This window comes from Cucumis melo, chromosome 7 (assembly GCF_025177605.1).
Source record: "Cucumis melo cultivar AY chromosome 7, USDA_Cmelo_AY_1.0, whole genome shotgun sequence".
Classification (NCBI taxonomy): Eukaryota; Viridiplantae; Streptophyta; class Magnoliopsida; order Cucurbitales; family Cucurbitaceae; genus Cucumis; species Cucumis melo.
The window spans coordinates 9,124,502-9,196,590 of record NC_066863.1 but is presented as its reverse complement, the minus strand read 5'-3'; the positions used below and the strand labels follow the sequence as shown (position 1 = coordinate 9,196,590).

The 72,089-nt window shown below is 34.1% G+C and overlaps 2 protein-coding genes and 1 long non-coding RNA gene across 3 annotated transcripts; 2 read left to right on the top strand and 1 right to left on the bottom strand.

Annotated features, from left to right (window-relative positions):
- The first annotated feature begins 37,747 nt into the window (after positions 1–37,747).
- Positions 37,748–39,408, top strand: LOC103487671 (probable glucan endo-1,3-beta-glucosidase BG4). The gene is made up of 3 exons (XM_017044364.2): positions 37,748–37,817; positions 37,906–38,300; positions 38,839–39,408. Exons 1-3 carry the CDS (start codon positions 37,748–37,750, stop codon positions 39,406–39,408), a joined length of 1,035 nt encoding a protein of 344 aa, XP_016899853.2.
- Positions 39,409–40,336: 928 nt separating this feature from the next.
- LOC127150358 (glucan endo-1,3-beta-glucosidase-like) lies at positions 40,337–42,154 on the top strand. Its single transcript, XM_051088058.1, has 3 exons — positions 40,337–40,346; positions 40,697–41,091; positions 41,585–42,154. Exons 1-3 carry the CDS (start codon positions 40,337–40,339, stop codon positions 42,152–42,154), a joined length of 975 nt encoding a protein of 324 aa, XP_050944015.1.
- Positions 42,155–42,991: 837 nt separating this feature from the next.
- LOC103487557 (uncharacterized) lies at positions 42,992–44,176 on the bottom strand. The gene is made up of 2 exons (XR_537293.3): positions 43,915–44,176; positions 42,992–43,491 (listed from the first exon to the last, which is right to left on the bottom strand). It is a non-coding gene; the product is annotated as an uncharacterized LOC103487557 (long non-coding RNA).
- Between the last annotated feature and the right edge of the window lie 27,913 nt (positions 44,177–72,089).

The window sequence follows — 72,089 nt, the reverse complement described above, 5'->3', positions numbered from 1 at the left end:
GAGCTTGAAAAAAAGGTTAACATGCTCATGAAGGCAGTTGAAGAAAAGAACTTCAAGATTGCATCGTTGAATAATCACATCGAGAGTTGTGACGCTTCTAAATCAAGTCACCACACACTATAAAAAATGTTGACAAAGGGAAGACAATTATGCAAGAAAGTCAACCACAAAATTCAACCTCAATTACATCGTTGTCTGTTCAGCAGTAGCAAGAGATGATTGCAAACTCCATAAAAACTCAATACGATGAATATGTTCAAACTTTCTCTTTGTATTCCAAACCATATACAAAGAGGATTGACAATTTGAGGATGCCACATGAATACCAGCCATCCAAGTTCCAACAGTTTGATGGAAAGGGCAACTCAAAATAACATGTTGCTCACGAGGAGATTTATTAATCAAACTGTTTGTCTGAAATCTCAAAGGAAATGCCTTCAATTGGTACACTGACTTGGAGCATGAATCCATTGATAGTTGGGAGAAGCTTGAGAGGGATTTTCTCAACCGTTTCTATAGCATCTGACGTATTATTAGCATGATAGGGTTAACTGCCACCGATCAGTGAAAGGGTGAGCCAATCATTAACTATATTAATCGCTGGAGAGCATTAAGCCTTGGCTGCAAAGATAGATTAACTAAACTGTCAACAGTTGAAATGTGCACTCAAGGAATGCATTGAGGGCTCCTATACATCTTTGAAGAGTTAGCAACTAGAGCTCATTATATGAAGTTAAGTATTGCTAATAGAGGAATTAATGATATACTAGTCCCAAAAATTAGAAAACAAAATAAAGAAGTGAAGAGTATTGAAGAGTGCTACGAAGGAGGTTATAGTCGTCAGCACGACCCCTTTAAAGTTTGTCTCCAAGGAAAAGAAAGTGGAAAAACACCAATATGAAGGCAAAAAAAGATGCTCGATGTTGAAAGAGAGACAAGAACAAGTTTACCCTTGTCCAGACTCTTACTTACCTGACATGTTAGAGCAACTACTAGAAAAGCAACTAATTCAACTTCCTGAATGTAAACGACCTGCAGAAATGAGGAGAGTAAATGGTCCCAATTACTACAAATATCATCGGGTCATCAGCCATCCCGTTGAAATATGTTTCGTATTGAAGGAGTTGATTCAAAAGTTATCTCTAGATAAAAAGATTAAACTAGATCTTGATGATATGGCACAAACAAATAATGTCGTAGTAATCATTCATCTAGATAGTCGATTGCCTACTACAAGGAGTCTAATCCAATTTAAATTGTTGCAGCCTGTTGTTATATACTCTGCACAAGATGCCTTACAAAATGATGACTTCCAAACTGTTTGCTCCAAGGAAGATTACAAGGATTGCAATAAAAAAAGGGGGGGCAAAGGGGAAAAAAATCAAAGCTTCCACTTGAAGTTCTTGAATTCTTTACGTACAACCTCCATGCTCCTGCGAATCGTAGTTAGAGCCTCGATGAATTTTTCGATAATAGCAGGGGTGCTCTCAAAGGTGTTGACTTCGTTCTAGAGCTTGACAACTTCTAGCTTTTGCTTGTTTATGTCCTCGATTTTCTCACAAGATAAAATTGACAGTTGTTCAGACTCAGCATTTATGCTCTGAAGTCTGCTCTTCAGTTCCTTCTGTTCTAAAGATAATTGTTCAGCTCTCTCCTGAATGACTCTGACATCTCCTCGTAGCTGGTTCATCAAAGTTAAGGCTTCCTTGACGACAGATGTCTTCTCATCTAATTAACGAGCTTTATTTGTTGACAACAAATGTACCAAATATGAAGATTGTACATCATTGAAATTGTCTACCCTCTTAAGGTAGCAATTCGGATACTCTTCAAGAGGAGTCAAGCCATTTGCATGAATCTTTGTAATCCCCGAGAGAACCATTACTATTTCTAGCTTAGGTCTTGGGATATATTCAAAAGGAGTCCGCATGATGTTTTCTTGAATATCCTCCCACATACATAAGACTGCTTTCTGAAAGTAGTTTGAAACCACCTTTTCACCAACCCACTAAGAAGGCTCAGGGTATCCTGTTGTTTATCTCTTAGAAGTGTCTAAAGGCGGCTCAGAAATCTTAAGAGGAGCATATGTCGATCTAACTTTCTCTAAAGGCGCTTTAGGAAAGGAATCTCTTTTGGCTTGAGGACTCTCAATGCCTTTTCTGCCCACTTTCATCTTGCCTTGATGAATCTCCTCGAGAAGGGCAAATGGACTAAGGACCGTTCAGCTGGTTTAGCAAAAAATTCATTACTGCCAAGCTCTATAAGTATTTCAAGATGATCGTTCAAAGGTGATTGCAAAAGTAAATAATGAATAAATCACTCACAACGAAGATGAACAAAACAATTAAAAAAGGAAAATATGCAAACCAATGGTGGAACAGATGGCCGAATCAATTGCATGAGACCCTGTCAAAGGTTCATCGCTGCCTAACTCTATAAGTCCTTCAAGCTGATCATTCAATGATGATTGTAGAAGTAAAAAATGAATAAATCACTCACAGAGAAGATGAACAAAAGAAATTAAGAAAGAAAAATGTGCAAATCAGTGGTGGAACAGCACTTGAACCCCTTCAACCAGGATCATCACTTAATACCTTCGCTTTCTTCAAAGGTCTCTTCCAATGACAATCACTTTTGTTGTTATTGCTCTCATCTTCATGCTCCTTCACCTCCCCCTCGAAGGTAGGAGCCATAACCTCAACCAAGAGAATTTGTTTACCACCCAAGTTGCTCCCTCGGTTCTTGGATAGTTTTTGGTTGTGAAAGGGGAGAAATGATACTACTCACCAAATAGTGTTTATTATCCTAGGTCACATGCCTCGTAGCCCACCAATTTTAAAATCGCTACGACACATGCTTGCAAGGCTCTAACGAATGGGTGGGCAAGTGTAACGACCCAACTTTCCGGACCAAGCTGAGGTCACTACTCAGTACTAAGACTCGACCACAAAACACACCACTCATAAAGGACCGATTACGATTCATTAAAAATGTTTTAGAAATATTACAAAAAAAAAATAGTTTCTGGCCCTATTTTAAATCACAATCACGAGAGTTCCAAAATACAGTACTCAACTCATCAACAACAAAACCACAAACTAAATATTCTAAACATGACTCGATCCAACAATGAAAATAACGAGTAACAAAATACATCAGCGGAAGCATAAAAAAAACCAGACACGTCCATATGGCCTTCACGCATCCTTCTTGCCCCTCGTCGGTCTGCCCTCGCTGTATCCTTACCTGAAAAGTTAAAGAGGAGAAAGGGTGAGTATAAAATATACCCAGTAAGGGACCCACTACTGGGCCCGTTAGGGAATAACAGCTAACTTCCTATTCAGGGGTACCCTACATAAACAGTCTAGTGGTTTCGTAGAACGCACAAATCAATCTCGTGATCTCGGAGGATGCACGTATCAGTCTAGTGATCCCAAAGGATACACCTATCAGTCTAGTGATCCCGAAGGATACACATATCAGTCTAGTGATCCCGAAGGATGCACGTATCAGTCTAGTGATCCTGAAGGATACACATATTAGTAAGGTACACTACCCCATAGATGAAGCTAACCGTTACCCCTCAATTCATACTAAATCGTCTACAACAGTCACACTCCGACAATGTTCATATTACAATTTCGTCATAGACTTTGCCAGTCAGATAGTATAGGTTTAAACAACCGTATCCTCAGTTGCTATATGCGTATCCAATTCACACATCACTGTGATATTCTTTCGATCCAGTCAACTAGTCAAATCAGAAACGGACTCACATTCCTTCCAGGACATAACTCCATAGCCAATATCCTTACAATAGACTACCACATACCTAACCTTAAGACTTTAAAGTCCATCGACATACAATTCCAGTTCACAACATAGCCCATTAACATAACTACTATACACAGAACATCCGGGCATCAGTGTCTATCCGTAAACAACTCATTACACACGATGGCACACAAGCTACAACTAGCGGTCACGTTACCTTTAATCAGACAAGAGCATAAAGCGATATTTAATAGTCAAACATGCGTCAATTCATTCAGTACAGTTACTAACGTATAATCCTCTGTGGATTACTACGTTTCCAACCTCGATCTGAGGTCCAGTAGTAGGAAATCACTTACCTGAAACTTGGTTATGCCCCTCGATCGAGTCCACGCTCAACGAATCCACCTAAACGAAATCACAAGGGTTCAAACGATGATACTAGTAAAAGTCATTTTTAAATGGTCCTAAGCAACATCCGTTGACTTACCCGAGAAAAGGAGAGTTATCTCCAATTAAGCCTGCCGCAGAACCCGATAACTTGAGCGTCAACTTTCTAATACCTTCAAGGAACGAAAGGTAGGACTATGTCTTACTCCAAAATCTAAACTCGAACCGGTTATAGCAACATTAGGAAATTCACCAAAATAATGCTTACCGAAGACTCACCGTGACCCGAAGTGGAGGAAGGAAGGCTTAGGTGGCTCGATGAATAGGGAGCTCGGCTTGGCTTGGAGGTGATCGGCTCGGCTCGCGGCTTAGGTTGGTCAGTTCGCGGCACGACTCGATTTAACTCGCGGCTCGCGGCTCGGCTTGGCTTAGTTTAGCTCGCCGCTCGCAGCTCGGCTTGGCTTAGTTTAGCTCGCCGCTCGCGGCTCGGCTCGGTTTGCCGTAGCTCGCGGCTCGCGGCTCAACACGTGGCTCGGTTTGGTTTGGAGTTGCGACTCGGGTCAGCTTGGAGTCGCGGCTCGGGTACGAATCTTTGCTCCACACGACAACGGCTGAATGAGGGACGTCGACGGCGGAAGTGAGCAGCTCCCCCGTATGTTCTGAGCTGCATCGGGAACACGGGATGAGGAGAGAGAAACTGTCGGAGGTGGCGGAGACGAAGAGGGAGGGAGAGGTGTCGGCTGCGGACGGTCAGATGACCGATTCGGGGATTTCGTCGATGGCTGGCCGAGCGCGGATGGAGAGTAGGGACGTGCGGACGGTGAAGAACTACCGAGCTGGTGACGGAGAAGAGGTCGGAGACGGAGACGGGGGCAGAGGCGTGCGCGAACGGAAGAGGAATGGATGCGAGGCGGCGACGGGTGAAGCATAGAGGAAGAAGAAGCAAAAGTCGGGGGGGAGGGGGGCAGACGCGCGCGGGTTAGGGTTTGAATTAAAATTAAAAAAATTATTATATATAATAATAATAATAATAATAATAATATAATTAATTATAATAATATTAAATAATAATAATAATATAATTAATATTATATTATTATTATATTAACTTACACAAAATTAAATTTAAAGAAATTCGTATCCCTAAATTTCTTTTTCTTCCCTCTTCAAAACCAACCAAGAATTTACACCAAAATTTTAAATTTCCGAAAATTTACATAAAATGATAAAAATTACCTCGAAAAATTCGGGGTGTTACATTCTTCCCTCCTTAAGGAACTTTCGTCCTCGAAAGTTTTATTCCTCGAACAATTCGGGATAACGGGACCTCATGTCATCTTCTCGCTCCCATGTAGCCTCTTCAACCCGGTGATTCCACCATAAGACTTTAACCAAAGGAATTTCTCTATTCCTCAAGATTTTCACCTCCCTAGCCAACACCTCAACGGGTTGTTCTATATAGCTCAAGTTTTCATCAATCTCTAGTGGCTCGTAATCCACTACATGAGATGGATCTGGCACGTACTTCCTCAACATAGAAACATGGAACACATCATGAACTGCCGAGAGTGATGGTGGCAACGCCAAGCGATACGCTACAGGGCCAATCCGCTCCAGAATCTCAAACGGCCCAACAAAACGGGGACTCAGCTTTCCTCTCCGTTCAAATTGTAAGACACCTTTCATAGGTGCTACCTTCAAGAACACCTTGTCTCCTACATCAAACTCAAGATTCTTCCATCTCACATCCGCATAACTCTTCTGCCTACTCTGTGCGGTATGTATACGTGATCTAATTTTCTGTATCGCTTCGTTAGTAGACTGAACTAACTCAGGACCCATCAATCTCTACTCACCACCTCACTCCAGCAAACAGGGGATCTATAACATTTGTCGTACAAGGCCTCAAATGGTGTCATGCCAATAGTAGCCTGAAAACTGTTATTATAAGTAAATTCCATCAAATGCAAGTGGGAGTCCCAGCTACCTGGAAATTCCAATGCACACGCTCGCAACATATCCTCTAAAACTTGGTTCAGATGCTCAATCTGACCGTCAGTCTGTGGATGGAAAGTTGTACTAAAGTCTAACCTCGTGCCCATAGCAGTCTGCAAACCCTTCCAGAATTTGAAAGTGAAACGGGCATCTCTATCCGAAACAATTGACACTGGCACTCCATGTAGTCTCACTATCTCAGACATGTACAGCTGTGCCCACTTACTAGCGGTATAGGTGGATTTACCCGAAACAAAGTGCGCTGATTTGGTAAGCCTGTCAACCACAACCTAAATCACTGTAAAACCCCTCAGAGTTCTTGGCAGTCCTGTAATGAAATCCATGGACACATTTTCCCACTTCCATTCTGGTACGCTCAAGGGTTGTAATAAACCCGCTGGTTTCTGCCTTGGTGCTTTAACCTGCTGACACACCAAGCATTTACTAACAAATTCTGCCACCTCTCTCTTCATATTACGCCACCAATAAACCCGCTTCAGGTCCTGATACATCTTCGTACTGCCCGGATGCATGGAAAATGGGGAACTATGAGCCTCAGATAATAATTCTGTTTTAACCGCACTATCTGATGGCACACAGAGACGCCTCTCAAACAAAAGTCCACCATCAGAGGACATGGAGAACTCAATAGCTTGCCTTGCCTCTGCTAGGCCACGCTTCTCAACCAAATAAGGATCGTTACTCTGAGCATCAATGATCCTTTGCCTCAAAGTCGGCTGTACCGACAACTGGGCTAACTGTATAGTGACTGCCCATACTGACACAGCAATCTCAACCCTCTCTAGATCTCGATGCAATGGGGCCTGTCGGGTAATAAGTGCTGCTGAATGTGATACCTTTCTACTAAGAGCATCAGCTACCACATTTGCCTTGCCTGGATGATACAGTATCTCACAATCGTAATCTTTCACTAACTCAAGCCATCTTCGCTGTCTCATATTCAATTCCTTCTGAGTAAAGAAGTATTTCAAGCTCTTATGATCCGTGAAGATCTGTATCTTTTCACCATACAAGTAATGCCTCCATATCTTCAATGCAAAAACCACTGCTGCCAACTCTAAATCGTGTGTAGGGTAATTCTGCTCATGACTCTTTAACTGACGAGAAGCATAAGCGACTACCTTACCTTGCTGCATCAATACACAACCCAAACCCTTCTTAGAAGCATCACTGTAAATCAAAAAACTGCCTGAACCATCAGGTACAGTAAGAACCGGTGCAGTAACTAGCTTCTGTTTAAGGTTCTGGAAGCTGTCCTCACATGCCTTGCTCCAAACAAAAGGAGCTCCCTTCCTGGTCAACTGAGTAAAAGGAGTAGCTATACGGGAAAAGTTCTCCACAAACCGTCGATAATAACCTGCTAAACCCAGAAAGTTACGAACCTCACTAACTGTGGAAGGTCGGGGCCAACTGGTGACTGCCTCTATCTTAGCTGGATCCACAGAAACTCCAGCCTTAGAAACCACATGGCCTAGAAAGGACACCTGCTTCAGCCAAAACTCACATTTCGAGAACTTTGCATACAATTTATTATCCCGAAGGGTTTGCAGAACCATACGTAAATGTTCCTCATGCTCGGCCTCCGTCTTGGAATATATCAAGATATCATCAATAAACACGATCACAAAAGTGTCTAGGAACTCCTTAAACACTCTGTTCATCAAGTCCATAAACACTGCTGGAGCATTCATCAAACCAAAAGACATCACAATAAACTCATAGTGTCCGTATCTGGAACGAAAGACCGTCTTCGGTACATCACCATCCTTAATCCTCAGCTGATGATATCCCGACCGAAGATTAATCTTAGAGAATACTGTAGCTCCCTGTAACTGGTCAGTCAGAAACGGACTCACAGTCCTTCCAGGACATAACTCCATAGCCAATATTCTGACAATAGACTACGACATACCTAACCTTAAGACTTTAAAGTCCATCGACATCCAATTCCAGTTCACAACATAGCCCATTAACATAACTACTATACACAGAACATCCAGGCATCGGTGTCTATCCATAAACAACTCATTACACACGATGGCACACAAGCTACAACTAGCGGTCACGTTACCTTTAATCAGACAAGAGCATAAAGCGATATTTAATAGTCAAACATGCGTCAATTCATTCAGTACAGTTACTAACGTATAATCCCCTGTGGATTACTACGTTTCTAACGTCGATCCGAGGTCTAGTAGTAGAAAATCCCTTACCTGAAACTTGGTTATGCCCCTCGATCGAGTCCACGCTCAAAGGATCCACCTAAACGAAATCACAAGGGTTTAAACGATGATACTAGTAAAAGTCATTTTTAAATGGTCCTAAGCAACATCCGTTGACTTACCCGAGAAAAGGAGAGCTATCTCCAATTAAGCCTGCCGCGGAACCCGAGAACTTGAGCGTCAACTCCCTAATACCTTCAAGGAACGAAAGGTAGGACTATGTCTTACTCCAAAATCTAAACTCGAACCGGTTATAGCAACATTAGGAAATTCACCAAAATAATCCTTACCGAAGACTCACCGTGACCCGAAATGGAGGAAGGAAGGCTTAGGTGGCTCGGTGAACAGGGAGCTCGGCTTGGCTTGAAGGTGATCGGCTCGGCTCGGCTCGCGGCTTAGGTTGGTCAGTTTGCGACTCGGCTCGGTTTAACTCGTGGCTTGGCTCGATCCTTGGCTTAGCTCGCGGCTCGCGACTCGGCTTGGTTTGGAGTTGCGGCTCGGGTCAGCTTGGAGTCGCGGCTCGGGTACGGATCTTTGTACCACGCGACAGCGGCTGAATGAGGGATGTCGACGGTGGAAGTGAGCAGCTCCTCTATGTGTTCTAGGCTGCATCGGAAACACAGGATGAGGAGAGAGAAACCGTCGGAGGTGGCAGAGATGAAGAGGGAGGGAGAGGCGTCGGCTGCGGACGATCGGATGACCGATTTGGGAATTCCGTCGGTGGCTGGCCGAGCGCGGATGGAGAGCAGGGACGTGCAGACGGTGAAGAACTACCGAGCTGGTGACGGAGAAGAGGTCGGAGACGGAGACGGAGGCAGAGGCGTGCGCAAACGGAAGAGGAATGGATGCAAGGCGGCGACGGGTGAAGCACGAAGGAAGAAGAAGAAGAAGAAGTCGGGGGGGGGGGGACGCGCGCAGGTTAGGGTTTGAATTAAAAATAAAACAAATTATTATATATATATATAATAATAATAATAATAATAATAATAATAATATAATTAATAATAATAATATATAATAATAATATTATTATTATTATTAAATGATAATAATAATATTAAATAATAATAATAATAATAAATAATATTAATAATATTAAATAATAATAATAATATAATTAATATTATATTATTATTATATTAATTTACACAAAATTAAATTTAAAGAAATTCATATCCATAAATTTCTTTTTCTTCCCTCTTCAAAATCAACCAAGAATTTACACCAAAATTTTAAATTTCCAAAAATTTACATAAAATGATAAAAATTACCTCGAAAATTCGGGGCGTTACAGCAAGTATAACTTAGATAAAGTGCTGGCCTCGTACATATCCTCCACTAATGTAATATATTATCTAGTGTGAACGCAGGTGGCATGTCCCCTATATCATTAGGGATATCCTTGTAAAAGCCAAATTGTCGTCCAAACCGATATGGATTGTATGATGTAATATATTATCTAGTGTGATCGCAGCGGGATGACAAGTAGTTGAGTGCATGCTTACGAAATAAGAACTCTACAGAAATGATGAATCGTGGGTATCAGACATGAATTCATGTTTATTCCGATTCTGAAGGTTGGCATGCCACTGAATTCTTGCATCATTATGGATCAGTTCTTGCGCCTCATATTCTCCAAAATAAATAGACCCACCTTCATCAAAAAAGTTAGCCATCTTGGGATCGTAAACTTCTATGGAAAGTGGATAATGTGTGCCAAAATAATGGGCTCACCAGCCATGGACTTAATGCATGGAAAAGTTAAAGTCCATGCATCCTATCAGATTAGAGACTTTGGTTACCAAACCTAGCCCATAATATATGTTGGCCAAAACTGAAACTGCAAAACTATAGATAGCTCCATCAGCCATTAATCTTGTAATCATAAATACTCTGAGGTGAAGAAATGATCCTTTCTGTGGAAATACGAAAAGGCACAACCAACAAGATTAGAAGGTAGCTAAATACGTTTCATCCTTCAGATCGTCCTTGATTCCAAGTTCTGCAAATAACATGTTCTCTCTAAAGGACCACTCTTTAAAGGAAGGGGATGCTTTCCTCTTAGAAATCCCCCTTAATTGGAAGACCCTCAAAGGACCATAGGTCCCACAAATAAATGGATAACTCGTCCACCGTAGTATGAATAAGTATTAGTCGAAGGACACCAAGATTCACAAAATGCACGAACAACAATAAAATTACGAGCATAGGTGTACAAAGAAGCTATTATAGCGCCATATAAATGAGCATTGTAAAGAAGTCACGCATTTCAACCAAATACAAATTCTAGCCACTCCCAATAGCATTCAGTAAAGTAGAACTCTTCAGGGACCTTAGTCACAACATCCTAGCATGTTTGGCCTTCATTTCTATGATGTCTGAGAGTAATAGCCCTTACAAAATTAGGAGCCTCATTATGGATAGAGGACTGCAAGACCCATGCATTTTTTCCTCAAACAAAGGTATCTCCATAGATAATCTGGGAAGAATCTAGCTGTTGTCTAAGCGTGGCCAATGATCTTAAAAAAGACAAACCCATGGCTTCTCCACAAGGAGACTAAGTCCATCTTCTCTTGGTTGATTTCTATCAGAAAGTATTACAAGGTGCCGGACTCCAGATAAAAATCGTTCTGTGAAGTAAACCATCATTTTGTAAAAGAAAGACCACCAGAAGTAAGTTGGTGCTAATGACATGGTCTTGGTAAAAAAGAATATGAGAAAAACAATGTAGGCGAAGCAGTGGGCATCATAATAAAGTTGCATCATCTATCATGAATAAATCCTAGAAGTCAAAGAAATAGTGGACGTCATGATAGAGTTGCATTGTTTATCATGAATAAATCCAAGAAGCCGAAGTAATGGTCATCAGAATAGAGTTGCATCATCTATCATGAACAAATCCCAAAAGCCAAAGAAGCAATGGATGTTATGATAGAGTTGAATCGTCTATCATGAACAAAGCCAGAAGCCGAAGCAGTAAGGTGTCATGATAGAGTTGCATCGTCTACCATGAACAAACCTTAGAAGCCGAAGTAGTAGACGTTATGATATAGTTGCATCGCTTATCATAAACAAACTAGAAGTCGAAGAAGTAATGGGTGTCATGATAAAGTTTCATCGTTTATCATGAATAAATCTCAAAAGTCGAAGAAGCAGTGAGCGTCATGATAGAGTTGCATCATCTACCACGAACAAATCTCAGAAGTCGAAGCAGCAGGACGTCATGATAGAGTTGTATCGTCTATCATGAACAAATATCTGAAGTCGAAGAAGTACGACGTCATGATAAAGTTGCATCATCTATCATGAACAAACCCCTAGAAGTCGAAGAAGTAATAGGCATCATGATAGAGTTGCATCATCTACCCCGAACAAACCCCATAAGTCGAAGCAGTAGGACGTCATGATAAAGTTGTATCGTCTATCATGAACAAATATCTGAAGCCGAAGAAGTACAACATCATGATAAAGTTGCATCATCTATCATGAACAAACCCCTAGAAGTTGAAGAAGTAATGGGCATCATGATAGAGTTGCATCGCCTATCATGAACAAACCACAGAAGCCGAAGAAGCAATGGGGGTTATGATAAAGTTGCATCGTCTATCATGAACAAAGCCAGAAGCTGAAGCAGTAAGGCGTCATGATAAAGTTGTATCGTCTACCATGAACAAACCCCAGAAGCCGAAATAGTGGACGTCATGATATAGTTGCATCGTCTATCATGAACAAACCCAGAGGCCAAAGAAGTAGTGGGTGTCATGATAGAGTTGCATCGTCTATCATGAATAAATATCAAAAGTCGAAGAAGTAGTGAGCGTCATGATAGAGTTGCATCGTCTACCACGAATAAACCCTAGAAGCCGAAGTAGTAGAACGTCATGATAAAGTTACATTGTTTATCATGAACAAATATCTGAAGTCGAAGAAGTACAGCGTCATGATAAAGTTACATCATCTATCATGAAGAAACCCTAGAAGTTGAAGAAGTAATTGGCGTCATTGTAGTGTTGCATTATCTATCATGAACAAAGCCAGAAGTTGAAGCAGTATGGCATCATGATAGAGTTGCATTGTCTACCATGAACAAACTCCAGAAGCCGACGCAGTGGACGTCATGATATAGTTGCATCGTCTATCATGAACAAACCTAGAGGTCGAAGAAGTAGTGGGCGTCATAATAGAGTTGCATCGTCTATCATGAACAAATCCCAAAAGTCGAAAAAGTAGTGAGCGTTATGATAGAGTTACATCGTCTATCATGAACAAATCCCAAAAGTCGAAGAAGTAGTGAGCGTTATGATAGAGTTACATCGTCTACTATAAACAAATCCCAGAAGCTAAAGCAGTAAGGTGTCATGATAGAGTTGCATCGTCTATCATGAACAAACCCTTAAAGCCAAAGAAATAGGATGTCATAATAGAGTTGCATTGTCTATCATTAAAAAATCCTATAAGCCGAAGAAGCAGTAGGCATCATGACAAAGTTGCATAATCTATCATGAACAAACCCGAGAAGCCAACAATCAAAGAAGCAGAAAGTTGAGGAGACCGTAACTTTATATAACAAATTAAGAGCTATTAAACCTGAAAAAAAAAAAACAAAAAGTAAGTTAGATAAAAAAAATGTAAAATAAATCAAAAGAAAAAAACAAACAAAAAAACTAAAAATGATAATAATAATAATAATAATAAAAGAAAAGGTAAAAAATATTAATAAAAGAAAGCTAAAAAAAGAGGAAAAAAACAAAAAACAAAAAATGCAGAGAAGACGTTAATGAGAAAAAGAAGAAAAAAAAGAAAAGAATTTTTTTAAAAAAAGAATATTAAAAATAGTTATTGAAAAAAAAAAACTTAAGGAAAGCAAAAAATGAAAAAAATAATAAGAAAACAAAAACAAAATAGAATCTAAGAGTTTCTTTTTTTTTTTCTTAAAAAAATAATATAATAATTAAATAGATTAAAAAAATAAAAGTAGATCCTAATCGCCCCTTTTTTCTTCGCTTTCTCTCTCTTTCTTCTCTCTTCTCTGTTTCTCACTCTCTCTTTTTCTATTTTTCATTTTCTCTGTTTCTCTCTTCTCTTCTCTTCTTACACACCTCTGTATTCTTTTCTTCTCTTTTATTTTCTTCTTCCCTTTCCATCTTTTTTTCTCTCCCTTTCCCTTTCTTTTCTTTTTCGTATATCTCCTTCTCCCTTTCCAACAGCTACTTATTTCAACAAAAAAAAAATCAAGATTCAAATTCATATGACGGTGCAGTTGACAAAGAATGCTGCAGTGGTCCGGTGACATAAGGTAAAAAAAAAAAAAGCAATGCGTTTTCCTTCTGTATAAAGGGGAGGTTGTGAATTGAATATGAACTCAGCCTCTTGCCTTCCTATATTTATAGTGTAAAATCTGCCTTCAATCTTCCGCCAAAATCTGTTAAAGATTGTATCTTTGAGATATGATTTTAAAAAAATGCAAGATATTTGCTTAAATGGTTGAGATAGATTATTCAAAAAATAAAATTTAATTAATTAACTTTTTTTTAATAATAGCCGCATATTTCTTTTAACATATAACTTCAATTTTTTAACTTAAATTCATGAATTGGCAATATTCCAATTTCAACAATTTTAAGCTTCAATTCTCCAATTTGTTTAAAACAAGGTGAGCTAAATTCAAAATTAACCAACCTTCATATATCATTTTAATCACACTTTCGTCCAAGTGCACATAGTGATTAATTCGTCATTTTAACACAAGTCAAAATCAAGAACAAATTACTTGTATTTTGGTTTCAAATTATCGTTTTCGAGATTCACCCACTCATACACGTGCACGAATCTCGAAAATGGGGTATTTGTTAAACAAGAAATTTTAGCCAATTAAATTCCGCCACATTAACACAGCAAGTATTGTGATAATTGTAATTCGATTAGGTTTGAGTAATTAAGTTTTCTTATATCCAACCTAATTAAACCCTAAACATAAAAATTGGGCCAAAGAAATAATGGGCTCGAGCCCGTCAAGAAAGTGGGTCCAAGCCCGAGCACACTAAGGAAATGAGCCCACGCCCACTAAGAAAAATGGTCCAAGCCCAAGCCGACAGAAAAATGGGCCTAAGCCCAAGCCCAACAGGCAAATAGGCCCAAGCCCACCTAAAGCCCATGAAATTTTTCTATAAATAAAGACCTTTGTCATTCATTTTGGGATCTTTTAGGGATTGAAGGAAGAACTGAATCTCTAAAGAATTGAAGACTCAAATTTCTAAAAGTTCTTAAGATGTACAAGTTCTTATCAACCTCGAGATCATCATCTTCTGAAAGATTGAAGACTTGAAAAATTAAACTTTTCTTGGATTCTGATTCTAGAAAATTGAAGCTCGAATTGATTTGCAACCACAACTTCTTGAAGATCGAATACCAAGAAGTCTAAGTTTTATTTTGTATTCGAGAAAAATCGTCAAAGGAATAAATATTAGATATTGTATTCATTATATCAATCAATATACAAAATTCAGTTCCACAAAAACATTTCAGCATAAATCTTGTGTGAACAAGGATCATGCATGCCCAATTATCAAGAATAACATACCAAATTTCTGAATGCCTTGGGTGGGATTTTTTTTAGATAGGATTCAAGAAAGACAAGATGCTTATTGTTTTAGCCTTTTGGGGACCCCTCTTTATATACAAGTTTTTCAGTAAACCTAAATCATCTCGGGAATAGGTATCTACCCAATTAGTTCATACTAATTAGGGATTACAGTCTTAATTAAATAAATCACATAATAGGGTCTAATCTAATAAAATAATCCATAAATTATTAATCTATGTATAGCCCACAACTTAATTATACACATTATTATTTAAATGTCTACTAGAGTTGAGTTAGCTAGTAAAAATTACAATTCAATGTTTGACCCACCAACTTTAAATGTTAGATGAAATTATTAACAAGTGGGTGTTCAAATTGTGTAGTGATTAAAATATGTTACATTTAAATTTGTTATCCAAATGCTTACTTAATATTTTCTTAAATGTTTCAATAGCATCTCATATATTGAAGATGATGGATAAGAAGACATTGCTTTTGAGGTTGAAGGTTGTAGAGAGTAATTAATTATTGGCTAAATATTCCTAAACTTTGTAGTATGTGTCAAAAATACTGTTGAACTTTCAAAAATTTCAAAAATATCCCTAAACTTGTAAAAATGGTTTTTTAATACCCTTAAAATCGTTAAAGCTTTATTTCTCTTAAACTTTAAAAAAGCCTTTAAAAAATAATCTTGTTGGTCTAATTTTTTAAACCAAATTTCTCTAACACCCAAGTAAAAACATAAAATTTAAGTAATTAAAACATAAAATTTCACAAAATCTCACAAATTCCAAATGAAAATTTTCTCCAAAAAATATACTAAAACAATAATTTATTTATACCTTACTAAAATGTGCAGTTTTATTTATGAGGTTTTTTCAAAAATATAAAAAACCGGTAAAATATTTACACTGTATAAAACAATTCTAAAAACGAAAAAAGCCTAGAGGCTCACCGTGTAAAGTACCGAAAATGCTCCGTCAATCACACTGTCAATAACGCGCGCTTAATATATTTGCGATCGTTTAGATATGGCTACAATTTATACGCGATCGTTTAGATATGGTTCAATATATACGCCATCGTTTAGATATGACTATAATTTATACGCGATCGTTTAAATATGGTGCAATATATACGCGATCGTTTAGATATGACTATAATTTATACGTGATCGTTTAGATATGGCTACAAGACGATCGTTTATATATGGTTATAATTTATACGCGATTGTTTAGATATGGCTACAACGGGATCGTTTAGATATGGCTACAATTTATACGCGATCGTTTAGATATGGTTATAATTTATCTTTTTAATTCCATCGTTTAATTTTGTTACACGATCGTTTAGATTTGGGGACCCAAATCTAAATGATTTTTTTTATTTTAATTCTTTTGTACATGATCGTTTAGATTTCTTTACACGATCGTTTACTTTTTTGCACGATCGTTTACATTTGGCTACTCCAATCCAAATGATTTTTTTTCAAGATTTTTTATACATGATCTTTTATTTTTTTTTACACGATCGTTTACTTTTTTAAAAGATCGTTTACATTTGGCTACTTCAATCTAAATGATTTTTTTTCAAGATTCTTTATACACAATCTTTTATTTTTTTACACGATCGTTTATATTTGGCTACTCCAATCTAAATGATTTTTTTTTCAAGATTCTTTATCTTATACACAGTCGTTTAGATTTGGTTACCCAAATGTAAACGCGTAAAAAAAAAGAACAAAAACGATAGAAAGATTAAGCGACATAAAAAAGAATCAGAAAAGAAGAAGATATAAATATTAAACGATGTAAAAAAGAATAAAAAAAGAAGAAAGACGGTTGAAAGAAATCACAAAATTAGAAAAGAAGAAATACGATGGAAAGAAATCACAGTGAAAAAAAAAAAGAAAAATACGATGGAAAGATTTAACGACGTAAAAAAATATTTGAAAAATATGAAAGATGATGGAAAGAAATCGCAGAGGAAGACGATGAAAGAAATCGCAGAGAAATCGCGAGGAAGACAAGGGCAAATCTAAAATATTTAAAAAATGGCTAATTTTATGGACTTTGTTACACGGGTCGTAAATAGTTCGATGTTTTGTTATATTTATGTAAGTTTCCCTTTATTTATTTGTATCGAAAGAGAAAGGAGAGAAAAAAAAAACATGAAAATAAAGAAGTAAGATGATATAAATGACTTGGGTTATATATCAACAAAATTACTTTTTAAACTTTTCCATCTTTCAAAGTTTAGAAAAATATTCACATGTACAACGAAAAATATTCACATGTACAACCTTACAAAAAGTTTAAGAATATTTTCAAAAGATTTTTAGTGTTTCAACATTAAAACTCAATTTTTTATGGGACTCGTTATTGTTTTAGTATGTTATTTTTATTTTAGAATTTTGTGAAATCTTAGGGTGTATTTGGGGGAGGGAAAGAGTTATGGGGGAAAAGGATTATGATAATATATGTTTGGGGGAAGTGTTATTATTTAATATGTGTTTGGGGGAAGAAATATGAAAGGTAGTGTTATGATAGTATGTGTTTGGGAAAGGGATTATTATAGTAGTGTTATAATAATATGTGTTTGGGGAAAGGATCATTATTGTAGTATTATTATAATATGTGTTTGGGGGAAGGATTGTTACTGTAGTATTGTTATAAATTGTGTTTGGAGGAAGAGTTATGAGTGTAATATTATTATAAAACTTGTTTGCGGCAAAGATTACATTAATTGGATTTATGATATTTTTTTAAATAAGGAATATTAATATAAGAATACAAAATTTATAATTTAATATATTTTTTTAAATGATCAATATTCAATTATGTAATTAGAATAACCCAAACATATTTATGTATATACTTTTGAAGTATTTTTTTTACGTACCTGTGAGTAACAAAATATTTAAAATAGTTATATTGAGTCCCATTTAATAATTTTGTTTCTTCTCTTATGTTATGTCGTGCAAAATTAATTCGTAAATCTGTAAATTCATTAGCGCATTTAAACAAATTATTTCCACATGTACGCAATTTAGAAATATTGTAAAAAAAACTTGAATGAAAACAGTACATTAATACGATAATACAACAATATCTAACCATTACATTGGAAAGCGAAATGAAAATAGAAATCAAGCTTGAAGAGAAAGAGAATTTTGTTAGATAATAAGACAAAATAAGTAAATTAATGAACATATAGTCCAAGTACAAAAAACCACCAATACAAATAGAACAAACAAACTAGTCATCGATTTTCTTGAAGAATGATCCTGCAGTACTGGTACTTCATATTGTCAGGAACCTCAAGGAAAACTTTCATGTCATCGACGTTATGCATAAGTATACGCATTAAGCGACACCTATCCATCAATGTCAGCTCAGGGATGGCCTCCAACTGTCGGACAACCTCTTGACGTGTTTGGCTTGCGTCTTGACGTTGTAGGACAGGCCATTTAGCAATGCGGTTCAGTTGTTCATTTCCATACTCAATCGCAGTGCGAAGTACGTCCCCACTGTCTGCGGCCTGTCCTCTACGTTTTCGCTTAGACCCGCTCGAAACATACTTACCTTCACTTACCCGAGCATTTCTTGTTCCCATCAATTCATCAGGCGACATGTTCAATCTTTGACTGTACATAGGTTGGAAGTCCGTATCCGGCGTAGCGTCAACGGTAAATGGCTCGTACCCAGCAGGATTGTTTGACCCAACGTCTGCAAAACTCTCGGCCCGGCCTCCCGTTGCACGATCTTTGCCAAACACATACGACAGTTCGTCATAGTAGGGAAACGACTTATTAAGGAGGCCCTTCGCCGTCAGATGACTCTGTATAAGTGCAATAATAAATTGTTAGTACAGTTTTTGAAATATACTACAGTAATCACACAAATGACTAGTAACGCACCTTGACCCAATTGTCCAAGACTTCTTTCTCTGCAACGATGCATTTTTATTCATCATTCCACCCAAATCCACTGCAAGTTGGGCCACCCATCTCCGCAATTGCATGAAACATTCTCTTCAACAATTTTATTCGGCTATCGATCGTTGAAGCATGGACGTTAGAACCTGGGATCTTGAAGGCCATCATTCTCGCCAACTGATTTAGGTACCGGCCCACCAGCATTGACTAACTCCATGAGGCACTCGACGAGGCCTGCCTCTTCCTCTTTAGTCCAATTGTGCTTAGGTAGTCTCGATGAACTTGCCATACTAGAAATGAAACGAAAACATATTAGTTTCATTAATTTCCTACAATTACATACATAATACATTCAAGTCGTACCGAATAATAGTTTGCCATTAAAAAGTTCGGTAATCAATACATTGAAGACAAATATATTCCGAAAACTATGACAAAATTAGACCCAGTGCAACCACTACTTAAGTATGAAAATGAACGGTGAATATTTAATTGTTCTACTGGTTACGCAACTCCCATTCACTAAACATTTCTTCAGCAAGGTCGTCCCTCCACCGTCCACTCATTGGACGTCTCTATGTAATGTATGTCCTCGGTGGCACTAGTCGCGTGGGTGGAATCAACCTCATCTATGTCGTCCACTATATCAAAGGTTGTCATCTCTCTATTGATAAGGTTGTGGAGGAGACAACATGGGAGTATTGTGCGACATTGGACTTCTACAGGGTAGTATGACTTTCCCCGTAGTATCGCCCATCGACCCTTCAAGACACCGAATGCTCTTTCGATTACATTACGAGCAGAAGAATGCTTCATATTGAAGAACTCTTTTGAATTTGAAGGTGCATTTTCAGTGTCACGTCATTCTTGCAAGTGGTAGCGTTGGCCTCTGTATGGCGCGAGGAAACCCTCTGCATTTGGGTACCCGGCATCAACTAGGTAGTAATAGCCTGTCATCACATTGGAGGATTAAAATGTCGCAGCTATTAATTGGAAAATTGCATTTATAGATACAATGTCGTTGGTAGTTACCCTTGGGCACCTTTAGGCCATTAGGTCTTGAAATGGCATCACGGAGGATGCGTGAGTCCGCAACTGATCCTTCCCAACCGGCAAGTACGTAAACAAAATCTTCTTTCGTGTCACACACGCCAAGTACATTTGTGGCGACCTCCCCCTTGCGTGTTCTGTACATAGCCCGGTCACTTTCTGGAACGTTGACACTTATGTACATCCCATCTAATGCACCTAGGCAATTCTGCAACGCATATATGATGATTATTGACAAGATCAAACGTCGTTGGGGTGGAAGCACGAAGTTCCAGACAAATGTGTACCTCAAACCACCTTCATCTTTGATCTGTGCAATCGTTAGCCACTGGTTGTGATTTTTTCAAAAGCTCGTCATGAAGTCGAATAATGGCCAACAAAACCATGTGAAAATGACGAAAAATTGTCTCACCCGACCGCATGAACTCCCGTTGAATGACACGGTTTTTCACGTCGTGCGCAAGAATGTGGAGGAACATTGTTATTGAAGGGATGAAAACCCTTTACAGCGGAAAATATACAGAAACTCAATTTTAATTAGAACCTTAAAAATACCAATACATTGGCAAAAAATATTGATTAAACATGCTTTAAAAAATTACAGAGAATAAAACTTACGCTCGTTGACGACTCTGAATCTGCAATCACCAAATTTTTGGGCACCACCACTTGAAAACCTTCCTATTCTCTGATTGAGATGGTTTGTGGGAACCAAAATTGGAATAAGGGAATGGAGAGATTTTTTTTAGAGAGAATGGATAGACTTCTTCGCAGAACTCTCTCCCGTTTGAGAGAAAAATTTGTTACGCAAAAAAATTCCCTCTTCTTCAGTCGGAAGAAGAGGGAAGTTAGAGAGAATAATTGGGAACGTGGGAAAACCACCCACGTTCCTTATTAATTTAATAAATTAATATTTAATTAATATTAATTAATTAATTAATTATATTAATTATATTAATTAAATAAATAATTAAATAATTAAATCATATTTAATTAATATTTCATTTAAATCATATTTAAATGAATATCTCTCACATAACCTATAGTTTAATTTAATTAATTTAATTAAATCAAATTTAATTAAATCAAATTAAACAAAAACTATTAATTAATTCTCCAATTAATTAATTTCTAAATTAAATATCTTATATTTAATTTAATCCATAATTTGAATCATATTCAAATATAAATTTCTCTCATAACTTATAGTTTTAATATGTATCATATACACATTAAATTTTAACTTATAGTTTTAATATGAATCTAATTCACATTAAACTGATATTTGAACTTATTCAAATATTTTATTCTCTCATAATTTAATTTTGAATCATATCCAAAATTAAATTTATATAATAAAGTCTAATTAAAATATAAACTTTATATTATAATGTATCAATATACATTATATTAATTCCCAAAGTAAATTTGAACATTTCAAATTACAACCAATATAAATAAATCTCATTACTCTTTATGAGCTAGGAAGGGGACCTAATGGACCTACAGATCAGAAGCTACAACGATATGAGATTAATTGGCTAAACTCATTAACCACATTAATCAATATTCGTTAACTGTGCGTACACTCCACTAAAGACTCACAGCTGAACTCTTCTCACTATAGATATATTTCTGTGTCCACGGATATAGACCAATACCAGTAAGTTAGTCATTCACAAGTGTTCGTAACTCCAGCTGGGTCAAATTACCGTTTTACCCCTGGGTTACCTCTAGTCCTTAAATACCAGTGCTCCTCTAATGAACAACCTGTTTATGGTCCAACCACTAAACAGAAACCCCTCTCGTGCCATTGAGAGGGTAGGGCCCTTTGTTCAAGTCTCGGAGACACCATTTAAGGGAACACTTATCTACTTACCCTAAAGGTGGGAAGGAGTGAATTCCATCTTGTGTGATTATGTTCCCAGCTCTCCACTCGGTATTGTCCCCAAAATGATAAGAATATTGAGTCGGCAATCTGGCCACTCTCACTCGTATAAATCAAAGGACAATCCCTCGCAAACAGGAGTTCATAATACACTCAGGATTAAGACTAAGTTACCTAGGTCATCCTAATGAAATAGCAATCCAACTAGTTAACGGAGTTACATCTAGTGATTACTATTTCGTGGTCCAGTCTTATGCAAACTCATTGCATAGGATACCCTCACTCGCATGTCACATACATGAACGCATTTGATCAATGTGTCTGTATCAAATACAAAGTGAGCTGTATCCATAGTGTTAACAGGATAAGGTACCCAACCTTAACCCTATACTATAGACTCTTTAAGCTGATCTTGAACATTAATCCCTGCATGTCTCTACATACTGTTCAAGACTCATCAAACAGCTTAGGATGTTAGTTTATTGGATTTGGGTTATTAAGACAAAACTAATAAAATAATCAATAACACTTATTGAAATTAAATAATAAAATACTTTATTAATGACGGTCAATTGATTATATTTACTATCTACGAGTTTTAGGACATAAAATCCAACAAACTCCCACTTGGACTAAAACTCTAGTCCTTATGGGATGTACATAGTAGAGTAATCCTCAAACATTGGAAATGGTAAAATGTACAAGTATATTACATAAAACGTATATATACAAATACAATAAACTAGGGCATCATCATACCCATTACACATCTCCCACTTGCCCTAGGTTACCTAATGTACATATCTCGTAGACCTAGACTTTCTAGATGACCCTCGAACACTTTAGCCGTGAGAGTCTTCGTAAATGGATCAGCAATGTTGTGCTCCGAAGCGATCTTGGTGACGATCACATCCCCTCGTTGCACAATCTCCCGTATCAGATGATACTTCCTCTCTATGTGTTTCCCTCGTTTATGGCTGCGAGGTTCTTTAGAATTGGCTACTGCCCCACTGTTATCACAATATAGAGTGATGGGCAAGTTCATATTTGGAACAACTTCCAAATCATGTAGGAACTTCCTAAGCCAAACTGCTTCTTTTGCTGCTTCACAAGCAGCGACGTATTCAGCCTCCATTGTAGAGTCTGCAATACATCCTTGCTTGATGCTACGCCATACTACAGCTCCCCCATTTAGGGTGAACACTGATCCCGATGTGGATTTCCTAGAATCCTTATCGGTTTGGAAATCAGAATCAGTGTATCCTGTAAGGATCAAATCCTTAGCTCCATACACAAGCATGTAGTCTCTCGTTCTCCTAAGATACTTGAGAACAATTTTAACCGCCGTCCAATGGTCTAACCCTGGGTTGGACTGATACCTACTGACTATTCCCACTGCATAACAAATGTCTGGCCTAGTGCAGAGCATAGCATACATTAAGCTGCCCACAGCTGAGGCATAGGGAATACGTCTCATATCCTCAACTTCTTGAGGTGTCTTAGGACTCTGTTCCTTAGACAAGTGAACTCCATGCCTGAAAGGTAATAAACCCTTCTTAGAGTTCTGCATCGAATATCGAACCAACAATTTGTCGATATAGGTTGCTTGAGACAGTGCTAGCGTTTTGTTCTTACGATCCCTTATGATTTGGATCCCAAGAACATATTGTGCCTCTCCTAAATCTTTCATTTGGAATTGTGCTGCTAGCCAAGCTTTAACGTCAGTAAGGTAACCCACATCATTCCCAATGAGGAGGATATCGTCCACATAAAGTACTAAGAAAGCTACTTTTCCTTTGTTGATTTTCTTATATACACAAGGTTCATCAACATTCTGGTCAAAACCATAGGATTTGATTGCAGTATCAAACCTAATGTTCCAAGATCTTGATGCTTGTTTCAACCCATAAATGGATCGATTCAGCTTGCAAACTTTTTGCTCTTGACCTTGGGTTATGAACCCCTCGGGCTGAGACATAAAGATACTCTCTTCAAGATTGCCATTCAGAAAAGCAGTCTTGACATCCATTTGCCATATTTCATAATCATAAAATGTGGCGATGGACAAGAGAATCCTTATAGACTTTAACATAGCAACAGGAGAGAAAGTTTCCTCATAGTCAACCCCTTCCCTTTGGGTATACCCTTTTGCCACAAGTCTAGCTTTAAAGGTCTGTACCTTCCCAGCTGAATCTCTCTTTCTCTTATAGATCCATTTGCACCCTATAGGTTTTACCCCTTCAGGTAGATCTACAAGCTCCCACACTGAATTGAAGTACATAGACTCCATTTCAAGGTCCATGGCTTTGACCCATTGGTCCTTATCTACATCATTCATTGCCTGTCTATAGGACAATGGATCCTCAACACCATCATCTGGTATGACAACTTGAGTTTCAGTTAAACCCAAATAGCGGTTAGGTTGTGATACAACCCTCCCACTGCGTCGAGGCATTCTCAACGATTGAGAAGGATGAGATTGACCTGATGTGGTGGTTTCATCAACCCTTGATGAGGGACCAACTTCATCAACAACCCTTGTTGATTCATCAGTAGCTTCACTTAATACTAATTTGCTTCGTGGTTTATGATTTCTCATGTGGTCTTCTTCCAAGAAAGTAGCATTTGTCGATACAAACACTCTATTTTCTTGTGGATCAAAGAATAGACCACCTCTCGTCTCTTTAGGGTAACCAACAAATTGGCATAACCTTGAACGAGGTTCCAACTTCTTGGGATTTGTCACTAATACGTGTGCTGGACAACCCCAAATTCTGAAATGACTTAAACTAGGTTTACGTCCTCTCCATAGCTCGAAAGGTGTTTCAGAAACACTCTTCGAGGGAACATTGTTCAAGATATGAACTGCAGTCTCTACTGCATACCCCCAAAACGAGCTAGGCAATTGAGCGTAACTCATCATTGAACGAACCATGTCTAACAAGGTTCTATTTCTCCTCTCTGATACACCATTTTGTTGAGGTGTACCAGGTGCTGAGAGTTGGGATTGGATTCCATGTTCTATCATATAGTCCTGAAATCTCAAATCCATGTACTCTCCACCTCGATCAGATCGAAGTATTTTAATCTTTTTACTTAATAGATTTTCAACTTCAGTCTTATACTCCTTGAACTTTTCAAGAGCTTCAGACTTATGCTCCATTAAGTATAAATAACCATACCTAGAATAATCATCTATAAAAGAGATGAAGTATTCAAAACCCCCTCTAGCTTTTACATTCATCGGACCACAGAGGTCTGAATGTATAAGTTCTAAAGGCTCTTTGGCTCTATAACCTTTTCCAGTAAAAGGTCTCTTTGTCATTTTACCTTCAAGACAAGATTCACATGGAGGTAATGAAACATCTTTTAACTTGTTTAGAAGTCCATTCTTTACCAATCTCCCGATCCGATCGAGATTTATGTGACCTAATCTTAAATGCCAAAGATAGGTATTGTTATTTGGAGAAATTCTTTGCCTTTTATTTTGAGTATTAGCAGTTCTAAACATCTCATGATTTAAAACTGCTTTTGCTTCATTAGGTCTTAATACATACAAGTTGTTTTCAAGCTTAGCTGAACAAAGATGTACACCATTCTTATAAATGAACGCTTCATTCATAGAAAAATTAATTGAGTACATATGTTCAATAAGACAAGAAACGGAAACTAAGTTCCTTTTAATTTTAGGAACTATGTACAAGTTTTCCAAAAACATGAATTTATTTCCGAAAAACAACTTAGCATCTCCCACTGCACGAGCTGAAATGACATCTCCCGTTCCAACCTTGAGTGTCATCTCACTGTCCTCAAGCTGCTTGAAGGAACTAGTTTCTTGTAAAGAAGAACAAACATGGTTAGTGGCCCCTGAATCAAGTATCCAGGCATTTTGGTCATTTTCCACTAAACATATTTCCAAGACAAGTAAATCATATTTACCTTCCTTTTCTTTCTTCTTAACAAGGTACTTAGGGCAATTTGTTTTCCAATGCTCATCAACATTGCAGTGAAAACATTTCCTCTTGATGGCTACCTTAGCCTTCCCTTTGTCCTCAACAGCAATAGTAGGACCTTTCCCTTTCCCTTCTTTCCTCTTTTGAATTTTCTCAGATCCAGAAGGTGAAGGTACAAACCTCCTCTTAGAATGGGCAACATTTACCTCTTGTTTGATCTGAATGGACGGTTGTCCAAACATCTCTCTAAGAGAGTCCATAATCTGACGTGCAGTGACCATGATCTCATGTTTCTTGCTTAGTATGTCAGACATACTAGCCAAGATGTGGAGGCGAGCCTTGTCATTGGCCTTTGTCCAACGGTCATATGCATCCCTAACACTTTGGGATGCATGTTTAGTGGGGAAAGGAGGACATTCCTCCATTAAGACGAAGCTTAGATCAACGATAACTAAAATCATATTCAGTTTCGATTTCCACGTCGCATAATTTTCACCGGTTAATTGATCTTTTTTAAGCAATGCAATAATTGAGGAAGACATGCTGAAATAGCAAACAATTGACCATATTAGTTATCTTTGTCTTAACCCATTACATAAAACAATCCAATCAATTCAGCAAAAACAAACAATCAAAGAACCCTAATAAAACTAATGATTTAGTTTTTGCAACAATACTTCAGAAGTTTAGAACAAAAATCACCGAAGGGTGATCAATTACTCTTCTTCTGAATTGAGACAATCTCAACTAATTACTAATACCAGAATAACTCTTATTCCTATAGTTCTTAGCTATCGTTGTTCGGTCAAGGATTCATTAACTAACTTAATTCATCCCGTAAGTGTGACCCTACCATTTTCAGATCCCAGAGGTACGCTTCAACAGGCTACCGTTTAGGAAAGACAACTGTTGAAGATTAACCTAAGAAATCCTATCCATTTCTGGAGTTTGCGATGTTCCGACTTATATGATCAAGCCCTCCGAAGGGATGGTCGCTCCAGGACGACACGCAGGCGGATCATAGAAATCTCACGGTGCAACCTAATGGAGGAGACCGTAGGATACGTTGACACGCGTCCTTCTCCCACTTACTATGAACATTTCCCCTATTCACCTTGTTATTGACCCATACAAACACTTTCCGAAAGGAGGCCGCACCCAGGGCGACACGAAGCCGAGTATGGATCTCACGTGTGAACTCTTAGGGACGTGAAAGCAAAAATAAAAATTGATATATCATATATACCATTTTTCTCCCACTAAAATGTTCTATTAATTTAGGTTTAGTTGCACTTAGCTAAATTCCGGCTAAATGAATCTAACTAAGTCTATTCTTATTATAACACTTATAATAAAACTTTACACTAAAGTTTCTAGGTGTATTAAACCATTTAATTTACCTAGTGACATCTTATGCTAATAGGAATAAGGTTAATTCAACGCCGGTTCCGGGTCAGTTCCCAGGTAGGAGGTGTTCCGTAAACCGTCAACTTAAGTACCCCCAGCCTTAGACAGAACTTTACCGGTGGAGTTCCCTTATAACCTTAAATCCTATTTGTCCTATTTAGTTTCATTAAACTAAAAATAAGACTTAATTCTAATCCTATTAGAATTAATGTGATCTTAGGTCTATTTAATTTTAAACAATTTAAAATTAAACCAAATTAATCCTAAGATCCTACGTTTGCATGCAACTCTTTATTATAGGTTGACGGTTTCTAATAATCAAATTTTATAACTATTATAAAATTAGTTAATTAGCCCTATAATCATACATACTATGGTTTAAATAATTAAAATCAAATTATAATTAAATAAAACCATATTACATGCATACATTATATTAATATAACAATTATATTAAACTATGGATGTAATATGCACAATGCAAATTAATTTTCATCTTTTATTAATATAACAATTATATTTAAAAAAAAATATGAAAAACAATCAAGCATACACAATACATTAATTTAAATATAACAAATTATATTTAACTAAGTAATGTCATGCATCATGCTTATTCAATTTCATATATTTAAAATATCAACATATTTTAAATTACTCATGAAATTCATAATCATGCATTAAAACCATACATTATAACATTTATAATATATAAAAATGCATGAACATGCTTAACCTAAGGTGGGATTCATCTAAATGACATCCATAAAGCATTAAATAACAATTGAACCTGTAAAATTGGCCTCTAGGATAAAATAAAGCAATAATTACAATAATAAAGCCTTAAAAAATCCTAAAAGTGCTTTCAAAGCTCCAAAACCGGCCTCAAAACCTTCAAAAAACTTCAAACCGGCTAAACAATGCTTGAACCGGCCTAAAATAGGAAGAACCGGCCCAAAACCCCTTGAACCGGCACCATATGAAATAATCGGAGTCGAACCGAGCCAACCGCGCCGAGCCGTCCGTGCAGCCGAGTGAACCGAGCCGTCCGTACAGCCGAGCCGAGCCGTCCGTACATCCCGAGCCGAGCCGTCCGTACACCCCGAGCCGAGCCGTCCGTACAAGTGCCGCCGAGCCGAGCCGCGGGAGCCGTCCGTACATCCAGTGACGTCACGATGACGTCATCCCTTCTTCAACCTCCAGCCGCGGATTTTTTTTTTTTTTTTTTTCCGGTTTCCGTACAGAATCGAAAAACTCTCGTTGATGGCCTTCCGGGTGTCCGTTTTGGGCAAATTTGGTGTCAAAAAACTCAGAAAAACACCCCGAATCCAAAAATTGGACTCTAAATTACAGATTTACAAATTAAAATGCCCAAAAACGCAGGGGCCTTTACATTTTGATCTTATCAAAACAGTAAATCTATGGCCAAAATTACAAAAACATTCAATTGCAAAAACCACATTCATAATGCAGAGATCCCACCTAACCAATGCAAATTTTTAAAATTCTCAATTAAAACTGAGATGGCTCTGATACCAATTGAAGGGATGAAAACCCTTTACAGCGGAAAATATACAGAAACTCAATTTTAATTAGAACCTTAAAAATACCAATACATTGGCAAAAAATATTGATTAAACATGCTTTAAAAAATTACAGAGAATAAAACTTACGCTCGTTGACGACTCTGAATCTGCAATCACCAAATTTTTGGGCACCACCACTTGAAAACCTTCCTATTCTCTGATTGAGATGGTTTGTGGGAACCAAAATTGGAATAAGGGAATGGAGAGATTTTTTTAGAGAGAATGGATAGACTTCTTCGCAGAACTCTCTCCCGTTTGAGAGAAAAATTTGTTACGCAAAAAAATTCCCTCTTCTTCAGTCGGAAGAAGAGGGAAGTTAGAGAGAATAATTGGGAACGTGGGAAAACCACCCACGTTCCTTATTAATTTAATAAATTAATATTTAATTAATATTAATTAATTAATTAATTATATTAATTATATTAATTAAATAAATAATTAAATAATTAAATCATATTTAATTAATATTTCATTTAAATCATATTTAAATGAATATCTCTCACATAACCTATAGTTTTAATTTAATTAATTTAATTAAATCAAATTTAATTAAATCAAATTAAACAAAAACTATTAATTAATTCTCCAATTAATTAATTTCTAAATTAAATATCTTATATTTAATTTAATCCATAATTTGAATCATATTCAAATATAAATTTCTCTCATAACTTATAGTTTTAATATGTATCATATACACATTAAATTTTAACTTATAGTTTTAATATGAATCTAATTCACATTAAACTGATATTTGAACTTATTCAAATATTTTATTCTCTCATAATTTAATTTTGAATCATATCCAAAATTAAATTTATATAATAAAGTCTAATTAAAATATAAACTTTATATTATAATGTATCAATATACATTATATTAATTCCCAAAGTAAATTTGAACATTTCAAATTACAACCAATATAAATAAATCTCATTACTCTTTATGAGCTAGGAAGGGGACCTAATGGACCTACAGATCAGAAGCTACAACGATATGAGATTAATTGGCTAAACTCATTAACCACATTAATCAATATTCGTTAACTGTGCGTACACTCCACTAAAGACTCACAGCTGAACTCTTCTCACTATAGATATATTTCTGTGTCCACGGATATAGACCAATACCAGTAAGTTAGTCCTTCACAAGTGTTCGTAACTCCAGCTGGGTCAAATTACCGTCTTACCCCTGGGTTACCTCTAGTCCTTAAATACCAGTGCTCCTCTAATGAACAACCTGTTTATGGTCCAACCACTAAACAGAAACCCCTCTCGTGCCATTGAGAGGGTAGGGCCCTTTGTTCAAGTCTCGGAGACACCATTTAAGGGAACACTTATCTACTTACCCTAAAGGTGGGAAGGAGTGAATTCCATCTTGTGTGATTATGTTCCCAGCTCTCCACTCGGTATTGTCCCCAAAATGATAAGAATATTGAGTCGGCAATCTGGCCACTCTCACTTGTATAAATCAAAGGACAATCCCTCGCAAACAGGAGTTCATAATACACTCAGGATTAAGACTAAGTTACCTAGGTCATCCTAATGAAATAGCAATCCAACTAGTTAACGGAGTTACATCTAGTGATTACTATTTCGTGGTCCAGTCTTATGCAAACTCATTGCATAGGATACCCTCACTCGCATGTCACATACATGAACGCATTTGATCAATGTGTCTGTATCAAATACAAAGTGAGCCGTATCCATAGTGTTAACAGGATAAGGTACCCAACCTTAACCCTATACTATAGACTCTTTAAGCTGATCTTGAACATTAATCCCTGTATGTCTCTACATACTGTTCAAGACTCATCAAACAGCTTAGGATGTTAGTTTATTGGATTTGGGTTATTAAGACAAAACTAATAAAATAATCAATAACACTTATTGAAATTAAATAATAAAATACTTTATTAATGACGGTCAATTGATTATATTTACTATCTACGAGTTTTAGGACATAAAATCCAACAGTTATCATCTCTTCAACATCGACGACTTCGATCGACGTTAGTCCACCAATGGTCCTTAGTAGGTGGCAGAGAATGGCGAAACATCTTCGATCCATTCTCGTACTTTGGCGATACACTAGGTCTGAGGCAATCATGCGAAAATAGGCTAACTGTCTAATCCTATGCCTACTGTCATGAGGGATGTGTGTTATCCTCTTCGTGTCGTTATTTAACAGGTTCAACATAAGTAGTAACTAACGTTGGGATGTTATAAACGCATTTATAAGTGATGCAAATTCGTGTTCGTCCATTAGAAATACTAGATTTACGACCTGTTCAAAAAGAATCCTACGAACACGTTACATTCAAATGCTATTAGCCTAATGAAATACTTGAAATTAAATTTAAAAATGTTGGCAATATGTTGCATTTGAACATTTGTTTATAAATTAATCAGTGCATGTTGTAAAATATGTTTTAAAATATGTTTAAAGTAACGATGGGAGTTTGTAAAAAAATGTTTATAAATATAAATTTGTTTGTAAATTAATTTGGGTACTTTGTAAAATGTTTATAAATGGAATTTGTGTTTAAAGTAAATGGGGGAATTTGTAAAATATGTTTTTAAATATTATTTGTTTGTAAATTAATTGGAGAGTTTGTATCATTATGTTTATAAATGGGGGAGTTTGTAAAATATGCGAAAATAACTTTATAAATGGAATTTCTTTGTAAGGTAATTAGAGGAGTTTGTAAAATATGTTTTGAAAATTTATTTAATTTCAAATTAATTGGAATAGTTTGTAAAATTATGTTTATAAACATACATTTTTTTTGTACATTAATTATGGGAGTTTATAAAATATGTTTAGAGATACAAATATTTTATAAATTAATTGAGAGAGTTTGTAAAATTGGTTTATAAATGGAATTTGTTTCTAAAATATTTGGAGGAGTTTGTAAAATATATTTGCCATTAATTTGTTCTAAAGTAATTGAAGGAGTTTCTAAAGTAATTTTTTGTAAAGTAAAATGTTTGTAAATTAACTAGAGGAGCTAGTAATTTTCTAACCCACTGCATATTACATAAAATAAAGTTAGTTAGAAAAATTAATTTGAATTTTATTAGCATTTAACATTACTTAATACCACCCAAATTATTTGAAAAAAATAAAATAATATATTTTAACATTGGTCCTCAGGTTACTTGATACGACCCAAACTATCATTTAGCATTACTTAATACCACCCAAGTTACATACATCAATGTCTCAATAATATTGTTGAAATAATAATGTCAATTTTCTTATCTATAGCTCACTGTGTTATTATTATTCATCTACATATACAATCAACTTTTCTTAAATAAGAATGTTAATTAAGTTTGATGTAATTTTAAATTTGTTACGTTATTACGTTTTTAGTCCTAATAGGTACAAGTGATAGTAGTTACTTTCAAAACAGTAGTTAAGTAATGAATATGTTATTCATAGATACGGGCAGTGGCAAATATAGTATGGAAAAAATGAATAAAGAATACTATCACTTAACATACTAAGAAAAATACAATTTATAACCTATAATGCGAAGCGTTTGATACAACAAACATAAATGAATAATAACGAAAAAAAAAGAATTCATTACAAAAATAATTAAGTAGACCACATATACATGAACTTCATAAATGAATGAGGTTTAAAGCCGTTGTACCTCGTTTACGAATGCTTTAAGTACGACAACCTGAAGATTTACACAAGAAACGACATTGTCATTACATATACGTGGCCGTAAAGATTATGTATTGTAAAAAATAAACGAAAATGAAACATACCTTAAACAGAAACTAAAGCTTACAAATCCATGGAACCGTACCAAAAAATAAATGTGTTAGTACATAATGTATGGAAAAGGAAGTTGCCTCAGAGTTAATATATTCCTTCAAAGACGTTCAAGAGAACGCATTTGCGGTAGAATTTAGTGCGGTGGACTCGATAACATCACATGTAAAATACAAGCAACCAACGAGAGACATAAAATAGAGACCAACATGTTCAAAAAACCGTCGGCAGTGTGAGAACACAGTGCGCAAAGGAAAAAAAACCATAGGGAGAAAATAGACAAAATAACAACAAAAATAAGCCATAGGGAGAAATCAAAGTACAACAACCAGATATGTTTTGTAAAAAACAAATAAGTAGGGGAAATTTGAAGAACATAGCAAAAGTGGCAAATGTAAAAAACAAACAAGTGTGGTTTTAAAAGTTAGATTAAAAATGATTCAATTGTAAAGTACTGAAAATAGTGGCTAAAGTGGCAAATGTAATGGAAAGCAATTAGAGTAAACAAATTTTATGAACATACCAAAGGGACTGGAAGTATAACAAAAGGGGAAGACAATGGGGCATGTAATGCAGGGAAGAACATCCAAATATATACTAAAGGGAGTCTGCTAATAAATACGTCAACAACCATTAATTAAGTCCAACAAGAATCCCATAAAATAGGGTTTGAGAAATGCAGTCAAATCCTAAAAACATTAGCCGGGCATTTTTTTAACACAAGTACACAATATGCATGACATTGTTCTACATAGAGTAGAGGAATAGATACAATTCTTAGACAGAAAAATTGAAATTGAATGGAACAATTGAAATTGAACAAGTTGTAAAGAAATCCATAATTACAACATAAATGATCACAGAGGAAGCAAAAAGATTTATGATCACATATGGATGTCAAGAACACAGAGTCATGATGATTAAACAAGTTCAGAAACGAAGATCAAGAACAAAGAGGGATGTTCCACAATTCATCACATTTGAACATCAAGAACACAATTGATGACGAAGATCAAGAACAAAGAAATCCACAATTGATCACATATGAACATCAAGAACAAAGACGGATGATGGTTAAAGAAGTTGACAAATGAAGATTTAAAAAAAATGAACAGAATCATGAATATATAATTCAACTCATCACTGGCGATAGAAAAACGAATGCATAATCGACCGAAAATAAGAAGAAACATGAAAAAATCAAATCAGACAGACCACCACAATACTCATCATAGGCTGACCATACCTTTGGTGCACATCGATAACCCCTGCCATGCCCCTACTCGAGTTCCTTTCACCGATTTAGTGTAGAATCAATGACAACATACCTGTTCGGTACAAAAAAAAGTGCAGTAAACTGGTTATACAACCGGCAAGAGTGGGGAGCAGCATGGGACGTTGTTCGATGGACGAAATGGTATGAAAATATGGAGAGAGGATGAGAAGCGTTTCGGAGGTCACGCACGTTCGTGGCAACCGATCAATGAAACGGAAAATAGAAATGATCAAAAGCGTTTCGGAGGTCACGGACGTTCGTCGCAACCGATCAACGAAACGCAAAATAGAGAGGATGAGAGGCGTTTCGGGAAGATTAGGGCAAAAAAATGGAACACGAACAGATCGTTTCGGGGAGAGGATGAGAGGCGTTTCGAAGGTCACGAACAGATCGGTCAAAGAGTATAAATATGAACAAAATGTAAATAATCAACTTGAACATGAAGGGAGAAGAGATAGGTAAAATGGAGATAATCGAAGATAATGCGAGGAAAATGGAACGGAAAACACAAGGAAATCGAAGGAATTCGACCGGAATTTGATAGGGTTAAAAGAGGCAGTCGGCGGCTTAAATGTAGGAGAATATAGGGGATATGGGGATTAGGGTTTTCCTAATCCCCTTTTAGCATAATACTTGGGCCAAACAAGGTTTGGCCCAATTTTCTTTTCCTTTTCCCCCCATACCCGAGGCCCAAACACACCCTTATGTTTTGACTTAAAATTTTGGTTTTTATTTTGATGGGTGAGAAAATTGATATAAAATTTAGATTGATAAGACTATTTTTATTTATTTATTTATTTATTAGACTTTTTTTAAAAAAATTTCGAAAGTTCATAGATATTTTTAAAGCAAGATTTTAACCATTTCTATCCAAAACTAATAATAGGTAGAGGTATTCTTTAATATCTTTTATGGTTTATTGACATTTTTTAACTTTTAATGTTTAGAGTTACTTTTGACGTAAACTATAAATTTCATGGTTAATTTTTTTTATACTTTTATCCTTGACAATTTTGTAGTTTTGTAGTTTTTGTTTCACCTTTTAATTTTAGAAAATTTACACCAATGCGTTTAGATATTTATATTAATTTTTACTATCTATCTATCTATATATATATATATTTTTTTTCTCTTTTTAATTATATATTACTTTCTAATTTTGAAATAAAGTTTAAAATCTTGCAATTCAAAATAGGTTAACATTTTTAGGGTTTTTATTTCTATAGAAAAATAATATTTTTGTTTAGAGTTAGAAAAAAATGAAATTCGAAGATAACCAAATACTAAGAAATAAATTCTGATAAATATTATGAAATTTTATACAAAAAAATATATAAAAAATAATACTTTATTTTAAATTAAAGTTTTTTTTAAATTAAAAGGATAATAATAGCAACCAAATTAATTTTTAAAAAAGTATATAATAAAATTATCACGAAATTTAAAAAAAAAAAAAAAACTGCTGCATGCTTGGTTAAATTAAAATTTAAAATCTGTTTTAAAAATTAAATTTTAAAAATAAGGAAATAATCAAATTACTCGGTCCAAAAAAAATTAAAAATTTTAAAAAATGTTTTGATTCAAATTTAATCTTCAAATTTAAAAAGCTAATAAAAACATTCATAAATTTTTAAAGAAACTTTACGTAATGTAACGTCGTAAAACTAGTAAACTAGCAAAGTAATAATACATCAGTTGAAATTAAAATCTATTTGTACTACGAAAGAACAACTAAAATCTATTTTGATTTGAGTAGAAAAATAGCATCTAATAACTAATTATAAAATAGAAAATTTTAATCTATTGTGTTAATTTTAATAATTAGCTTATTAACCAGAGGCTTTTAATTTAGAAATAAATGCTAAATTTATGATTTTGTAATTAATATAGTTTCATGCTTCTAATAGCAGAAATTAGAGCAAAGGGCACAATTCACAAGCTCGATTTAGTTTTAAACTTCTCTCTTTCTAATACATTATAATTTATTTTCCTAATAGATCATATTAAATTCAAGATCAAAATACCATTTTCATCGTATACTTTTAATAAATCTCATATTTAGTCCATATGTATTGCTGCTATGTTGATATTTCAAATATTTTTTTTACTAATATATTGACAATTTCACTCTAGAATTCGGAAACAAATTGTATTTTCTTAGTCCCTACCACTCGTTCATTATTAATTTTTCAAGGATCTTCAACGGACTAAATCAAAATATAGCAACTAAAATTGAAAATGTATGAATAATTACAATGGGTAGCAATTTTTAGAATAATTATTAAGTATGTAGCAATATTTTTAAAAATTGCAAATATAGCAAAATCTATCGGTGATAGAGTTATATCATTGATAGACTCTTATGGTTTATCGGTGATAGACCAACATTTGTTACATGGTCTATCAGTGATAGACTTCTACTATTGATAGATTTTGACAGATTTTGTTATATTTACAATTTTTTAAAAATGTTGTTATATACTTCATTATTTTGAATATAATTGTTATATTTGCAACTATCCCAAAATGCATTCACTAAAATTATGTCCAATCAAACTGTTTAGTAAGATGCTCAAAGATATGTACAATCTTAGATGCACCTAAATATTTTTCATTTAAATAATAGCTCAATAAATAAAAGATACTAATAATTACTATATATATATAATAGAAAATTAAAAAAATAATAATAAAAAAAAGAGACAAAATCAAATAATGTAATTAGAGGGATAAGCCAAAAATGAGCATTAATTACAAAATAAAGATGCATTGTATATTAGGAAAAAAAAAAAGAAGAAGAGGAGCTGCTTAGTCTAGCTTTCCAATTTAAAAAAAAAAAAAAAAAAAAAAAAAAAAAAAAAAAAGAGGTGGTATAAAATATAATAAAATTTCAATTAAATAGATTAAAATAGGAGTTTTTTCTAAAATGGAACAAAGCGCGAAAATATTTAAAACGTATGTAACAATTTAAAAAAAACAAAAAAGAAAAAAACCCACAAGCTTACTACGTGAAATAACAAAAATACCTCCACAATTAATTAGCTACACAAACATGAAAAAATGATTTTATACCTAATCTAAGTGATCTCTTACCCGATCTAAACAATTTCTTAGCAACGATCTCTTAGCAATGATCTCTTAGCAACAATTTTGTAGCAAGTCTAAACGATCTTGTACCCTTCTACCTGGTCTAAAGAATCTCGTAGTAAATCTAAATGATCTCGTAGGAAGTATAAATGATCTTGTACCCTTCTACCTAATCTAAAAGATCTCGTAGCAAGTTTAAATGATCTTATGTCTTTATACCTAGTCTAAACAATTTGATCTTGTACTAAGAAGAAAAAGAAAAGAATATGAGAAATGACGAAGAGGAAATAAATTTTGGAAAAGAAAATGAAGAAATTGGTAAATATTTACATAAATAATCATAATATTGTAAAATGAAAAAGAAATAATATATAGTAGGAAGAAGTTAATAATATGAATAGGAGATGAATAAATCGTAAAGAAAAGAAGAAAAAGAATTGAGAAAATGGTAAGTATTATTCAAGGACAAACCTGTAATTTTCAAAAATATCATGAATTTTTTTTATTTTATTATACGTATTTATAAAAATTAATCTCAAAGAAAAAACATCTAATTAGTCAAACTTAAGCAAAAAAAAATGAAAATTTAATTTCCATATATATTACAGACGGAGTAATTATATATATACTTCATATCTTCCCTTTTTAATGCCTTAAATTGAGCTCCCAAAATTAATTCCTTACTTTCTCCCCAAAGTCCCTTTATATTGGCTTAAATTTTCTCATTATTCTCACCATAACAACACCTTATTTCCCTTCTTATTCTTGATCACTAAAAAACTCACTATGGCCTTGTTCTTCCCTACAACTTCCCTTTTGCTCATCTTCATATTTTCCCATCAAATCCTTCATATAAGTAATTAGCAATCCTAAAATTTTATATACCCACAAATTTTGTTAATTTGTTTCTTTTAATTAATATATGTTGGAACTTTGTGTTATAGGTGTGTTTGGTGCGGTTGGAGTGAACTATGGGTTGAATAGCGACAATCTTCCGAAACCAAGTGAAGTGATAAACTTATACGAACGATGTGGCATAAATATTGTTCGGATATTCGAGCCGAACCATGAGGTTCTTGATGCTTTGCGTTGCAAGGAAAATTTAGTGCTGTGGCTAGGTACAAGAAATGAAGACATTAAGGGGTTTGCTACAAATCAAGAAGTGGCTGATGCTTGGGTTAATGCTAATGTGGTTCCTTATTATAAGGATGTCAATATTGCTTATATCACTGTTGGCAATGAAGTTGTCCCTGGCGATGCAGCTACACCATTTGTTGCTAAGGCCATTCAAAATATAATGCAAGCGCTTGTTAACGCAGACGTCCAAAGCGACATTAAGGTAATGATGATTTATTGAATTAAGTTATGGATTTGGTTTTATTACATTTTTCATTTGATTGGATATTATTTTGATTTCATGTTTACTATTCTTATGATGTGTTTGGAATACCCTTTGATTTTAAAAGTAAATCATTTTAGAAAAAAATTAGAATATGAAAGGGGTTAGTGTTTCAAAATTAGAGATTAAATAAAAATGATTTTTTTAAAAAAAAACAAAAAACAAAAAACAGGCTTAATTTTTAATTAATTTTTTTACTGAAGTTGACCGTGAGGTATGTTTCAAAGTTTTAATAAGATAAAAATAGTAATAATAATTTTTGAGTGTTAGACAGATTTAATTTGATTAATGAGATATGGATTTTGTTTCATTTTATCCCTTATAAATCATAGTTGTAATGTGTAAATATATCTGAATTAGGTTTTCTATATATAGTCTAATCTTATAATTTTAAAATTTTGGATTCGTATTCTATATCTGGACTTAGTGTGAACACCATTTTCAAAAGGAATAATGTGTAACTTTTATGTATTTACAGGTGACGACAGTGGTAGCCATGACAGCATTGGAAGTGTCATCCCCACCTTCGGCGGGAGCATTCACAGCCATCGCCGCTAGAGCAATGAAAGACATCGGAAGTGTGTTGGAATCTTCGTGTGCACCAATATTGATGAATGTATACCCATATTTCGCTTACGCATCAAACCCACAACAAATACCACTCAGTTACGCATTGTTCACATCCACAACCCCCGTCGTGGTAGACGGAGATTTGGAGTACTTCAATCTGTTGGATGCCATGGTGGATTCGTTCTACACAGCGCTGGAGAAGATTGGCGTTGAGGGAGTGAGAATCGGGATATCAGAGACTGGGTGGCCCTCCAAAGGAAATGAGCCATTCACGAGCGTTGACAATGCATTGACTTATAACCAAAATTTTGTGAAACATGTGAGCAGTGGAGTTGGAACCCCCAAAATGCCCAATCTCCAATATGACATCGTTTTGTTTGAAATGTTCAATGAGGATCTTAAGTCGCCTGGAGTTGAGCAGAATTTTGGCTTCTTTTATCCCAATATGAACCCTGTTTATTCTTTTTGGAACTGTTGAACTCATCTCCCCCTACCAAAATCTTCATTTTCATTTGTATATTACCCACCCTTCAGCTTTTATATTATTTACGTTTCATTTTTAACATTGTACACGCACTTACCATTTAACCACTAATATTTCATAAATGTTTGAGCTTATATATTGTTGTTTCATTCCTTGTTTATATTTCATAAAGGTAGGATATACTAAAATACTTGCCACTTGCCATATATTTTTTATTACCATATATATATATATATATATATATATATATATATATATATATATATATATATATATATATATAAAAGGATTAAGAAAGTAAGACTTCTCGATCCTTCGAATTTCATTTTAGAAACTAAATTTAAGATTTATTAAAAATGTATGAACTAAAATTAAACAAATAGTAATATTTTACTCTTATTTTAACAACTAACTTATTTACCACGAGAAATTTTATTTTAAAACTTAAATAATTTAACCAATTCAGAAATAAATATACTTTGGTGTATCTTACTCACAATAATCATAATAAATAATAAGAAAATATTAAGTAACATGATAAGAGTTAGTTGATTAGCGTTTTACATTACATTTTAGAGGGGATGAGTATCTTAATTCACAATAATGAAGAGAAAATAATAGAGTGAAATCAAATTTCACAGGATGATTCAAAATAATTCTTTTTTTTTTTCTTTCTATTCCTTTTTTCTCTGTCTTCCATTTGGTAACATATTATATATATGTACATTTCCAATTGATACTCCACAATCGTTTCTGTCCAAAACAGAAAATATAAAAGACAAAAAAAACATCCCATAAAACTCATCTAATATTCGTTAATAACAAAGAATACCTGATTAAAATATTAAAAAGAAGAAAAAAAAGAAAGTAATTGTCATTATACATTAGCCTAGTCCGGAGTCATTAACCGACACGTGCCAACATGCGTGAATGTTTGTTAATTACACTTAATATTATATAGAATGCCCACCTCCTATTTTACCTTTCTAATTCCTTAAATGGAATTACCAAATTCCCATATTACTTTCTCCCTAAATTCCCTATAAATTTTCTTAATTTTCACATTATTGATCACAAAAAAAAAAAAGAAAAAAAGAAGGAAATACCGTCGTACACACCCCATGGACTTCTTTCCTACTTCCTTTCTTTTGTTACTCTGTCTCTTTTCTCATCAAATCCCTCCTATAAGTACTTTTACATGTTGTAACGATTTTGCTTAGTTTCTCTATTCCTTTCTTCCTTCTTTTTCTTTGTTTTAATGTGTTGAACTTTTTGTTCCCAGGTGGCTCCGGCACGATCGGAGTGAACTATGGATTGAATGGCGATAATCTTCCGACACCGAGTGATGTGATAAACCTATACAGACGATGCGGAATAAATATTGTACGGTTATTCGAGCCAAACCATGGGGTTCTTGATGCTTTGCAAGGTAAGAAAGATTTGGTGTTGTGGCTAGGGACGAGAAATGAAGACATAGAGGGGTTTGCTACAAACCAATTAGCGGCAAATACTTGGGTTAATGCCAATGTGGTTCCTTATTACAAGGATGTCAACATTGCTTATATCACTGTTGGCAATGAAGTTGTCCCTGGTGATGCAGCTGCACCTTTTGTTGCCAATGCCATTAAAAATATAATGCAGGCCCTTGTCAATATCGGCATTAAAAGCGACATCAAGGTGACTACAATCTATTGAGTTAAATTATGAATTTAGTTTCTATATGAATTTTTTATTTGATCGGTATATTATTTGAATTTGAATTTTATAATTATCAACATTTTCATAAATTAAAAAAGAAAGTTTTAGTACCATTTTGTCCTCTAAAAATTTATAATTGTAGTTCGTAAATATTCTAAGTTAGTTTTTCCATGTTAAGTATGTACAGTAATTTAATGTTTATTATTTTAAAATTTTCAATCTGACTTTCTATTTTTGGACTTTTTGTCAATGTAAGATTGTGTTTATAGGTTTGATTTTAAAAAATAAAAACACAATATGTTTAATATAGATATATTAATAATTGAAAATCAATTTTGATGACATAAAATTTACATGTAAAATTAATTTTTAGTAATTAAAGGCATATATGATTAGAATGATTTTAAACATAAGAAAAAATTATTTTAAAACTTATACATGGTATGATTTTGAGTAAATTAAAAATGGGCAGGTGACAACAGTGGTAGCCATGACAGGATTGGAAGTGTCATACCCACCATCAGCGGGAGCATTCACAGACAGTGCTGCTGGAATAATGAAAGACATCGCAAATGTGTTGGGATCTTCGGGGGCACCAATATTGGTGAATGTGTACCCATATTTTGCCTACGCATCAAACCCACAACAAATCTCACTCAACTACGCGCTCTTCACATCCACTGCCCCTGTTGTGGTGGATGGAGATTTACAGTACTTCAATCTGTTCGACGCTATGGTGGATTCATTCTATGCAGCGCTGGAGAAGATTGACGCTGAAGAAATAAGAATCGGGATATCAGAGACTGGGTGGCCCACCAGTGGAAATGAACCATTCACGAGCGTTGACAATGCTTTGACTTATAACAAAAACCTTGTGAATCATGTGACAAGTGGAGTTGGAACCCCCAAAAGGCCCAATCTCAAATACGATGCCGTTTTGTTCGAAATGTTCAATGAGGATCTTAAAGCGCCTGGAGTTGAGCAGAATTTTGGCTTCTTTTTTCCTAATATGAACCCAGTTTATCCCTTCTGGAATTGTTGAAGTTTGCACCAATATTTTCAGTTTGTCTTTTAGGAAAATAATTGTTTTCACTTTGTTATGTTCTCTGCTCCAATTTCTTTTATTTATCTAAGCAAGCAAACCCATGAAGCATGTACCAACCAACCACCAACTAAACCACAAAAACAAAACAAAAACAGACAAAACAAAGTATCCAGACCAAAACAAGACTGATACAAAGCAGCGCAAGATACAATACTCCCCCTTGCTTGCTAGAAAAATCACCCACAATTCAATTCTTAGAAAGAGAAAGGGAGACCTATTGAGTTCTTAGAAGTTTTTCTTTTCAAGTCTCAAAAGAAGAACATGGATAGAGATGGGAACCTATTGTAATATGTCAAAAGAAAGAACAAAAAAGGAGACCTATTCTGATATTTGAGAAAAGGAAAATGGAGACCCCAAAAGCTAAAAGAGCATAAAGAGAGATGAAAAATTAAAACATGGATAGAAATGGGAACAAAGTAAAATAGAGGTTAACCTTAGTGAGAAAGATGAACAAAGTAAAATGATATGGAAGAAGTATGAGAAAATTAATTGGTTCTCATTGCTCTAATATAGACAAACTAGCCCACCATCAACACTTGAGTATGTATTTCCTATAAATAAACACTTCAAGCTACATGAAAAAAAGAAGCCAACAACAACCAATCTAGATGCATCCACATGATAGAAGCTTAAATAAGGCAAAAACAATATGTGAGTAACTTGAAATATTATCCTCAACAAAACTCTTTCTTGTTCTCTAATCAAAGAATGGTTGGAACCTTCTTAAGAAAATAAACAACAATATTGAGTAGGAGGGTAGACAAAACAAACACGTGAAATAAGTATTTTTCCTACAAAGAACCATCAATATATCTAAAAACAACATTTAACCTCAGTTCAAATCCACACATCTGTTGCTTACTTCTAAATGCAAACTGAACAATATAAATGAACACATCAAGCTACACGACAAAAAAACTCAAGAACAGAGGTTCTCTAATCAAAGGATGGTTGGAACCTCATTAAGAAAACAAACTCAATTATCTCAAATATTACATAACATGCTTCTACAACCTATTCGGCACGGATTTTAGGACAAAGCATCAACTTGGAAGGAAAATAAAGGCCTGCCAATACAAAGGAAAAACAAATTGTATTTTTTAGCTCCTCAGCATCAGTTTCTTGTTCTATCAAGCTGAAAGTTCGGGGCTCTTCCTTCATCATCATTTGGTTTGTTGCAGCAACTGTTTTTTTCCTTCTTCTTTGGATTTAATTTTTCGCCAATCATACTTAATGGACTCTTTGTTAATCTCAACTTCAACATGTGCAAGATACTGCATTGGAAGCCTTTCTTCCGTTTATTTCATGCATGTTCAAGTTTAAGTCTTTTGGAATTTGGGTTTCTCTTGAGTTATGTGTTTAATTGGATTGTTTTACTTTTTCTCCAGGATTGTTTTATTTTTTCTCCAATAAATATCCCACACTTGAATGAAGCAAATACATAAATATAAACACATATCCCCAATAAAATTCAACCGAGACTAAGATATTGTGATTACGTATTCAACTATTTGAAACCTAAATCTTAAATCTTCAACAAACCAAAATCCAAAATCTATGGCCCTTCGTTAATCATTTGGACTTTAAATTATTAGGTTTTGAAAATTAAAATTAAACAGAACTTCCCCAAAAGGTTTCACACAAAACTACAACAATATAACGAAGTCCTAAAGATTTCTAAAACTTTAGCATCTCACCAGAATGAATGAGCGTTCGAGCAGAACCGTTTAAGCAGGTGGCTGGCCGAAACGTGTTTTGGGTTGCCGTCGATCGATGGAGGTGGAGATTGAGAGGCTTTTCGGGGTCATTGGAGCAGGTTGATCATCGTGGTTCGCCGCTGATCGACTGGTGGAGGTGGAGATGGAGAGTCTTTTCGGGTTGGGGCAGAGGGAAAGGAGATTTTTAATTAATAAATTGTTTAATGAAAGTTGGAAGGAAATTAAAAGTAGGGGAGATTTTGTTAAGTTTTAGCGACACTTATTACTAAAACTATTTAATTTTTAGGGATATTATTGTTGTGTTACACAAGAACGTTCACAATTTTTTTTTTTTTTTTTTTTTTTTTTTGCTACAAAGAAACTTTTACTGACAAAAATTAGTTACTGAATAATTAATTTTTTGTATTACAAGAAATGGATGATGTAAAGAAATGGAGCATGGAAAGATTGGAGATATATTTATTAATTAAATTCAATTAACAATTACCTAATTGTATGTCATATATCCCATAATTAGTTAGGATCAATAATAAATGCAATCAAATAAACTAAATAAAAAGAAAAATATTACATAACCGTTCAAATATGTCAGTTTTAATATCAATAATAAATACAGTAGAATATATTAATGGTAAATAAATTAAATGAATTTCGTATAAATTATTTATTTTTAATTAATGATAAGGTCAATATCACCACATGTTCGAGACGACGTAGAGCCGACGTCTTCAAAAGGATTACTTTTAAAACAAAATAGGAGTCGCCACCAATCTTTTTTACGATATGATTGGACATCGAAATAGAGTAAACAATTTTAAATAAATCATAAAAAAAAATATGGTTTGCGAAAACTGGAGTTGAGTTGAGGAGTCATTTGTATACGAGGAATGTGTTAGCACCCCATAACACCCGTTTAGAAAACAGTGGCCAAATTTCAAATATTGAATTGAAAATATTCTTAAATTTCTTTTAAAACTAATGTCTTATTTTACCCCTTATTATTCCAATATTTGAAGCAATGATCTCATAAAATAAGTGAAGAGCATTCCATTAATTAGACTATATTGAAAAAAAATTCTCACCTCAAAAAAGTGAGAAATTAGTATAATTTCTCAAAAATCCGCCATAGAAATAGTCTTGTAATAAAGAGATGTGTTCTTTTTTAAACATTAATGAAAATAAATTTTTCTTAGGATCAAATCTCATAATCCAAAAGATGTGATTCCTCACCTAAAAAATTATAGAAAATCAGACTCTCAAATTTCTTAGATTCCGTTGTAGGATTTTGTTTAAGAAAAATGGTATAAGTTATTAGAAAAGATTGATTAAGAACGGATGAAGATCTAACCATTAGATCGAGGGTTAGTTCTTTTAGTTTATTATTATTTTAATTATGTTTAGTAATTTGGGCTTGTAGCAATTTTCTTATTGTGGGCCTTATTGACTTTTCCAGCCCATATTCTTTTAACTTAGTTTATATTTCCTTGATCAAAGATCCTACAGCAGTTTTTTTGAACATTAACGATGAAAATACATTGAAATCTGCATTTTTAGCCAAGGCTAGACAGATTTCTTTCATTATCTTTGCAAATTGTTCTTGTCTCTACATCAAAGTGGTACCAGAGCCCAAAGATTGGCTTGGACAATGGCAAATAGAGGTGATAGAGAGAAGGAGAATGAGGCAAAAAATCTTCCAGCTTTGTGGCAAGCCATAACTGAAATACGAAATCAACTCGATGAACATTTCAAGCGAACAAATAGGGACATCTAAGAAATCCAACGAAGCATGGCCTGAATGAACGCCAATCCTAAAGGTGCGCAACCACAAAATCGTCATGAACATCAACCACTAGTTCGAGGGGTTGAACGAAGAGGGGGTCGACGTGGGGGTAGACAATATGCTAGAGGGTGACATGGACCTATGATAGAAGAAGAAAACAGCAGTAACTTAGAAAATGATGATAATAGCAGCACGGAATCAGACGAATTCGTTGAAGAAGCAATTCTTAGAGCAAATCGGCACGAAAGAGAATGCCCATAGCAAAGGAGAGGTAAAAACAGAGAGTTTAAAATAAAAATTGATCTCCCTTATTTTAATGGTACATTTGAAATTGAAGAATTTCTAGGTTAGCTACAACATGTGGAAATTTTTTTGAATACACGGAAATTCCCCAAGATAGTAGAGTTAAACTTATAGCATATAAGCTTAAATGGGGAGCATCTACATGGTGAGAACAATTGAAAGTAAACAGACGAAGGGATGGAAAAGAGAAAATGCGTACTTGGCCAAAGATGCGACGTTATTTGAAGAAATATTTCTTGCCGTTAGATCATGATCAAGTATTGTATCAACAATACCAGCATTGTCAACAAAGAAATAGAAGTGTACGTGAGTATACAACTGAGTTCAGTCAACTAAATGCATTGAATAATTTAAATGAAACTCCAAGACAGCAAGTGGCAAGATATGTTGGGGGGCTAAAGTCAACCATTCAAGACCAATTATCTTTAAAGTCTATGAAAACTCTATCAAAGGCAATAACATTGGCATAAAAGGCAGATGCACACAATACCAAAGCAAACATGCGTTACTCTCAGTACAGAAAAGGAGCAGGAGAAAATAATTATAGTGACAAGGGAAAACAAATCAGCACCTAAAATTAGCCAACGGTCATGAAAAACATGAGAGGGTCATCTAAGCAACAAGAGAAAATAGAAACAACAGCCAGCAAAAACAATAATAATTATGCTCAAGCAAATTAGATTGTTTACAAGTGTAACCAAAAGGGATATCGTTCAAGTGAGTGTCCTCTATGAAAGCAAGTTAACTTAGTTGAGGAAGTTGGCAGCCCCATGGATGTTAACTCCAATAATGAGTTAGACCCAAATGAAATTGAAGAGGTTGTTTGTGATGAAGGTGATAGAGTATCCTACGTTATTCAGAAAGTGCTTCTACTGCCTAAACAGTCAGTTACTTCACAGTACAATCAAATTTTTAGAACAAGATGTACTATTGAAAAGAAAGTTTGTGATGTGGTAGTAGATAACGGCAGCACTGAAAATATTATTGTACGTTCGTTAGTGAGGAACCTTAAGCTACCCGTTGAGAAGCACCTCCAACCTTATAAAATTGGTTGGATTATAAAAGGAAGGGAGCACAAAGTGTTAGATGTTTGTGAAATCAAATATTCAATTGGAAAGTCGTACAAAGACTCGGTTACATGCGATGTGGTTGATATGAATGCATGTCACTTACTATTGGGTAGACCGTGGCAATTCGATAAAGCAGTTACTTATGATGAAAAGGCTAGTACTTACAAGTTCAAATGGAGGAACAAAAATATTGTTTTACTCCCTATGATTGACCCACCCAGCCCTCTCATTTTGCCCTCAAAATCCTTATTGTTGACTGTCCCTGGAAGTGATTTTTCGTACAAACTCTCGGAGGTGCTCTCACCCTTATTAATTTTGATGGCAAAGGAAAATGCCAATACTAACGCTATTGATAAAAAAAATAGCAAGTTTACTGGATGAATTTATAGATGTATTAGCTGCTGATTTACCTATGGAATTACCCCCACTCCGTGATATTCAACATTGTATTGATTTAGTACCTAAGGCGGCAAGCCTTTCTAACCTTCCACACTATCGAATGAGTCTAAAAGTGAAGGGATGAAAACCCTTTCGTAGCGGAATAATTATAGAGACCCAATTTTAATAGGAACCTTAAAATTACCAATACATTGGCAAAAATTATAAAATTATTTTTATAGTTAAACATGCTTTGAAGAAAAATACAGAGAAGAAAACTTACGCTCGTTGACGACTCTGAATCCACCAATCACCAATTTGGACACCACCACTTGGAAACCTTCCTATTCTCTAATCGAGATGGTTTGTGAGAACCAAAATTGGAAGAATGAAAATTTTCTTTTAGAGAGAAAATATTGTTCAGAGAGAACAGGAGAGCAATTCAAAAAACGCAGAATTCACCGCTCTAAAAGAAAAATTCCTTATTAATTTAATAAATAAATATTAAATTAATATATATTAAATTAATTAATTAATTATTAATTAAATTATATTTAATTAATATTTCATTTAAATCATATTTAAATGAATATCTCTCAGATAATCTATTTAATTAATTTAATTAAATCAAATTTAATTAAATGAAATTAAACTAAACTATTAATTAATTCTCCAATTAATTAATTTCTAAACTAAATATCTTATATTTAATTTAATCCAAAATTTGAATCATATTCAAATATAAATTTCTCTCATAACCTATAGTTTTATTATGTATCACATACACATTAAATTTTAACCTATAGTTTTAATATGAATCTAACTCACATTAAACTAATATTTGAACTCATTCAAATATTTTATTCTCTCGTAATTTAATTTTGAATTATATCCAAAATTAAATTTATATAATAAAGTCTAATTAAAATATAAACTTTATATTATAATGTATCAATATACATTATATTAATTCCCAAAGTAGATTTGAACATTTCAAATTACAACCAATATAAATAAATCTCATTACTTTTTATGAGCTAGGAAGGGGACCTAATGGACCTACAGATCAGAAGCTACAACGATATGAGATTAATTAGCTAAACTCATTAACCACATTAATCAATATTTGTTAACTGTGTGTACACTCCACTAAAGACTCACAGTTGTGTGTACACTGTAGATCAATATTCAGTAAGTTAGTCCTTCACAAGTGTTCGTAACACCACCTGGGTCAAATTACCATTTTACCCCTAGGTTACTTCTAGTCCTTAAATACCAGTGCTCCTCTAATGAATAACTTGTTTATGGTCCAACCACTAAACAGAAACCCCTCTCGTGCCATAGAGAGGGTAGGGCCCTTTGTTCAAGTCCTAGAGACACCATTTAAGGGAACACTTATCTACTTACCCTAAAGGTGGGAATGAATGAATTCCATCTTGTGCGATTATGTTCCCAACTCCCCACTCGGCCTTGTCCCCAAAATGATAAGCATATTGAGTCGAAAATTTGGCCACTCTCACCCATACAAATCAAAGGACAGTCCCTCACAAACATGAGTTCATAATACACTCAGGATTAAGACTAAGTCATCTAGGTCATCATAATGAAATAGAAATCCAACTAGTTAACGGAGTTACATCTAGTGATTACTATTTCGTGGTTCAACCTTATGCAAACTCATTGCATAGGATACCCTCACTCGCATGTCGCATACATGAACGCATTGGATCAATGTGTTTGTATAAAATATAAAGTGAGCCGTATCCATAGTGTTAACGGGATAAGATACCCAACCTTAACCCTATACTATATACCCCTTTAAGCTGATCTTGAACATTGATCCCCGTATGTCTCTACATACTATTCAAGACTCATCAAACAGCTTAGGATGTTAGTTTATTGGATTTAGGTTATTAAGACAAAACTAATAATATAATCAATAACACTTATTGAAATTATAATAATAAAATACTTTATTAATAACGGTCAATTGATTATATTTATTATCTAGAGTTTTAGGACATAAAACCCAACAAAAAGAGCATGACATACTTCAAAAAAAAGTTTATGAGTTGCTAGAAAGACAGTTTATTCAAGTGAGTATGAGCCCATGTGTTGTTCCAGCACTTTTAGTTTCAAAGAAAGATGGGTTGTGGCGAATATGTGTCGATAGTAGAGCCCTAAACAAGATAACAATGAAATATCGTTTTCCAATCCCTCGTTTGGACGATTTATTGGACAAACTAGAGGGTTCTTATTTTCTCGCTTGGATTTACAGAGTGGTTACCATCAAATTCGTATTCGAGAAGGGGATGAATGGAAAACAACCTTTAAAACTCGTGAAGGGTTATATGAGTGGAAAGTCATGCCATTTGGGTCGAGTAATGCTCCAAGCACCTTTATGCGGTTAATGAACCATGTTTTAAAGTCGTTTATTGGTCAGACAGCAGTTGTATACTTTGACACCATTTTGGTGTTTAGCAAGTCTCAAATTGAACAATATGATCACCTACGTGAAATTTTTACGACACTGCGAGAACATAAGTTGAATGTCAATAAAAAAAAGTGTGAATTTTTCATTGAACAACTGATTTTTTTAGGATTTATTATTGGTAAGCATGGCATTCAAATGGATCCAGGTAAAGTTAAAGCTATTGTGGAATGGTTGTCCCCTACCAATGTTACGGAAGTACGTAGTTTTCATGGTTTAGCTACTTTCTATAGACGATTCATTCGTAATTTTAGTAGCATTGTGGCTCCACTTACAAATTGCATGAAGAAGGATAGATTTAAATGGGATATTGAAGAGGAAGATAGCTTTTGCTTGCTAAAGTCTAAAATAGTTTCAGCACCTATCCTGGTTTTAACATATTTTTAGAAAGTCTTTGAAGTGGAAACCGATGCTTGTTTAACCAGTATTAGGGCTGTTTTGTTGCAAGAAGGCCGACCGATTGAATTTTTCAGTGAGAAGTTGAATGAATCTAAACAAAAGTGGTGAACCTATGAGCAAGAGCTCTTTGCTATTATTCGCACTTTCCAACATTGGGAGCACTATTTGGTACAAAAAGAGTTTATCTTACATAGTGATCATCATGCTTTAAAGTTCCTTAACTCTAAAAAACATTTGAAAAGAATGTATGCGCGATGCGCTATGTATTTATAAAAACTTCAGTTTGTTTTCCGACACAAACTAGGTAAACAAAATGTAGTTGTTGATGCCTTGAGTCGGAGAGCTCATATTCTTGTGACGTTAAACACAGAGATCATGGGCTTTGATTGTTTAAAAAATTTATATGTTGATGATCCAAATTTTGCAAAGATATGGACTTCTTGTGTAACAAACAAATGGTGTGGAGAATTTTTTCTTTACCAAGGATTTTTGTTTAAAGGAAATTTGTTGTGCATCCCTAACACATCTTTGCGAGCCCAACTAATTCAAGAGTTACATGCTAATGGCTTAGCTGCCCATACAGGGAGGGACAAAACGATACAACTTGTGGCAGCTCATTTCTTTTGGCCATATTTGAAAAGAGATGTTGTAAAATTTGTTCAACGATGTGGAATTTGTTAATCAGCTAAAGGACATTCCCAAAACACAGGACTATATACTCCTTTACCCATACCTAATGACATTTAGGAAGATATATCAATAGATTTTATCCTTGGGTTACCAAGAACACAAATGGGAGTTGACTCTATTTTTTGTCCTCATACCAATTTTAGGTTCAAAACTATATAATGCAGTAATTATTTATTATCATAAAAAAGATAAAAAATTAACGAAAAAGATATTCAAATCTTCATTTTTGAAATTTTGGAATTATACATTCGAAAGTGAATACGTCCTAAAATAATGGAAAAGATAATGCAATAATTAATTATTAAACAAATTTAAAAAGTAACCAAAAATCATTTAACAGATTCAAATTTCAAAGCGCACGTAAATACCAATCATTCCCTAAAATTATGGCAAATATAATGCAAATAGTTAAGTTTAGATTCAAATCTCAACCCTCCCTAAAATCATGCCAAATACAATGCAAATATTAATTATCTAGGGACAAAATGTGGAATTAAATGAAACGAAATTAAAAAATTCATCGGAAGACCATATTGACAATCAACCGGAACGCTCATGGCCGCAGAAACGTAAATTTGAACGAAGAACGTAGCAAATAAAATACAGTGTATTTGTAAACACACTCATTTATTATAATTATTAACTAAATCAAAAAATTATTATATTCTTTCAGAGATCCCTAAACATATTCAATTGGTTTCAATATCCCCTAATTATTCCGATTTTTACCTTCAAATTAATGAAAAATAACTTCAAATATTTAATTTTTTAATGCAATAATTATATATTCAAACTATTATAGATTCAAAACTATATAATGCAGTAATTATTTATTATCATAAGAAAATAAGAAATTAACAAAAAAGATATTCAAATCTTCATTTTTGAAATTTTGGAACTATACATTCGAAAGTGAATACGTCCTAAAATAATGGCAAAAATAATGCAATAATTAATTATTAACAAAAACATTAAAAAAGTAACGAAAAATCATTTAAAAATTTCAAATTTCAAAGCGCACATAAATACCAATCATTCCCTAAAATTATGGCAAATATAATGCAAATAGTTAAGTTTAGATTCAAATCTCAACCCTCCTAAAATCATGCCAAATACAATGCAAATATTAATTATCTAGGAAAAAAAATGTAAAGTTAAGGGAAGCGAAATTAAAAGATTCGCCGGAAGACCATATTGACAATCAACCGGAACGCTCATGGCCGCAGAAACGTAAATTTGAATGAAGAACGTAGCAAAGGAGGATATTGTTTTTAAAATTTTAACTGCAGAAATCCAACGAAAGGTTGAAGAATGAACACAATGGTACAAACGATCAGAAGGTTGAAGATCGGTGGAAAGAGATCTGGGAACAGTTCTGGTGAAAAGCAATCGGTGGTGCAAACCAATTAAAAAAGGAAGGTCGTGCGTATCTGGAGCGACGGTGGAAAGCGTTTAAAAAACAGAAGAGAAAGTGATTGTATTTTAAGAAGGAAAAGGGAAGGAAAAATTAGGGTTCTCTCGGAGAAGTGAAGTGGTTGCATGCAGAAGATGTGATGTTTTATAGAAGATGATTTCTTTTTTTGGGGGGAAAATTAGAAGATTGAAGGGAGTGCATAATATGTATTAATTATAGGGTATTTGTGGTTTTTCTTACTATTGTATTTAGGAATCTATATTGTCAATAGGTAGGGGCATTTAAGGCATAATTGTCCCATTTATTATGTGAAAATTAATTGTTTTGCTATTTTGACAATTTAAAAATAAAATTGTCATTTATCCAAAGTAAACTTTGTATTTAGTTATTCTTCTTGTCGCCCCTTTTAATTATGTATAGTACTAATTTGGGCTTGTAGTAATTTTCTTATTGTGGGCCTTATTGACTTTCCCGGCCCATGTTCTTTTAACCTAGTTTATATTTCCTTGCTCAAAGATCCTGCAGCAGTTTTTTGAACATTAATGAGGAAAATACATTGAAATATGCATTTCTAGCCAAGTCTAGACAGATTTCTTTCATTATCTCTACAAATTGTTCTTGTCTCTACATCAGGAACCCTTATAAAATCATTAATTAAAATTTGAAAGTTTGAGAAAACATAACAATTATAACTTTAAAAGAAAATTTCCTAAATGATTTTTTTAAAAAGAGTTCTGTGAAAGATTTTAAACCTTAAAAAAATTTAAATTCGAAAAATTTTAAAACATTGAAAATTTTAATTAGAAAAGTTTATAAATTTTAAATAGAAATCAAAATGAGGCTTAATAGGAAAATTAGATGGGTAAAAACAAGAGTAAATAACGCATCATAATTGAAGGAATGGAATTCTCAAAGCGGAAGCGTATGAACGCCGTGCAAGTGAAATTCAATTTATAAAACCAATAAATTCAAAGAAAAATAATAAACATGCTTCTCATGGAGGAAAATGTGAAAATAAACTAACCTTTGTAGAACCAATTCTTCTTCTAAGCTTTCAAGACACCACAAAATCTTCCTTGTTATTCTCCAAGTAAAGAATCACAGAGAGTTGTGGGCTTCTGTAATTTTGGTGAGGGAATAATTTTTTTTTTTTTTTGGAGAATTTTGTTTTCTTTGAAATACAGAGAGATCGTAAGATAGATTTTTCTTTTTTTTTTTTTTTTGAAAAAACAAATCTTAACCATGGAGGGGAAAGTTATCAAAATAACTTCCCCTTCTTTCCCACGTAGAATAACTCCCAAGGAAGTTATTCATTCTATTTATATATATATATTAATTAAATTAAATAAAATCAATATAAATTTAATTAATATATATTATATCTCATATAATATAAAATCAATATAAATTTAATTAAAATATATTATATCTCATATAATATAAACTTTATATTATATCATATATAATATAACCAATGGTTTAGATCTCTCATATAATCTATAGTTCTAATATGAATCGAATTCAATTTTAACCTATAGTTTATTTGTGAATCTTATTCATATTATTATTATTATTATTTGAATCATATTCAAATATTAACTTCTCTCGTAAAAACTTTACATTATAATGTATCAAATACATTATATTAATTGTATCATATACAATTTATTCCCTTTCATCAATTTGAACAATTCAAATTAAACCAAAATAAATTTGATTCTCATTTATCCTTATTGAGCTAACAAGGGGACCTTATGGACCTACATATTGAAGCTCCAATGAAATGAGATTAATTAATTAAACTCTTTAATTAAATTAATCTCTATTCATTAACTATTAGTCATTCCACTAAAGACTAATAGTTGCACTCTTCTTACTGTATATATATTTTTGTGTCCATTAAATATAACCAATCAACAGTGCAATGACCCTTCACAAATTGCTCGTAAGTACAGCAAGGTCAAAAATTACCGTTTTGCCCCTGTAGTTAGATCTAACTCCTTAAGTACCACTGATTCCTCTAATGAACAATAATTATAGTCCTACTATAACTGAACTCCTCTCAGGCCAATAGAGAGGGTGTGGCGCCACATTGTTCAAGCCCTGAAATCAACCCTTAAGAGAGCAATTTCTCTACTTACTCTATCTATAGAGAAGGAGTGAATTCCTTCTTGTGTAGTTGTGTTCCCAACTCCCCAATCAGACGAATTCCCAAAATGGTAGGCATATTGAGTCGGCTACATAGGCCACTCTCACCCATACAAATCAAAGGATCGCCTTCATAGGCAGAAGTTCACAACTCACTCAGGATTCAGGTCAAGTCACCTATAGTCATCTTGGTGAAATGTAGTCTCAACTAATAACGATGTTAATAAGAGAGACTATTCATTTCATGGTCCGGTCTTATACAAACTCTTTGTATAAAATACCCCCGCTCTAATGTCTCGATATGAATGATTAGGATCAAATCATTTGTAGCACTTTAGCACAATTGTAACAATTACAAAGCAGGTCGTATTCGTAGTGTCACCAGGATAAGGTATCCAGCCTTATCCATTTACTACAGACCATTTAGGTTATCACTTAAACATGATCCACTTGTATGTCTCCACATACATGTTTAGGTTACAGAAGATAACCTTGGATGTTAGTTTATTGGTTTTGTGAGTTAATGCAATTAAATGTCAAATAAAATAAAACACTTTATTTTATTAGATAAATAAAAAGTTTGTATAATATATACAATTACAAACTACAGGACCACGAGATTTAGAGCATCAACCCCAACAATAATAAATTAAGCAAACATAAAAGAATATATCGATATTTTAATAAAAACATATTGGATATTGATCTCGGACTCCCAAAGAAATGATTTGCTCACCTTAAGAATCTTAGAAAATCAGACTCTCAAATTTCCTAGATTTCGTCGTTGGAAGTTTTTTTTAAAAGAAAAATAATTTCAAATGTTAATAAATTTAAACAATTATTTGCAATAACATATTAAATTAACCACAAAAGAAGAGAAAAATAAAATATTAAATAACATATAAAAGATGAGTGTACATATTAAAGAAGCAATAATCAAGATGAGAAAATATTAAAGAATCAATAACCAATGCTATAAAATAAAATAAAATAAAATAAAAATGCTAATTATCTAAAAAAAAAAGATACAATATATAGAGAATAAAGCTTAAGAATAAATTAACAAAGAAAAGACATAATAATAAATAAGAAAGAGATAAACAACAAGATATGAAGAAATATATAATAAATAAAATTATATTTATATAAAAGAGAAGCTCACAAGATAATAAATAAATAATTATAAGAGAAAGAAAAGTTGAGAAATAAAAACAAGAATAATAAACAAATATTTAATCATTTAGTTTTTTTTTTTTTTTTTTTGCATTTCTTTGGAAGCTTGAAGAAAGATAAATAAAATAATGAGAATAATTCTTGATTTCAAGTGTCATGAAAACTCATATTTCTAGTAGTGTAAGCGATCAGATGCACTAACAAACTATTAGAAGCAATTAACACCAACATGAGGCTTACATAGCAACTCGAAAGCTAAGAGAAAAACCACGATATTTTTAGTTTTATTATTTTCTAATGATTTACAAAGAGAGAACTTAAATAGAATACAAAGGGCAAGGAAAAAAAAAAGAAAAGAAAGATTTATGGTCAGTTTTCCATGAATACTTTTTTTTCCCCATAATACAAATTCTAAACACAGACAAATTTGGTGGGTGCGAATGTCAGAAAAAGAACAAAAGGACTTTTGCGTGGCACCAATACAGCTTTAATCAGAATCATTAATGAGGCGTGGAATGGTCTATCAACATCACTCTCCGTTTATAAATAGAGGCCTCTACTTTAGAACAAAGGGCGCAACCTTTGGATCGGACAACAAGTTCATTGTCTTCCCTTCTTTCTTTTTTGAGTTTTAGGTGAGAGCTTAAAACAAAAAGAGATAGAGTGTTTCCCTAACCAGTTTTTTCTCACGAATAAACAAAAATCAGAACCAAAGAATATGAGAAATCATACTCTAAGGCTTGGCACACTTCTTTGTATACCATTTTCTGCTTTTATTTTGTATTACTTTGTAATAGGTACTTTATGGCCGAGAGGCCTAAAGTTGTGTTTATAATTGTAATACATTTCTTCTACCGTTCTCTCATTTCTTTGTTGATATCCATGTGCAATCTGTTTAATAGTTTATGAGCAATGCAATATGTTATTAATATTAGAGAATTGGAATGCATGTCTTATAAGTTTTGTTTAGCTAAACGCAGATGTCAAAGTATTATTCATTTGAGAGAAAGACAACCGCATTAATAGCAATCGCCTAACAAATGAAAGCATGTATTTAACTAAACAAGCGACCAAGAAATGGTAGCAGTACTATCTCATTGTCAAGTTCATCCTTTGCATAAGTTGCAGAGATGTTATCATGTGCGGTGAAAGCACTGAAAGGTTACTCGTCTTAAATTAGGATAAATTACTTGTAATGCAAACAAACTGATTAGATACAAATCATAGCTTAACATTAAGTATTTGGATCCCAAGAGGCGAACAAGTATGGCGAAGGCGTCGAAAGGTCGCTCGCCTTAATTCTAAAGTTAATAAATGTTTTGTATCGCCTCGAACTATTAATGCACAATACATTGTGATTAGTTAATTAAGCATTCTTTCATACCATACCTTCAATCTGAGTTCATTTCTGTCTCACTCCATCATCATGATCACCTTGCACCACCAAAAGCACCTTAGTGTAAATAATTAGGATAAAATATATTGTTCATATTTACACTGTATAGATTATACCACATAAGTTTAGTTATGCGATAAGTTCAATAGGAACTATAATTACTTGTATTCGGCCCTAGACTTACTAGCAAACCTCTTTTTGCTTACACTTTAGGCGATAGAGGAAAACTTGTATTACATGCATATCATGAGAAGTTTAGCAAAACATGGATAGGAAGTGCACCTTTTATCGCATGAACCTATTCTAGCTGCCTAGAAGGTCACTCAATTAGAGCCTTAACATGCTATATCTAGGAACAAATACATATGCATGAATTAAAGCAAGCAAGTTTTTAGTGTCGTTTCCAGGGAATTAATGATTTTCTTTTCTGAATCTAATATATGCGCTAATCTTATGCAGAAGTTATGTTTTAGTTGAATCACCCACTTTAGCCGAAGTGTATGTGAACGAGTTTGTAAGTTAGGGTGCCAACTGAATTCGTACTTGACCTTAAAATTGAATAAACTTTTTTTGAGGAATAGAAGACAAAGGCAGTGGAGGAAAATAGTAAATTAAATGGATAATTAAAATAATCAAGGAGCCCCTGCCAATCAAGCTGCTCAAGAAGTCAATCCTGAATACTTGGCCCACGATTTGGATAGATTTATACAGTCTTATGCTTCACCTAATCACTATGACTTCAACCTTGGTATTGCCTACCCCATATTTAGCGAGAACTCAAGATTTTAAATCAAGTCGATCATGCTTTAAATGATTCAAAATGCGGGAAATTTCGACGGCCACCTACATGAAGACCCTCACGAACACATCCACAGTTTCTACTCTATCTACTCCTCATTCCACATGTCAGGAATCTCGCAGGATGAGTTGTGATTTGCTCTTTTTCCATATACATTAAGGGATAAGGCCAAGCGATGACTAACTCTCTAGAACAAGGAGAGGTAACAACATGAGATGATTTGATAGAAAAATTCATGAAAAAATTCTTCTCGCCCATCGAGAATGCAAGAAGAAGGTAGCACCCGATGCTCTTCAAATAGAGAGATAGAGAGAATTTACATGATGTGTGGCGCCAGATTCAAACATTTGGTAAAGGCATGCCCTCACAACGATATTCTTGAATGTGTCCTTATGGAGGTATTCTATTTTGGGCCAAGTAAAGATACACAACAGACTGTTGATGCTGTGTTTGTAGGAAGATTGTTAAGAAGTTTCTACAACCAGAAAAAAACAACGTTGGACTCTATGGCCAGCAACAGTCAAGAATGGAACAGTGGCGGCTTTGGTTCACGACAAGAGAGTAGAGGAAGATCTGAAGAAGGAATGGATATAAATGCAATGATGGCATTGTAAGGACAGGTTACCGAAATGAACAAGTTGCTCTAATCCATGGAGTTATCACAAGTAAACGTCATGGTCAGCTCTGTTTATGCAGTAAAGCAAGTGACTGAGATGGGATGTGTAGGATGTAGCGGTCCTCATAACACTGACGCATGCCACTCAATACAAAGACTATCAGGTATGTAAAAGATGACTCATACTTCAATACGTACAATGTTGGTTAGAGAGATCATCTTAACTTTGTTGGATAGGACAGGGTCATAACAATCAAGCACGACAAGGTAGTCAAGGAAACTACCGCGACGAGGCACCTAGCCAATGCCAAAGGCATTATGACATACCACACCACTCAACACTTCAACATTAACAAGCCACCACCACTACTTATCCTCTTCTTCATCTATGGAAACCCTATTTTGCGAGAACGTTCAGAGGAATGATGCCCTTCTGCAAAGCCAAGCTACATCTATTAGAAATTTGAAGCTTTAATTAGGGTAGCTAGCCAGCGATATATTTCTACGGAAGACCTTAAAAATCCCTTCCAAGTAACATTGAAACGACAAATCATGCAGAGGGATCCAAGAAAGAGAAGTGTCAGGCTGTGACACTTAGAAGGAGAAGGAATTTGACCATCCCAACCTAGAATCCGAATGTAGGAATTCCACTTCTAATTCAACACCAAGAATGACACTCTAAGTAATGATTCTAATCCCTTCGATTTCTCTTTAATTAATAATGCTTCTTCCTTGCAGAATAGTGTCATACAGAAAAACAAGAAATTGGAGAACACGAGGCGAGATGAACAACACGACAAAGTGTCTAACCAGGCGACAAACTCAAATCCTTTACTGCCATATCCTTTTCCTGATTGCCTTAAGAAGAAAGGCGACAAACAACAATTTCAAGAAAATTTTGACGTCTTGAAGCAGCTTCACATCAACATCCCATTTGTTGATGCATTAAAGTAAATGCCTTCTTATGTGAAGTTTTTGAAATACATCTTAGCGAAGAAGAGATGGATCAATAACTTTGAAACGGGAGCTCTAAGTAGGCAACACGCGACGTCTTTAAAAATGGGAAACGTACCAGAGAAGATAATAGACCCTGGAAGCTTCATAGTACCATGCTCTATAGGCGGGATGGATCTTGGTCGTGCATTATGCAACCTAGGAGCAAACATCAACTTGATGCTATCTTTAAGAAATTAGGGATAGAAGAGGTACAACCTACACACATGAGGCTCCAATTTGCTGATAGATCCATTACGAAGTCTGAAGGCAAGATTTAAGATGTTTTAGTTAAGATGGACAAGTTCTTGTTTCCCATAGACATCGTCATTCTAGACTACGAAGCTGATTCGAAAGTATCCATCACTTTGGGACAACCGTTTCTGTCAAACAGGTTGTGCCTTTATAGATGTCCACCAAGGAGAATTGACCATGCAGTTTAATGACAAAGAGGTCAAGTTCAACGTTGTCAACGCGATGGAATTTCCCACCGATGCTAAAAACTACAGTGCAATAGAATCCCTTGGTTAAGGTTATTGCGAAAAATAAGTATTTACCGAGTTGTTCAGCCTTGAAGAATTCTTTAAAGAAGATGACCCTGATTACATCCTAGAAGAAGTGAACGTCGTGTCTGGCACAAGGAAGTTTGAACCTTTGGATTTGCAACCATAGGAAGAACAAGCCATTGACTAGCCATCAGAATTAGAGCCCAATTCATTGCTCGACCACCTAAAATATGCATATTTGGAAAAGAATGACACTCTACCTGTCATCATTTTCACTTAATTGAATGTCGCAGAAGAAAAGGAATTATTAAATATGTTGAAACACCACAAGAAGGTGATATGATGGATCGTGGCAGACATTCAAGGAATAAACTCATCCTATTGCATGCATGCATAAGATCAGGTTAGAAGAAGGGCAAGAAGGCATCATTTAGTTTCAAAAGCAATTGAACCTTGCAATGAAAGAAATTGTCAAGAAATAGATTATCAAATGGCTCGACATAGGAGTCATCTATCCAATCGTAGACAGTGAATGGGTCAACCCAATCCAATGTGTTCCAAAGAAGGGATGATTGTCATAAAGAATGAGAACAATGAAATGATCCTAACGCGAACAGTCACCAAGTGGCAGATTTGTATGGACTACTACAAACTAAATGCGGTGATGAAGAAAGACCACTTCCCCTTACCTTTTGTTGATCAAAGGTTGGACAGACTTGCGGGGAGGAAATTCTACTACTTTCTGAATGGCTATTATGGTTACAACCAGATTACAATAGCACCTGAAGATCTGCACAAAACAACTTTACATGTTCTTATGGAGCATTTGCATTTTGTCGCATGCCTTTCGCGCCTTATGCAATGCATCAACGATATTCTAGAGGTGCATGATGGGTATCTTCTCAGACTTCCTTAAAAGATCAGTTGAGATTTTTATGGATGACTTATTTATATTTGGAGACTCCTTCAAGAATGTTTAAGCAGTTTGGAAAAGGTTTTAAAGAGATGCGAAGAGACACAACTTGTGCTTAACTAAGAGAAGTGTCACTTCGTGGCAACAAAGAGAATTGTGCTAAGGTACAAGATCTCCCATGCGGGATTAGAAGTGGACCCTACAAAAATTGATGTGGTAAGTAAGTTGTCATCACCTTCAGATATCAAGCCATTAAGGAGCTTTTTAGGACACGCTGGATTTTATCGCAGATTCATTAGAGGATTCTCCCAAATTGATAAACCTTCAGGTAACCTGCTATGCACCGATCAACCCTTCAACTTTGATGAAAAATTCCACCAGGCATTCCAGAATTTAAAGGACGTGTTGACCTCAGCACCTATCATCATCACCCTTGATTGGTTGCAACCATTTGAACTCATGTGCGACGCAAGTGATATGTTGATAGGGGCCATGCTGGGTAAAAAGAAAGGCAAAGTGATCCACCTTATATACTATGCGAGCAAAACTCTGAATGAAGCCCAAGAGAATTACACCACTATAAAGAAGGAATTGCTCGCAGTAGTATTCACGTTAGAAAAGTATTGGAGCTACATTGTTGGTTTCAAAGTTACGGTACACTCAGATCCCTCTACGATCAGATATTTGATGGCGAAGAAAGATGTCAAGTCGTGGTTGATCAGATGGATTTTGTTGCTCCAAGAATTTGATTTGGAGAGAGTATACTGCAAATAAATTCTCTAATTAATTAATTTCTAAATTAAATATCTCATATTTAATTTAATCCAAATTTGAATCATATTCAAATATAAATTTCTCTCGTAACCTATAGTTTTAATGTGTATCATACACACATTAAATTTTAATATATAGTTTTAGTATGAATCTAAATCACATTAAATTAATATTTGAACTCATTCAAATATTTTATTCTCTCATAAATTAATTTTGAATTATAACCAAAATTAAATTTATATAATAAAGTTTAATTAAAATATAAACTTTATATTGTGATAAATTTGAACATTTCAAATTACAGTTGATACAAATAAATTGCATTACCATTTACAAGCTAAGAAGGGATCTAATGGACTTACAGATCAGAAGTTACAACGATATAAGATTAATTAGCTAAACTCATTAACCACATTAATCAATTTCGTTAATTGTGTACATTCCACTAAAGACTTACAACAGAACTCTTTTCATTGTAGATATATTTTTGTGTCCACGAATATAAACCAATAACAGTAAGTTAGTCATTCACAAATGTTCGTAACACAAGTTGGGTTAAATTACCGTTTTACCCTTAGATTACTTCTAGCCCTTAAATATTAGTGCTCCTTTAATAAACAACATGTTTATTGTCCAACCACTAAATAGAAGCCCATCTAGTATCATAGAGAGGGTAAGGTTCTTTATTCAAGTCCTGGAGACACCATTCAAGGGAACATTCATCTACTTACCCTAAAGTCGGGAATGAGTGAATTCTATCTTGTGTGATTATGTTTTCAACTCCCCGCTTGGTCTTGTTCCTAAAATGGTAAGTATATTGAGTCGAAAATCTGACCACTCTCACCCATACAATGACTTTGGAAGAGAGGATGGGGTGGCGAGAGTACTAAGGTTATGTTTTAAGTTTAAAAATGATTATAGAAAGGGGGAGGTGGAGGAGTACTAAGTTTATGTTTAATAATGACCTTGGAAGGAGGGAGTGAGGTGGTAAGTCTATGTTTAAGTTTAACAATGACTTTAGAAGGGGTGATGGGAGTTACTAGTTTATGTTTAAGTTTATGACGCAAAAATTACGTTGTTGAAACTCTTTATGACGTAAATTTTGCATCGTTGAAACCCAAATTTCTAGTAGTGAAGTAGAATTGTATCGCAACAAGGGTTTCTCACGTAATCTCTTTTCTTATCGTACAATACTCCTTATCGCATAGGCTTCTGTCGCATAGAGTCTCATCGCATAAAGGCAGTTCGCAATCACAGTCTCCAAAAAAAGATAAATGCAATACTTCTAAGTTACACTGTATATGAAAGTATAAAAGATATATCTGAATAAATAATGGTGAAAAAAATCAAGAATAATCTCTAATTTAAACTATTGACGAACTTTTTTTTTATAACTCAAACAATATTTTGTTTTAATTAGAAACAACTAAAACAATGGATAAAATCTTATAACCTCCTATCTTAATTACACTTTTATTGAGATAAAATACAATATATATGTCAAATAGTTTAAATTGATATAATAATATGTTTTGAGATAAAAAGATGGTAACATATCGAAATATATCAATATTAATTTAAAATAATATAAAATTATTAAAATGATATAAAATCTAAAGATCTATTATAAATTAAAATCAAAATGATGAGAAATATGGTTAAATAAAAAAGCTATTTTTTAAAAAATTGGCTAAATCAAATATTTTTGAAAAAGGGTTAAAACAAATCAAATTTAATGTAAACCCATCAATAATTTAAATATCAAACTAGGAGAAAAATTCGGCCCCTTACTCTGAAATTGTGAAACGGTTAGATTACAATCTCATAACAGATAAAAATACATTGTATTTCAATAATTCAGCTACTTAATCTACAGATTTCGATAGGTTTGAATCAATCCGTGGTATTCAGAATTACACTAAATTAGAACAAATGATTCATGAATTACACTGTATTCAATCAATATGTTATATACCAATGCATGGGCCATAAGAGAATATTTTAAAAATAGAATAGCATGTGCATGGACACTTTTGCCAAAAGAACTTATAACTAAGAATTTTGTCAAAACCCCAACAGCTTCCATGTTTTTGTCATTCCTCCAACTATTCCAAGGTAATTATAATGGGGTTGCAATTTTAGGAATAATTATTACATGTACAACAACACTTTTAAAAAATTGCAAATATAGCAAAATTTATTAGTGGTATACTACTATCAGTAAAAGACTCTTATGATTTATCAGTGATAGACTCAATTTGTTACATTACTGATACCATTGATAGAATTTGACAGATTTTGCTACATTTATAATCTTTTTAAAATGTTGCTATATAATTAATCATTTTGAATTTAATGTCTATATTTGTAACTATCCATTATTCCAACTAAAATCGTAGATAGGCTAAAAAAAGAAATATTTATATAAATCTCCTACTTTAGACATGATTTTACATAAATGTCTCGAATTTTCATTTATTGTATTAATTAAGATTTCGTGTTTTTTAAGGATCATTTCAACTTCCACATCAATTATAATTAAATTTGATTTTTGAAAATATATATAATATAATATAATAATTATATTATACCACATTTATTATTTGTTTTATAACTTACCAAATTAATGTAATAAATAATCTAGATTTATATTTTCATTTAATAGTAGGATATCATTTATTGGATATTTAATTTTAATATGGTATAAAGTTGAATCTAATATGGTAATAGTATATTGAATAATTTCTACAAATTGACTTTATTTAATTTCATACGCAACACAAAATCAAAATATTCTTCCACCTTTCCAACGGCATCCTCCTTTTTACCGATCAGTTTCATCGTTTGGTCTTTCCGATCTTGTTCTTCCAACTTTCCATCTCTTCAAGTATATCAAGTATGTGCAGAATTTTTTCATTCATATTTCTTTCTCCTTCCTATTTATGTAAATTTTGTCATATATAATTTCTCTTTAATTTTTTGTTGAATTGTCTGTTAAACAAAAGTATAGTGAGTGCATATTCTAGTCATCTTCTTCAAATAATTTTTTCATTTTCTTAATTTTGTTTCTTAAATGTGCAATCAACAATATATATTATGTCATATATTGAATATTACAATGACAATGACACATATATTTTAATTATTTTTTATCATGTATAGACAAAATTGCAGTTTGTATTTTAAATGATTCATTTAAGTTCATATTAGTTTCATTACTATTATATACCATTCCATATTATAAATCTATTCAGTGATTTATTAGATATATATACACCTGCCAGTTTACAATAATATGTAAGTTGTGAGACATATAGTTCTATTATTTCTTGTCAGTGCATATTCATTTCATTACTATTATTTACCAGTGCATATTTTAAATATGTTATGTGATTTTACCATATACACCTACATATTTACAATAATACGTAAGTAGTGACACATAATTCTATTATTTCTTGTCAGATATGGTCAAAATTATTGTATATTTTGATAATATTTTTAATGATTTCGACAACTACTTTAATTATAGTGTTTTTGAAATATTATTGAATGAGTTTATGTCTTTTAGAGACTTAAAAATATCCTTCAATTCCAAGTAAGACAATTATATTGATATGAATAATTTTTTCATGTTATTAATTTTGTTTCTTAAATTGTAAAGTACAGTATATCATATATAATCAACGTGTTTTCTCTTTTCTGTGCAGTTATTATTATACATCATTGCATATCTAATATAATTATGTGCCTTGATCAACATATACTCTTTCATATATAGAATATTACATTAGCACTGACACATATATTTATATTATTTATTATCATTTATGGACAAAATTGCAGTATATTTTGATTATATTTTCAACGATTCCTTCACGTGCATATTTGTTTCATTATTATTATATATCACTGCATATTTAAAAAAAAATTGTATTATGACCTATATATACACCTATATATTTAAAATAATACGTAAGCAGTAATACATATAGTTCTATTATTTCTTGTCAGGTATGGCCAAAATTGATGTATATTATGATGGTCATCTCCTACGACTAATTGTTTCATGTTTTTAATTTTCTTTCTTAAATTATGTAATATAGCATACAACATATAATAAGCTTTTTTTCCCTTTTTTTTATTTAATACTACTGTGCGATTAATGAACTTCTTTTTAAAATTTTTGGACTTTAGGCCATTTATCCCTTTTTAGGATCATTGGTGTAACCTGCGTATGTACATAGATTAAGCATTAAGCATTACACACATAATATAAAATAACCAACAGATACATAATATTTCATATATGTTCCAATATATATTAAATATCATTAATAATTAAGCATTAAAGCATCACACACATAATATATCATTAAAGAGCAGATACATAATATATCATATATTATATAGTATATATAAAATATCATTAGCAATACCTTTTCTTAATTATATTGATATAAATTTGTACTTTCACATTATGTAAAATTTGTTACAAAATTAAAATAAAATGTAAAATCTGCACAGATACATTGTTATCACTACAAGAAATCTAAGTTTTTCTGACACACAAAAAGGCATCGAAAGAAAGGACGTTGGGAAATACGCCTTATCCCGATGTCACTTTTACACGTCAGGCAAAAGAACTTTTCCCGACGTCGGGGTGAATAATGTCAGAAATAACAACTTATCCTGACGTCCCATGCACGCGTTGGAAACTATCAGCTGAAAATTTTTTATATATTAATTATGTCAGATAGGTTTTTTCGACGCATCCTGCATGGCGTCAAGGATGTCATCGAGACTAATTGAAGATCCCGACACCATTGGTGATTCATCGGAAATGGCGTCGGGAGAAGTTTATATTTTTTAATATATTTAACTTCTTCCGACGTCGTTGTGTACGGCGTCGGGAGACATTTTGTAACGATCCAACTTTTCAGACTAAGTTGAGGTTACTACTTACTGCTAAGACTCGACAGTAAAACCTTCAATACATAAGAAAAGAAATTTTGGGCCCTATTTTAAATCACTTTCCAAAAGTTCCAAAACATAATCCATGAAGTCATCAAAACAAAACAGAAGAACAGTCGTTCTAACCATGGCCCCAATTAATAATTAAAAAGAAACTGAATAACAAATATGTTCGGCGACAACATAAAAAACTAGACATATCCATATGACCTTCACGCATCCTTCTTGCCTCTCACCAGTTCGCCCCTCACATTACTTTTGCCTGAAAAAGTTAGAGAGTAAAGGGTGAGTATAAAATATACCCAGTAAGGGACCCACTACTGGGCCCGTTAGGGTAATAGCAGTTAGCTTCCTATTAAGGGGTACCCTACATAAACACTCTAGTGGTTCTGTAGAACTCACACATCAATCAGTCTAGTGATCCTGAAGGATACACATATCAGTCTAATGATCCCGAAGGATACACATATCAGTCTAGTGATCCCAAAGGATGCACATATTAGTCTAGTGATCCTGGAGGATACACATATCAGTCTAGTGATCTCGGAGGATGCACATATCAGTCTAGTGATCCCAGAGGATGCACATATCAGTCTAGGAATCCTGAAGGACACCGTACCTGCAAGGTACACTACCCCATAGATAAAGCTAATCGTTACCCCTCAATCCATACTAAACCGTCTACAACATTCATATCACAATATCATTCAAGCTAATGGCTTAGTTTATAAGCTTAGTTAGTCAGAAAATTTAGGTTTAGTCAACAGTCTCATCAGTCACTATACATATATCCAATTCACACAATACTGTCACCTTATCTAAGTCCAGTCAACGAATCAAATCATCACTATGTAAATACACCTGACAATCATTTCGTCTCAGTCTAAACGCTAGCACAACTACAAGTAAATTATATTATGCATAACATTCATATTATGCTTAACGTCCCTATTCAGTCTACGACACAGTCCATCAGCGAATACACAATCTACATATGAGGTTCCCGAACCCTTAGTCCATCAACGGCGTAACTCAATAATAAGCAGCCCAACAATATACTTCAACTATACATAGCAAAGATTTTCATAATCCATCAACATTACTATTTCAGTTAGCAGCACGACCCATCAATATAACTAAATTACACAGAACATTCGGGCATCCGTACTCCATCGGCAGAACAACCCATTCACATGTATATACATGTAAGCTACAACTAACAATCATGTCACCTTTAATCAGTCAAGAGTGCATACTAATGATGTTTTCTAGGCACATGCATACATCAGTCAAATTAGTACAGTCGCTAGTGTATAATCTTCATATGAGTTACTATGTTTCCAGTCTCGGTTTGGGGTCTAGTAGTAAGAAATCCCTTACCTGAGATTTAGCTACAATCCTTGTTCAAGTCAGCGTCCAAATGAATCCACCTAAACACAAACATAAGGATTTAAACGATGACACCACCAAAATCCACATTTAAGACGCTCCAAAGCAACATCCACAGACTTACCCAAGTAGAGAAGAGTTGACTCCAAACTAAACTTGCCGTAAAATCCAAGAATTCGAGCATCACCTCTCTAACCCTTCAAGTATCAAAAGTTAACCCAACCAATAAGTCCAACGTTTTATTCCAACATTTATACTAGAATCGGCTATAGAAAACATTAGGAACTCATTAAATTACCCTTACCAAATACCCACCATGACTCAGCGTAGAGGGAAACGGCTTAAGTGGCTCGGTGAACAAGGAGATCGACTTGGCTTGAAAGGTAGCTTGACTCGGGTCGGCTAGAGTCGGCCTCGCTTGACTCGACTTGATTCGACTCGACTTGGCCCGCGATTCGGCTTGGTTAAGTCAATTTTAAGGAAACCAACGTCGGCTCGGGTGATTCGACTTCACGCGACGGACGGCAGCACGAAGGAGAAGAAGGAAGCTTGAGCTGTTGGAATTTATGTCCTAAAACTCGTACTTTGTTATTTGATTCAATAAAGTTTATTATTGAATACTATAATCTTAAAACCAATAAATTAAGGTCCCGAGACTATTTTACTAAGTTTGCCAATACACTTGAACTTTATGTAGAAACATAAACATGGATTAAGTTCGAGTTAATAGCTCAAATAGTCTATAGTGTATAAATAAGGTTATGCGCCTTATTTTGGAAAAACACTATAGATGCGGCCCGCTTTGTAGTTAATACAAACGATGTAATCTCGAATTGTTTATGTGGAGACATGGAAGTGGGAGCGTCCTATGTAAATGGTTTGCATAAGACTGGAACCACGAGATAGTCACTTTTAATTATAACACCGTAAACTATAAACTGACTATTTTAATTATAATGACCTAGATAACTTAATCTTAATCCTAAGCTAACTATGAACTTCTGTTCATTCGAAAGTATTCTTAGATCTACATAGGTGAGGGAAGCTCATCATCGCTGACCCAATAAGCCTCCCATTTCAGGGATAAGACCGAGTGGATAGCTAAGGACATACGGTGCAAGAAGGAATTCACTCCTACCCACTTCTGGGATGATAGATAGGTTGTTCCCTTAAGGACTGAATCCAAGTCTTGAACAAGGGGCCCTACCTTCTCATAGGCCCGAGAAGGATTCAGGTTTATAGGTTGGACCTTAAACCAATTGTTCTATAGTGGGTCAGTGGGTCTTAAGAAGCAAGATGTAATCTCGGAAGTAAAACGGTATTTTGACCCAGCCAAGATTACGAACAACCTGTGAAGGATCAACTTACTCATCATGGTTATATCAGGTGGACAGAAATATATCTATAGTGAGGGGAGTGCAACTAAAAGTCTTTAGTGGAATGACTCATTAGTTAACGAATGTTGATTAAGTTTGGTCTAAAAGAGTTTAGCCAGTTAATCTCGAATTGTTGGAGTCCATGATCTATAGGTCCATTAGGTTCCCCTACTAGCTCATATGGATTCAACTAAGAACAATATGTTGGAATAACTCGAATTGTTCTAATTAGGTAAAGAGAGAGAGAGACCGACAAGTGTATATGATATAAGTTGGTAAATATAAACTTTAAGTTTTATGTTTAAATATGATTTAAATAATGAATATGGATTCATATTTAGAAGCTTGGAAAGTTTTGAAACGGTCAAAGTTGTAAAATCAACATGTTGATTTTTCACTTTGAAAGACAAAACTTTTACCAGATTTTATATTCAAATATAATTTGAATTTTAGAAAAATAAATGCGGATTCATAATCGGGAAGTTGGAATTAGAAAAGACGGATAAAATAGTAAAAAGTCAAAAAGTTGACTTTTGACTAAGAAAAGTCAAAGTCAAAGCTTTGACTTAATTGGTCAAATGATCAAATTGTCCTTTGACTAATATATTTATTACTAAATGTTACTGGAAAATGTGGCAGCTTGTAATGAACTTATAAGTCACTAATTCCATTAAAGGTTAATGGATTAATTAGGTGTTGAGATTACATAAAAGAAAATTGCATGTATTTTGCATGTAATTTTCTATATAAACTTCCATTTACAGAATGAGAAGAAGATGATGAAAATCTCATGAAAAACCTCTAAACTATACACCTTCCAACTTCCATCTCTCTAAGATATCCTTCATAAAAACGAGTCCCACAACTCGGTTCTTAGTCTTGAGATTAGTAGGTCAACATAGTGGTTGTCCTTTGCTCGTGATCTTCAGGAAGAGAAGAAGTTTTGGAACGAAGAAGAAGTTGAGAACTACAAAGGTAAGCTCATCGTTGACCTTCTATATTCTTCGTTTAGGTCTGTCGTTTAGTTACAGCATGTTATTTTCTAAATCGTTTAGAGACATATAGAGTAAAGCATGATCTTAGTCTTCCGCTGCATGTTTCTCTGATGTTTTTTTTTCCATCATGGGTGATGGCGGCGACTGGGCGTGGGTGCACACGATCGGATGAAGTCGGAGGGGGACTGATGGCCTCGGCTGACGGCAGAGACAGCCAACAGTCGATGGGACGAGTGAGAAGGAGAGGGAGAGAATCGGAGGCTTACACGAACGATCGAGCTCCATCAAATGGTACAAGACGACGACGTTAAGGTGGGGCTTCAACGTGCGACAGAGACTAGAGGCAGACGCGTGGAAGACCGACGAGGTGCCGGTTCACCTTGACGGATGGGGAGGAGCGGCATGCACTAGCGATGCTGAAGAAGAAATCGGGGGGAGGGGTTGTGCAGTGCGCGAGAGAGAAGAAGAAGAAGAAGAAGAAGAAAATTTAGGTTTGAAATTCTTTTATTTTTTTAAAATAATAATAATAATAATAATAATAATAATAATAATATAAAATTCATATTATTTTATTATTTTATTATTTTATATTATATCATATTATTAAAATTTACACCCTTCATTTTCCTTTTCTTTTCTCTTGTAAACTAAATAAATTTTAACACCCAAAAAATTTTAAATCCTTAAAATTAATATAAATTTACCTCAAAACTTTGAGGCGTTACATGTTTATAATTTTTTCAATTTATTTAACTTCTTCCTATATCGTTCATAACGGCGTCGGGAGACGTCTATAATTTTTAAATATATTTAACTTCTTTCCACACCGTACATAACGACGTTAGGAGAAGTTTATAATTTTTTATAAATATATTTAACTTCTCCTGACGCCATGAATAACGGCATCGGGAGTTCCCTTTCACAACCCATTTTTCAGATCTATTTGGCAGATCTAAAAGGAAGCCAAAAAATGAGAAAAGAGAGAGAGAGAGAGAGAGATTTCAAACTTCCAATCTTCACATTTGACTGCCGCCCCGCGCCGTCAATCTCCGTTGCCATCAACATTTCGGTCTTCGCCGTCAATCTCTATCGTCCGATCTTCACATTCGCCTGCCGCCCCTCGCCGTCAGTAAGTCAATCTCTTCTTCTTTTTTTCTTTATTTTGGTTTAGGTATTAGAAATATAATTAAACTTGTGATTGTTTTGTGGATTTGTATCAATAATGTTTAAACTATGTTTATTTTGTTGTGGATTTATTGTTGATTGTGTATATTTTGTTTTTATTGCGTTGATTTTTTGTTATTGTTCTTTATGTTCTTAGTCCTCCCTTCCGAAGTAAATTTTTGTTATTGTTTTTATTGTTCTTTATGTTCTTTATGTTTAAATGATGTATCAATAACGTTGATTGCTAATTTTTCCATTCGTTTGTTTAGATCTCATTCTCGGTTTTGCAAAAAAAAAAAGAAGAAAACCTTCCATTTAATAATGGAAGGTATTTTTTTAGAAAAATAGAGGATCTCCCGACGCACAAAATATAACAACTTTTTTTAATTATAAAAATGGTAAAAACAGAAAAA

Excerpts from the sequence above, each read along its gene's own strand:
- LOC103487671 (XM_017044364.2), top strand. The coding sequence starts at position 37,748 with ATGGCCTTGTTCTTCCCTACAACTTCCCTTTTGCTCATCTTCATATTT. Across the intron at positions 37,818-37,905 it reads CCATCAAATCCTTCATATAA|GTGTGTTTGGTGCGGTTGGA; the intron begins GTAATTAGCAAT and ends TTTGTGTTATAG. Across the intron at positions 38,301-38,838 it reads ACGTCCAAAGCGACATTAAG|GTGACGACAGTGGTAGCCAT; the intron begins GTAATGATGATT and ends ATGTATTTACAG.
- LOC127150358 (XM_051088058.1), top strand. Across the intron at positions 41,092-41,584 it reads GCATTAAAAGCGACATCAAG|GTGACAACAGTGGTAGCCAT; the intron begins GTGACTACAATC and ends AAAAATGGGCAG.